Source organism: Meriones unguiculatus, chromosome 6 (genome assembly GCF_030254825.1).
Source record: "Meriones unguiculatus strain TT.TT164.6M chromosome 6, Bangor_MerUng_6.1, whole genome shotgun sequence".
NCBI lineage: Eukaryota > Metazoa > Chordata > Mammalia > Rodentia > Muridae > Meriones > Meriones unguiculatus.
This window is the reverse complement of record NC_083354.1, coordinates 120585904-120657992: the sequence shown is the minus strand read 5'-3', so window position 1 is coordinate 120657992 and position 72089 is coordinate 120585904. Positions and strand designations below refer to the sequence as shown.

General features: G+C 40.7%; 1 pseudogene; it reads right to left on the bottom strand.

Annotated features, from left to right (window-relative positions):
- Positions 1 to 37236: 37236 nt before the first annotated feature.
- LOC110566266 (ras suppressor protein 1-like) lies at positions 37237 to 44028 on the bottom strand (annotated as a pseudogene).
- Between the last annotated feature and the right edge of the window lie 28061 nt (positions 44029 to 72089).

The following is a 72089-nucleotide window of genomic DNA, read 5'->3' as shown; positions in this document are numbered from 1 at the left end:
ATTCTGTTTAGATCTATACCTTGTTATTCATTTAATTACTTAGTTTGTTGATGTCTGGTTCTAGAGTTTTTTTTTTTATATATTTTGGATATTATCCCTGTCAGATGTGGAGTTGGTGAAGATCTTTTCCCATTCTGTAACCTGCCATTTTGTTCTTTGCCTGACATAAGCTTTTTAGGTTCATAAAGTATCATTTATTGATTGTTGATCTTAGCTGATCTTTAGGAAGTTGTATACTGAGTCAATGTGTTCAAGGCTATTCCTTACTATTTTTTTTTAATTTTATTTTTTTCTTATCAGTTACATTTTATTAACTCTGTATCCCAGCCGTGTCCCGATCCCTCATTCCCTCCCAGTCCCTCCCTCCCTCCCTCATCTCCACCGTGCCCCTTTCCAAGTCCACTGATGTCGGGGGGAACTCCTCCCCATTCGTCTGATCCTGTTTTATCAGGTATCTTCAGGACTGGCTGCAAAGCCCTCCTCTGTGGCCTAACAGGACTGCTCCTCCCTTGGGGGGTGGGGAGACCAAAGAGCCAGTCATTGAGTTCCTGTTAGAAATAGTCCTTGTTGCCCTCACTTTGGGAAACCAATTGGTTACTGAGCTACCACAGGCTACATCTGAGCAGAGGTTCTAGGTTATATCCATACATGGTCCTTGGTTGAATGTCAGTCTCAGAAAAGACCCTGTGCCCAGATATATTTGGTTCTTGTGGAGCTCCTATCCTTTCCCCATCATACTAACTCCCCTTCTTTCATATGATTCCCTGTACTCTGCCAAAGGTTTGGTCATGAGTCTTTGCTTTGAAAACACTGCTTGTTAGAGTCTTTCAGATGCCCTCAGTAGTCTCCTGTCATACGTTCAATGCACATCCCATCTGTCTTTCTAAATGCGGATTGATCATCTTACCCCATGTCCAGTATCTTGATTATCTTATTTAGGTGTATAGATTTCATTATGTTTCTCATATCTTATAGGTCTATATAAGTGAGCATATACCATGTTTGTCTTTCTCCTTCTGGGATATTTCACTCAGAATGATCTTTTCTAGATCCCACCATTTGCCTGCAAATTTCATGATTTCCTCCTTTTTGATTGCTGAGTAGTATTCCATTGTGTAAAAATACCACAATTTCTGTACCCATTCCTCCCTTGATGGACATATGGGTTTTTTCCAGGTTCTGGCTATTACAAATAAAACTGCTATAAACATGGTTGAGCAAGTATCCCTTTTGTGTACTTGAGCAAACTTTGGGTATATACATAGCAGTGGTATAGCTGGGTCTTGAGGAAACACTATTCCTAATTGTCTTAGAAAGCGCCAGATAGCTTTCCAGAGTCGTTGTACCAGTTTACATTCCCACTAGCAGTGGAGGAGGGTTCCCCTTTCTCCACAACCTCTCCAGCATGTGTTGTCACTTGAGTTTTTCATTTTGGCCATTCTGATGGGTGTAAGGTGATATCTCAGGGTCATTTTGATTTGCATTTCCCTGATGGCTAATGAGGATGAGCATTTCTTTAAGTATTTCTCTGCCATTCAATATTCCTCTGTCGAGAATTCTCTGTTTAGCTATGTTCCCCATTTTTTAATTGGATTACTTGGTTTGCTGCTTTTCAGCTTCTTTAGTTCTTTGTATATACTGGATATTAGTCCTCTGTCAGATAAAGGGTTAGTGAAGATTCTTTCCCAATCTGTAGGCAGTCGCTTTGTTTTGATGACGGTGTCCTTTGCTTTACAGAAGCTTTTCAGTTTCATGAGGTCCCATTTATTGATTGTTGCTCTTAGAGCCTGTGCTGTTGGTGTTCTGTTCAGGAAGTTGTCTCCTGTGCCAATGAGTTCTAGGCTGTTCCCCACTTTTTCTTCTAACAGATTTAGAGTATCTGGTTTTATGCTGAGGTCTTTGATCCACTTGGACTTTAGTTTTGTGCAGGGTGATAAATATAGATCTATTTTCATTTTTCTGCATGTGGACATCCAGTTGGACCAGCACCATTTGTTGAAGATGCTGTCTTTTTTCCATTGAATGGTTTTGGCTTCTTTGTTAAAAATTGAGTATCCATAGGTGTGTGGGTTTATTTCTGGGTCTTCTGTTCGGTTCCATTGATCCTCCTTTCTGTTTTTATGCCAATACCATGCAGTTTTTATTACTATTGCTCTGTAGTACAGCCTGAGATCGGGGATGGAGATACCTCCAGATGATCTGTTGTACAGGATTGTTTTGGAGATTCTGGGTTTTTTGTTTCTCCATATGAAGCTGAGAATATTTTTTTCAAGGTCTGTAAAGAATTGAGTTGGTATTTTGATGGGAATTGCATTGAATCTGTAGATTGCTGTTGGCAGGATGGCCATTTTCACAATGTTAATCCTACCAATCCATGAGCACGGGAGATCTTTCCATCTTCTGATATCTTCTTCAATTTCTTTCTTCAGAGACTTGAAGTTTTTCTCAAACAGGTCTTTCACTTGCTTGGTTAGTGTCACCCCAACGTACTTTATGTTATTAGTGGCTATTGTGAAGGGTGTTGTTTCCCTAATTTCTTTCTCGGCCCTTTTGTCTTTCGTATACAGGAGGGCTTCTGATTTTTTTGAGTTGATTTTGTATCCTGCCACTTTGCTGAAGGTGTTTATCAGCTGGAGGAGTTCTCTGGTTGAATTTTTGGGGTTGCTCATATATACTATCATATCATCTGCGAATAGTGACACTTTGACCTCTTCCTTTCCGATTTGTATCCTCTTGATCTCCTTTAGTTGTCTTATTGCTCTGGCTAGGACTTCAAGTACTATGTTGAAGAGGTACGGAGAGAGTGGGCATCCTTGTCTTGTCCCTGATTTCAGTGGGATTGAATTAAGTTTCTCTCCATTGAGTTTGATGTTGGCTATAGGCTTGCTGTATATTGCCTTTACTATGTTTAGATATGTGCCTTGTATCCCTGATCTCTCCAAGACTTTAAACATGAATGGGTATTGGACTTTGTCAAATGCTTTTTCAGCATCTAAGGAGATGATCATGTGGTTTTTCTCCTTCAGTTTGTTTATGTGGTGGATTACATTGATGGATTTCCGTATGTTGAACCACCCTTGCATGCCTGGGATGAAGCCTACTTGGTCGTGGTGGATGATATCTTTGATGTGTTCTTGGATTCGGTTTGCAAGTATTTTATTGAGTATTTTTGCGTCAATGTTCATAAGAGAGATAGGTCTGAAGTTCTTTTTTTTGTTGGGTCTTTGTGTGGTTTAGGTATCAGGGTGACTGTGGCTTCATAGAGTGAGTTTGGTAATGTACCTTCTGTTTCTATTTTGTGGAATAGTTTGAGGAGAATTGGTGTTAGCATTTCTTTGAAGGTCTGGTAGAATTCCGCGCTGAAACCATTTGGACCAGGGCTTTTTTTGGAGGGGAGACTGTGAATGACTGCTTCAATTTCCTTGGGGGATATGGGGCTATTCAGTCTTTCTACCTGATCTTGACTTAATGTTGGAAGATGGAATCTATCAAGAAAATTGTCCATTTCATTTAGGTTTTCAAATTTTGTAGCATATAGGCTTTTGTAGTATGACCTAATGATTGTTTGAATTTCCTCAGTGTCTGTAGTTATGTCACCCTTTTCATCTCTGATTTTGTTGATTTGGATAGATTCTCTCTACTTTTTAGTTAGTTTGGCTAAGGGTTTGTCTATCTTGTTGCTTTTCTCAAAGAACCAGCTTTTTGTTTCATTGATTCTTTGAATAGTTGTATTTGTTTCTAATTGATTGATTTCAGCCCTGAGTTTGATTATTTGCAATAATTAAACTCCTCTTAGGTGTATCTGCTTCTTTTTTTTCTAGGGTTTTCAGTTGGCCCATTACGTTGTTTGTATGTGATGTTATGAATTTCTTCTTGCAGGCACTTAGTGCTATAAATTTTCCCCTGAGCACTGCTTTCAATGTGTTCCATAAATTTGGGTATGTTGTGCCTTTATTTTCATTGAATTCTAGGAAGTCTTTAATTTCTTTCTTTATTTCTTCCTTAACCCAGCTGTCATTGAGTAACAAGTTGTTCAGTTTCCATGTGCGTGTAGGCTGTTTGTTATTTCTGTTGTTGTTGAGGTCTAGCTTTAGTCCATGGTGGTCAGATAGAATACAAGGAATTATTTCAATCTTTTTGTATCTGTTGAGGCTTGCTTTATGACCAACTATATGGTCTATTTTGGAGAAGGTACCATGCGGTGCTGAAAAGAAGGTATACTCTTTTGAGTTTGGATGAAAAGATCTGTAGATGTCTATTAGGTCCATTTGATTTAGGGTCTCTGTAAGTGTTTTTATTTGTTTTCTGTCTAGTTGATCTGTCCCTTGGTGAGAGTGGAGTGTTGAAGTCTCCCACTATTAGGGTATTAGGATCAATGTGTGATTTAAGCTTTAATATTGTTTCATTTACGAATGTAGGTGCTCTTGTATTTGGGGCATAGATATTCATAATTGTGATGTCCTCTTGGTGGACTTTTCCTTTGATGAGAATATAGTGGCCCTCCTTATCTTTTTTGATTAACTTGGGTTGAAAGTCTATTTTATTAGATATTAGGATGGCTACTCCAGCTTGTTTTCTGGAACCATTTGCTTGCAAGACATTTTTCCAGCCCTTTACTCTGAGGTAGTGTTTATCTTTGTTGCATAGGTGTGTTTCTTGGATGCAACAGAGTGATGGATCCTGTTTCTGCAACCATTCTGTTAGTCTGTGTCTTTTTATTGGGGAGTTGAGTCCGTTGATGTTGATAGAAACTAGTGACCAACAATTGTTACTTACTTTAGATGTGGGGTTGGTGGTGTCACTGAGTTTCATTGCTTGTTTCTTTTGTTTTTTTGTTGTGTAGTTATCTATTTCCTGTTTCCTTAGATGTAGTTGTTTTCTTTGGTTTGGAGTTTCCCTTCTAGTAACTTCTGTAGAGCTGGGTTACTATGTAGATATTGTTTAAATTTGGTTTTGTCTTGGAATATTTTGAATTCTCTGTCTATGTTGATTGAAAGTTTTGCTGGGCATAGCAGTCTGGGTTGGAATCTGTGGTCCCTTAAGGACTGTATGATTTCTGTCCAGGCCCTTCTGGCTTTCATAGTTTCTGTTGAGAAATCTGGTGTGATTCTGATAGGTCTACCTTCATATGTTACTTGGTCTTTTTCCCTTGCTGCTTTTAGAATTTTTTCTTTGTTCTGTAGTTTCAGTGTTTTGACTATGATGTGACATGAAGAATTTCTTTTCTGGTCTAGTCTACTTGGTGTTCTGTAGGCCTCTTGTATGTTTGTGGCCATCTCCTTCTTTAAGTTGGGAAAGTTTTCTTTTATAATTTTCTTGAAAATATTTTCCGGACCTTTGAGCCTGATGTCTTCTTTTTCTTCTACTCCTATTATTCTTAGGTTTTGTCTTTTCATGGTGTCCTTGATTTCTTGGATGTTTTGTGTTTGGAACTTTTCTGATTTTATTTTTTTTTTGAGAGATGTGTCAATTTCCGCAAGTGTATCTTCGGCTCCTGAGATTCTTTCTTCCATCTCTTGTATTCTGTTGGTGATGCTTACCTTTGTAGTTCCTGATCTTTTCTCTATGTTCTCCAGCTTCTGGTTTTTCTCTATTCATGTTTTCTTTATTGATTTTAATTCTGTTTTCATGTCTTGCACCATTTCCTTCATCTGTTTGAATGTGGAGTCCTGCTTTTCAATGACAGCTTCTATTTTTTTGTCTGTTTCCTCTCTATGTATCACGAATTGTGCCTCTACTTCTTTGGGTGTAATTGCCTGTATTTCTATGAGAGCTTTGTTTATTTCTTCTTTATTTGCCTTCATTCGTGTGGACATTTCTTTGAGAGCTTTGTTCATTTCTTCTTTGTTTGCCTCAATTTTTGTGGTCATTTCTCTGAGAGCACGATTTGTTTCCTCTTGGTTAGTCTCGATTTCTTTGGCTATTTCTCTGAGGGCTTTGTTAATTTCATTTTTATGGGCCTCTAATAGCTGGAGAAACAGTTTTGAGGTTGTTTTCTTGTATATCTAGTGAATTGAAGTGTCCATTGTTTTGTGGCATTGCTGGTGAGGTCATTATGTCCTGATTTTCGTTGGGAGTGTTCTTAAGTCTGCCTCTAGCCATCTGGTTATTTATAATCCTCACTGTTTGTTCCTTGAGATTGTAGTTCGGACTATGATCCTCTCTTTCTGTTTTCTGGACTGTTTTTTCAGGAAGATGAGAGAGGTTCACTGGTTTGGGAGTGTGCACTGTGGTTTCAGTTTTGCCTAAGTAAGGAATGTGACACTAGCGCTATTCGAGTACGCTTTTAGCTGGCGCAGTGTGCATGGGTGGATTCTCTGACTGTTGTAGTGGCCTGCAAGCCACTATTACGCAGTTCTGTCTGAGATCCAGGGATTGTTTGCCTGGATTACACTGGTGGACCTGCAAGGCAGAGGCTTTAATATTGGGTTCGCTATCCCAAGAATCCCTATGATGCCCACACTAGGGGTGTGGGTGGCAGGGATCTTGTCTGGTTGCTTCTGTGGAAAGGCCCTGGGTCTGGGGCAAATTCTCCCTAGAAGGCTCACTCACTCTCTTGCAGGACCAGTTGGAATGCACAGGGGTTCCCCTTGCTCACTACTCTCTGATTTGTTCCTCCTGCGGAGAGTGCACAGGTAGGCTAACAGTCAGCTCTGTGACCCTGTGGCCGCAGGACTCGGTGTCCACCTTTCCTGTATGCTGCCTCTTTGTCCTTTCCCTTTGCCAGGAGGGGTTATCTTGACTGGTCCCGGGGTGGCGCGGGAAAGGGAAAGAGTTAGGTTGAGTGTTCTCAATTCCAGATCCTGGGCCCAGATCTCTCTGCCAGAAGCAGCCTGGTGATAGAACCCATGTTTACTGATCCCGAGAGAGTAGCAGGTAGGGTTGCGTGTCCTCAGATCCAGAGCTTGGGTTTCTCTGCTAGGGGCCACTGGGTGAGCTGGAGAAAGGGTGCTGTGTCCTTGGCAGGCTGCCTCTCTGTCCTTCCCCTCTGACCTTCCCCTCTGCTAGGGCAAGCTTATGGCAGTTGTCTCAGGGGAGTGCTAGAAGGGGTTGGGGCTTCTCAGTCTGATCCTGAGCCGGGGTTTCTCTCCCGGGGAGCGGGGGGCGCCGGTGGTAGAACTTGCTGCTAGACCTTATTGTGCTGGACCCAGGAGAATCTCAGGACGTGTAGAATGTCCACAGTCCCAGATCCTGAGCTGTAGTTTGTTTGCTAGGAGCAGCTGGCAGCACTGGAGTTCTGGCACTGTGAAGCCGCTATGCGCCTCATTATCCTTCTGCTCCACCGCGGCAGGGTTATGGCGGCATTTGGGGGAGTGCCCGAAAGGATTGGGTTTTGTCAGCCCTGATCTCGGGTTGGGGTACAGACAATGTGGTCTGTGGAAGATCCTGCTGGCCGCCTCCTTCCTCCTCCAAAGAGGGAGTAGGGATTTTGAGCTGGGCACGCAGCAGCTCTCTGTGAGCAGCGGGAGCTCAGTTGTGATGGCGGCGGGTACCCGTGGTCAGTGAGGCCTTCCAGGGAAAGACTGGGTGACCCGTGATCAGACTCGCAACTTTGCTTCCCCGTGGGGTTTTCTTGCGACTGGGACTCCCAGTCTCAGGCACCCTTGTGCCCACGGATCAGCCTGGGAAAGTGGTTGGGACACACAAGCTTGCGGCTCCAGCCGGAGACCCAAAGCCCGAGTTACCTGGGATTTCTTCCGAGTTCTGGCTGGGTAGCCGAGAGTGGACCCGACCGATTCCCATGCAGTGGGAGCCTCCCCTCACCTGGGAAACACGATAGCTGTTGTCTTAGGGCCCAGAGTTCAGTCTCTTGGTCGCTGCACGGAGTGTGCTGTCCTGCTTCTCAGACACTGTGTTCTCCCGGCGCCGCCATCTTGGCCCCCCTCTTACTTTTTCTTTTATCATCTTCAGTATTTCTGGTTCTATGTCAGGATTTTTGATCCAGTTAAGTTATGTTCAGGGTAATAGATATGGATATGTTTGCATTCGTCTACATGACAGCTGTCTGTTGTTATGTCCCCCTTTTCATTTTTTATACTGTTAATTTGGATATTCTTTATCTTACAGTTTGCTTGGATAAGTGTTGGTCTATCTTGGTACTTTTTTCAAAGAACCAACTCTTTGTTTCATGGATTCTTTGTATGGCTCTCTTTGTTTTTATTTTAGTGCTTACAGCCCACAGTTTGATTTTTTTCCTGTCATCTACTCCTCTTGAGTAGGTTTTCAGGTATGTTGTTGTTAGTATGAGAGCTCTCCAATTTCTTTATGAAGACACTCAGTGCTCTTTAGACCACCTTCATTGTGTCCCATAAATGAGTATGTTGTGCACATTTTCATTGAATTGTAGGAAGTCTTTATTTCCCTGTTTATTTCTGCCCTGACCCAGTAGTAATTCAGTAGGGAATTGTTTGGTTTCCATGAATTTGCATGCTTTCTTTTGTTGTCGAAATCCATCTTTAATCTGTGGTTGTTCCAATTTTCTTGTATCTTTAATCTGTGGTTATTTCAATTTATTTTTGTATGTGTTGAGACTTGCTTTTTGGCCAAGTATGTATGTAGTCAGTTTTGGAGAATGGTCTGTAAAGTTCTGAGGAGAAGGTATTGTGTGTGTGTGTGTGAAATGTTCTATAGATATCTGTTAGACCCATTTGTTCCATCACACTGGTTAGCCCCGTTGTTTTCTCTGTTTAGCTTCTGTCTGAGTGGCCTGTCCATTGGTGAGAATGGGTTTTTGAAATCTCCCACCATCAATGTACCACAGTCAATGTGTGATTTAAGCTTCAGTTATGTTTCTTTTACAAATGTGGGTACCCCTTTCTTTGGGGCGTAGATGTTGAGAATTTAAATATCATCTTAGTTGATTTTTCCTTGTAAGTTGTGAATTGTCCATCCCTATCTCTTTTGATTCATTTTGGTTTGAAGCCGATGTTATTAGCTATTAGAATAGCTATGGCAGCTTGCTTCTCAGTGACATCTGCTTGGGAAATCTTTTTATAACTTTTACCCTGAGATAATGTCTATCTTTGATGTTCAGGTGTGTTTCTTGTATGCAGCAATATGGAATTTATTTTTGTATCCATTCTGGTAGCCTGTGTCTTTTCTTTGGGGAATTTAGTCCATTGATATTGAAAGATATGAATGATCAATGGTTGTTAATTTATGTTATTTTTCATAGTTGTAGTTGGTAGTTTGTGTGTGTCTCTGTGTATATGTTTTCCTGGGTTATGCTGTTGTGAAATTATTTATACTTATGTTTTTATGGGGGTAGTTAACATCCTTAGGTTGGAGTTTTCTTTCTAGTACCTTAGGTAGGGCTGGATTTATGGATAAATATTGTTTAAATTTGATTTTATTTATGGAATGTCTAGTTTTCTCCATCTATGCTAATTGTAAGTTTTGCCTGGCATCTCTGGTCTCTTAGAGTCTGTAAAACCTCTGTCTAGGACCTCTGTCCAGGCTTTGTTGAAAAGTAATGTAGTAAAATTCCAATGAGTCTGCTTGCATACGTTACTTGGCCTTTTTTTTTTTTCTTGCAGCTTTTAATATTTTTTGTTCTCAGTGTTTATTGTTTTGATTATTATGTGATGAGGGGAGTTGCTTTTCTGATTTAATCTATTTGTTTTTTGGCAAGCTTCTGGTATGTTTGTAGGCATCTCTTTCTTTAGGTCAGGGAAATTTTCTTCCATGATTTTGTTAAAAATATTTTCTGGGCCTTTGAGCTGGCAATTTTTTATTCCCCACTGAGCCACCTCTCATTATGGCATTTTAAAAATATAGATACATCATTGTATCTTGTCCACACTTTTTTCTCTCAAGTGTTCTAGCCCTTTACCTGTTATCACCCTTCCACAAATTGTTCCAATTCTACAATGATGGTGTGCATGTCCGTGTGTGTGTGTGTGTGTGTGTGTGTGTGCGTGTGTGTGTGCACATGTGCATGTATACACACACACTCATCTCTGTTCTGCATATAAGAGAAAACATGGTAGTTTTCTTTCTGGCATATTTTGTTTAACTTGATGTACACTTCTATCCATTATTTTTTTTTTTTTTTGGCAAATGGCATACTTTCAGTTTTTATGGCTGAATAAAACAGTTGTGCATAAATGTCGTGTTTTCTTATCCAGTCATGTGTGGGTGAACATCTGATCGAGGTGGTTTTATTTATTGACTCCTATGAATTATACACTAGAGATGGGTGCGTGAGACTCTCTGGTATGCTGACTTAGATTCTTCAGGAATATGCCAAGTGATCCAATAGCTGGTTCATGTAGTCATTCTATTTTTAGTTTTGTTTAGGTATTTCCCTGCTGACTACCATGGTGGCTGTAACAGTTTACATCCCCTCCAGCAGTGTGCACAGACTATTTTTTTTCCTAAGTTCTTGCTAGCATTTTTTTGTCATTTGTTTTATCTCATAGCCATTCTGATTGGGGTTAGGAGGAACTAAATGCAGTTTTTGTTTGTTTTGTTAGGAGACAGGATCTAGTGTAACCCAGACCTTTCTTGAACTTACTATGTACCTGGATCTGGGCTTGATCTCCTGACACCCCGCCTCTCCTCCTCTAGTGCTGATAGCATCGATATGCATCACTGCCTGTAGCTAAATGGAGTTTTGACTTGCTTTCTCTGATGATAAAGGATGTCGAACACTTTCATATAGTTGATACCCACTTATTTTCTCTTCCCTCTCTTCTCTGATGAGAACTGTCTGTTAAGTTCATTTGCCTTGTTAAATAGACTTGTTCCTTGGTGTTTAATTTTTACTTTAATTTCTTATTAGATCCTCACATTAATTCCCATCAGATGGACCGTTGTAGAAGCTTGTCCTCCTTCTGGAGAACATCTCCTCATTCTGCTGTTTCCCTTCCTAGTTGAGAAGCTTTTTAATTTTATGCATCTCATTCACCAAAGCTTGGGATTATTTCCTGCCCCTGGAGGCACTTTGAGGTAGTTGTTAACAATGCCTAAAGCTTGAAATGCTTTTCAAAGATCTGGGTCTTACACGAAAGATTTTTGAGTTGTTTGCTATAGCTTTTAATATTTCTGTATATGTTCCTTCTACATCTAATTTGTTTAGGTATTTTATCATAGAAAATGTTAATCTTTGGTAATATTAATTGATTTATGTCCTTAAGTCAATTTCTGTGCTGCTAGGTATAGGCACAGGCATAGGCATAGGTAGATGTGTGTCAAACCATTCTTGTGTACCTAGAATAAAAGTGGCTTGGGTATCATATATGATCTTAATGTGTTCTTGAATTTGCTTTGTAAGATTTTCAATTGGAATTTTTGCATTTATGTCATCTGGGAAAATGGTTTATAGTTTTTATATAGGATATTTAATATTGTGTGATTCTGGCTTTTCAGAACAATGGATTGAGAAGTATTATTGTTAGCACTTCTTTAATTTGGTTGAACTTAGCAGTGAATGCATCAGTTCCTGTGGTTTTCTCTATTAGGAGACATTATTTTTTTAATTGCTTCAATCTTCTAGCTGGTTACGGATGTGTTTATATATATACTCTTGATTTAAATTTTGGTAGTTCATAGGTATTAATTTCTTAGAAATTTGTATATATTTATCCATTTATCTAGATTTTTCATCTTTTAGAATATGTTTTCAAAGGATTTTCTTATGGTTCTCTTGATTCACTGGAATCTGTTTTGATGTCCCCCTTTCTTCCCTAATTTTACAACTTAATTTTGCCCTTCTTTATTTTGTTCTTTTAGCAAAAGTTTTATGGATCTTGCTTTTTTTTTTCCTTCAAAGAACCATTATTCCCCGCTTATTCTTTTTAGCATTCAGTTGATTTCTGTTTGTTTAATTTCTGTGATATCTTTTTTTTTATTTGTGTCCTCAGCTTTAGATTTGGCTTATTCTTGTTTTTCTAAGAACAGTGTGGTGCATCATTAAACTTTTTATCTGAGATCTCTTTGATTTTTTTTTTAAGTATGTGGGACAGTACAGATTTTCCTGTTGGAATTTTTTTTGACATATTCCAAAAGTTCTGAAAGTTCTACATTGAATTGTATGACTTCCAAAAAAACCGTCCTCCCTGCTTTATTTAAGAAACCAGGGTCATTTGGGAATCTGCAATTATTGTAGCTTCTGTCATTTGTCTTGTTATTGACTGCCATCACATTCTTCTGTGATCTGATAAGATACAAGAAATTATTTCTGTTCTTTTGTATTTGTTAAGACTTGAATTCCAGCTTAAAATTTCATGTGTTTTAGAGAAAGTTCACTGGACCACTGAGAAGAATGTGTATCTCCTGGGCTGGTAGGTAAAATATTCTGTAAATGACTAATAAGTCTATCTTTTTTGCATGAATCAAGTCATATTTCTTTATTTATTATTAATATGGTTGATCTATCTATTCATAAGTGTGGGTGCTGAAGTCACTCATAGTACATGAAGACATTTCTATACTTTTATGCTCATTGGTATTTGTTTATGAAATTAGGAGTGCCAATGTTTGGTGCATATATATCAGTTTTATATTCTGATGGCTTATTCCTTTTTAAAAATTAGTTTAGAATGACCTTATTTATCTGTTTTGCCTAATTTGATTTGAAGTCTAGTTTGCCATTTATCAAAAATAGCTATACTAACTCATTTGGGGCTTACATTTGCTTGGTACATTGGTTTCCATCCTTTCACTATCAGTCTATAAAAGCATGTTTTTTTGGAGACAATGTATATTTGGCTATATTTCTAATTCTGATCAACCAGTTAGCTCTTTTAGTTGGACGGCTAAGATAATTTATATTTCAGATGAATATTGAGAAAAGTTTGCTAATTCTCATGATTTTGTGGGTTGCTTTTTTGTTGGGTAAATTATTATTCATTCTTTTTTATTAATTAAATTTGTTCTTTGACATTTTCAGACATTTACACAATGTGTCATAATTACTCCCATCCCCACACCTGTCAGTCCTCTTCTTACCAATCCCTTTCCCACAGTCATGCTTTTTTGTTTTGTTTTGTGACTCACTGAGTTCAGTCTGGCTGTCTGTGTGACCATAGGTTTGGAGCTAGTTATTGGTGGAGCTAGTCTTTGGAGCTTGGTGGGCTAACCCTTTGGTGCACAACTGAAGATAGTGACTCCTCTCCAGGAAGTTTTCCAGCCAGTAGTTCAGGAGGAAGGGGTAGGACTCCATAAGTCCCTCCCCTGTCAATCACTAGTGGTTGATGGAGTGAGTCTTATGCAAGTAAGCCCAGGTTTTAAGAGTTAAAGATTAGAATGGCCTTGTCTCTAAAGACTATAACGGCTGGAAGAAGGCACTTTCGAGTTCTTCTCCATTCTTCTGGCTCATACATTCTTTCTGTCCCTTCCCTGCAGTGTTTCTGAACTAAGAAGGGGACAGATAAATGGTGCATATATATTTTGTTTTGGATTGAGCAGAGAAGTGTCACTTATTCGCAACACTTTGAGCTACCATGAGTCTGTATTCATCACTATTCACTGCAAAAAGAGGTTTCTCATAGATATTTAGAAGATAATTTGATGCTATGTCAATTTTATGTTTGTTTTCTTGTTTGTGTTAGGAGTCTGCAGGCTTGCTATGTCAGAGACAATGGATTCTTTCTCAGATCTCCTGAGAGCTGTTCAGATCTGAACAGAAATTTGTTCACCAATTTCTGTTTTTAAATGAATGAAAGGAAAAATTAAAAAAGGAAAAGTCTGGTTACTAACAAAAATTAGTAAACAAGATTAACAAGGGCAGCATAAAACGAAAGCATAAACCTTAAAATTAAACAAAACAACCGAAACAATGGACAAAAATCCAAACAAATTACATGGAGGCTGGAAAGATGGGTCAGTGGTTAAGATCACTTATACTTTCAGAGGGCCCACATGGTGGCGTATAACCTACCATGGGAGTAAAGATGCTAGATAAAATAAAATTACGAATAAAATCACAGCCAAAGGAAAAATGGAAAACATGGGGTTGTAGAGAGAGAAAGAGAGAGGCTGAATAATGAGAAAATAATCCTTATTTCATCTATGATTTCTATAGCACCGAGCCTACACTGCCCAGATGTCGAACATCTACCAGAAGGAAAAACGGACACTTGTAGATGTCAGGTAGTCAGCTGGAGCCTCTGAGTTCTAGGATTTTACAGCAGCAAACACCACGCTTAGAGGTGGCTGTAGATGTTGGTCCATACTCTAAAGTTCAAGGCTATCAGACTCACTTTATTCTTAGCTGATGAGGTCTATGCCTAGCTTTTCCTGTAGGCTTCGCTGTCTAAGCTGAACCTTCTTTACCCTGCACCTTGCCCTGCTTGTCTGTTCTCTAGGGTTGCTTTTTACACAGCCTCTCACCCTGGGTTTGTGACAAATTAACATAAGAGCTCCCTAACTGTGATTTTTTTTTGTTCTTAGGGGATGGAGTTGGGCTTAGCTTTACACAATAGGTTACCCCTCAAGATGGCTCAGCTACAGCCCTTTGAGCCTTTTCTCTGTCTTTGAGCTGTTCCACCAGCAGAGCCATTGTTGCAGCAAGGCCTCGATTTGGATTTGAAGTTTGCGAGAGAATGGGTAGGACTGCCAGCCTCTTTTCTCCAGGGCTAGCTGGTTTGCCTTCTGGATGAGGCCTCTTCTTCTCCTCCCCATGACGGTAGGTGTATGGCTGGGTGGTATGAGCCCATTGGTTACTTTCATTTTGCTGCACAATTTCTTCACATTCATTTTCTTCATGTTCTCAGGCTGTAAGCTATGAGAAAGGCTTTCTTGGTGGTTCCTCTCCCTCACCACATCACACAGAAGAAAATTTAAATTTGCCAGCAGTCATTTAGAGTTTATTGTGGATTACCATATGACAGATGAACCTAACTCATTGTATCAATATTCTACATTTTAAATGTTTCACTGTCAATGATTTTCCTCTTTGGCCTTGCTTTGAAATTTTAAATTAATTTATGTTGTTTTATGTGTATGGGTGTTTTTCCTGCTTGCAAGAGCACTAAGTATGTAGTTCCTGCATAGGCCAAAAGAGAATCCCCTTGTGCTAGTTATTAATGACTGTTAGCTGCAGTTGTGGGTGCCGGGAACCAAAGGTGGGTCCTCTGCAAGAACAAACATACTCTTAATTGCTGAGCCATTTCTTCACCTCCTGGAACCATGTGTAGCTCATGGTTCAAGCCATCTTTTCTCTCATTGCCTGCGTTATTCTTGTATGAGATTGCCCTTGTACAATTGTCTGGGCTGCAGTTCTCTTTGTATTCAACTGAGTTTTATTCCATTGAGTACTGTATTTGTAATGCTAGCTCTTTCCATTTCCTTTGGTGTCTCCATCCCCTGTCAGTGTCTTTTAGCAGAAAGCCAACTTGGTTGTGTGCTCATCTTCAGCCATTCTTCCAAGGATAGTGCTTTCTTCATTTCCTCCCCTACCTTCTGATCTTTACATTGAGAGGGCAAGCTTGTTCTTGGAACCTCAGGTGGTTCACTTAAGAGAGGCCTGATGGTTTTTAATTCATTTGTTCATATTTTGCTGTTCTTATTACACACATGGTATCTCTGATTAGGCACTATTGGCTATTATTACACCATATCTTCAAAGTTAGTATATTTTGAAGGGTGACTGTAAGAGAAAGAGGAAGATGGTGAAGCTGTGTAATACAGTAGCCTACCAACTGATTGCTTTACCTGATTGCATTACTAATCAGGGATATAAAAAATAGAAAGCATGTGCTTATGCATGACAATATTTAGGTCATGTTAGCCCATCCCAGAATATGTACTGGCCTCTCTGAACCCAAGTAATTTTTGAGTACACAGCATTTATTGTCTTTCTTCTTCTTCGTCATTTGGCTTTCTGTCCTTATAATCATTCCCTTTCTACAACATGGCCTTTGAGGCTCAAAAGAGAAACTCCTTAAATATGGGACCTTACTAAAGTTCTTTTCTCCTCTTAAGATGCCCACACCAATCATTACATAAAATTAGGTGCCCAAGAATATTAATCAAAACTTAGTTTATAACTTATTTATTTTATTAATTATACTTTATTCACTTTGTATCCCCCCTCTGGCTCCCTCCCTCCCTCCTCCCATCCCAATCCCTCCCTTTCTCCACCCTCTGCATGCATGCCCCTCCCCAAGTCCACTCATAAGGGAGGTCTTCTTTTCCTTCCTTCTGATCCTAGACAATTAGGTCTCATCAGGAGTGGCTGCATTGTCTTCTTCTGTGGTAATGCTGCTTCCCCCTCAGGGGGAAGTAATTAAAGAGCAGGCCAATCAGTTCATGTCAGAGACAGTCTCTGTTCCTATTACAATGGAAACCACTTGGATACTGAACTGCCATGGGCTACATCTGTGCAGGGGTCTTAGGTTATCTCCATGCATAGTCCTTGGTTGGAGTATCAGTCTCAGGAAAGACCCCCGTGTTCAGATTTTTTGGTTCTGTTGCTCTCCTTGTGGAGTTCCTGTCCTTTCTAGATCTTACTATTTCCCGCTTCTTTCCTAAGATTCCCTGCACTCTGAACAAAGGTTGCCCATAAATCTCAGCATCTGCATTGATAGTCTGCAGGGCAGAGCCTTTCAGAGGTCCTCTGTGTCAGGCTCCTGACTTGTTCCCTCTTTTCTCCTTCTTCTGATGTCCATCTTCTTTGCCTTTCTGGATAGGAATTAAGCATTTTAGCAAGAGTCCTCCCTCTTGATTAGTTTCTTTAGGTGTACAGATTTTAGTAGGTTTATCCTATATTATATGTCTATATGAGTGAGTATATATACGGAAATCCATCAATGTGATCCACCACATAAACAAACTGAATGAATTTTTAACTTATAATTATAGAGGTCCTTAGTCTAAAATTCTATTGTTGAACTACAGTTTCTTTTATTATTTGGGCACATAAAATACAAAATCTGGCCCTGCTTTTATTTATTATATGGTATCTTTTTTGAATACAAATTTGTTACCCCTTATGTTACCAGGTCACATATACTGCTAATTGTCCCCTGAAAGGAAGTCTCAGAAAGTCACAAACAGCTTACATTTGTTTCATGGTGTTTTTCCTTTTTCTGTTTTGCACAATTGTACTTTTTAGGGATGTTTTTCTTCCCATAGCAAGGCAGAGGAAGTTCAAAAATAAATCTATAAATGCACTTCTCAGAAAAATGTTTTGGTGTATAGGATTACTGATTAGAAGCAGGCAGCTGTAAGGACTTCAGGCACATCCCAGCTAGATGTCTTTATTTCCTTTGTGGCTTAAGAGGCCATATATTAATCTGAACTTGAAACCATTGGCTCCAACTGATGGTATTACATTGTTGGAAACTGCTAACCACTAGCTCGGTAACAACTCACATTTGTCATTTGTTTTTTGAGGTTGCTGAAAAAAATGGAAGGTCAGAAAGCCAAAGATAAATTTAGCTCATGTAGCACTGACTGATAGAAATTGCTCAACTCAGTGGTGCTAGTGAGAATATACCAGTATGAAACCTGAAATATTAAGGATGTTGGAACGTTTTAATTTCTCATCAGATGGTAAATCCACAGGGTCAGACCACAGCTCCAGGAACATTCAAAACAAGCTTATAATGCCGAGGAGACATTATAAGTTAGTGGTTATTTACAACATGAATGTCTGTTTTCCCTAAAAGGATTGATATGATTATTTATGAAGTCTTTGACATTCCAACAACAACAACAAAATGATCACAGCTATACAACAAATAGATTTTTTGAGACTATTTTTTAGGCAATTTTGCAACTTCATTGTAATTGACAGCTTGTTCTTAGTATGAAGTGTGAGTTAAATTATTGTAAATTAGATTAATATTTCTTGAGATCTACTGCCAGGCTTTTTTTTTTGAAAGCTGTTCTGTCTGGCATACGATTGTGCTTGTGTGTTCCAAATGAAGCAGGAGGTTCATATGTTGCAAATGAAGCAGGATCAGCTATTGTTTAGTAATTTATTCTTTTGATGATGATCAGAGAAGAGAGAATAGCACTTTTTTTTTCTTCAAAAGCCTCAGGAAACATTGGGCAGCTTACTGGTTCTTGGGTCTGCAGTTGTGCCAGCTTCCTGAGTAGATGGCATTAAGCCTGAGATGTGAGCATAGCAATGCTTGAATGGGAAATATTATAATGATCCCCTGGTCCTAATTCTCTACTTCCTCTTCACTCTGCAATCCAGGGCCAACCCCTCCGGGTCTACTTAGCCAAACTTTCATTCACACAAAAAGAGCAAGAAAATCTAGGATTCGTTGAGATTTTTGTACATCACTTTATCTTGTCACTTTGACGGCTGGCTAGTAAAATAGAAGGGATATAATAAGTGAAAATCACATAAGGCTAAATTTTGGCTCCTCCAGGAGCTCTGGATGTGTACAGATCATCTGAGCAGGTTCAGCTTAGTCATGGTTATTTACAGTAGGAGAAGAATGCTTCCTCATGGTGCGGGGGTGAGGCACAGAAACAAAGCAAACTCTAGCTTCTAAAAGGGACCGAAAGATGTTGTACAAGGTCACTGTCTGTGAGCGTCTTCTGGCAGTAATAAAGTTAGATGCTGTCCACAATTAGGTGAGTTGGTTCAGCAGTGGCTTCTTGGGTGGCTAGTAGAGGCAACTGTGTGCCAGGTGCTAGGTTCATAAGTCAAGCCAAGTTCTGGTCCTCCAGAGCGCAGAGTCCAGCAAGGGGCAGCTGAAAGAGAACACCATCTCATAAAGGAAGGTGTGACACCCTCTCTGTTTTATCTCACCCAATAATGCTCTTCTTTGGAAAATTGCTAGTATTTTATACTTTAAAAATTTTTGACCTTTGGGTTCCTCGAATGCTAGGTAAGTTCTCCATGAGGGAGCTACATTCCAGGCCCTCTTGTTTGATTATCCATCCAAAACTGTATGCACAAATGAACAATTTAATGAGTTTATAGGTAAAGAGAGATATTTATAAATGTACAATTCATCATGTAATTGTATATATGTAGACATGCAATTTGGAAAACTAAATGTTTACTATGTTTAAAACAATATGCTCAAAGCCAGGCATAGTGGTATGTGGCTTTACTGCCAGCACTCAGGAGGCTGAGGCAGGTAGTCAGGAGGCTGAGGCAGGTAGATCTCTGAGTTTGAGGCCACCCTGGTCTATAGAGCGAGCGCCAGAACAGCTAAGTCTATAGAAAAAGCCCTGTCTTTAAAAAAAAAGAGACAAAAAGAAAAAAAAACAAAAAAAAATTCCCCACAAACAAACAAAAACAAATACCCCAAACCAAAAGGAAAGCAAAACAAAACAAAACAAAACAAAACAAAAAACAGGAATATGTTCAGTTTCATTAACTAGAAGAAAATACAAATAAAACCAGTAACAAAAGTCCTCTTTTGTTTATTGTATAGACATAAATAATATATAATGCTTGTACCATAATAACATACTTTAAATTATGTCTGAAACAACAACAACAACAAAACATACAGAAAAATAGGAAGGTATAACAAAAGGCTATTTACCAAAGGTGCACTTCTTTGGTGGGGAGAGAAGTGTAGGGGGTCTGATGATTACTGGAGACTGAGTGAGTGAGCATATTTTACCCTAAGGTAAAAAGAATGTGCTTTGGGTACAAAGCAACTAATGCAAATATTTGGATGGAAAAGGCTAATAATTTGTAATCAAAAGCCATGAGTACACCATATTGTTTTACTTTGGTTTAAGGAGGTGAGTTAGACATCAGAAATGTGCACTGTCTAACTCACGGAAATAGGGAATTCATTAAAAAGTTAATAAAGCCTTAAAGGGATTTAACTTCTGAATAGGAACTATTCGATAGCTTAATTGATTGAGGAGTGTAATAAAAACGGTAGTCATCAGTAAGCCCTAGTCAGCTTTCCAACATTTCAGCTTGGCATCAATCTGAAATTTAGGCCCTGGGCAAACATTTGGAAAGGATCATTTTTCTTTCTTTAATTAAAGAAAAAAAATGGATATGTTTTTATTTTGTTTTGTTTTGTTTTTTCTTGCAGGTGTGTCACTATACCATGTGCATATCTGATATCCACAGAGGCCAGAAGAGAGCATCAGATCCCCTGGAACTGGCGTAGCAGATGGTCGTGGGTGCAGAGAATCACACCGAGGTCCTCAGGAAGGGCAGCCATGCTCTTACCCATGAGCCACCGCTCCAGTTCCAAGGAAATAATGTGAAATGTACCTGTTACTTAAACAGTAGTTTCCAGACATTTTGAGTATGAGGTTGAGTTCTCTCAGCTGCTACCAGGGTGACCTCCTTCGTGGAGGGGTTTTACTTGGTTAGTCAATGCTAAGATTGACAATTTCAATAGTAAATCTGTCGTCTACCCACATAAATTGTGTATGAGATCTGCCAGAGAGTGAGAAGAACAGGGACATGAGCGTCTCTATGTTATCCAATTATCCTTTTTGAATTGTAAAATTGAATTAGATTAGCCCCAAAGAATCTCCAGGATATGTGCAGACATCAACATGCTTTAAAGAGACATAGTTTAGGGTCTGAGAAATACACAATTGTTCTCTGGGGTGAGAATAAAAAGAAAGTGCATTATTCTCTGTAAGATAAAACCTCCTAAGGCTTGTGCCTTGAACTTGACATAAATATAAGAAGGGAATGAGGGATTGCATTTTAATCAGTCACCAAGACCTTCCTCATAAATTATTCACTGGTTCTCTGTTCTTCATTTTCTCTTTGAGCTTCTTTTCTTGTTTGTTTGTTTTTCAATTTTTTGAGACAGGTTTTCTCTGTGTAACCTTAGGTGTCCTGGACTCCCTTTGTAGACCAGGCAGGCCTGGAACTCACAGCAATCCACTGCCTCTGCCTCCTTGAGTGCTGGGAAAAGCCTTGAGCCACTGCTCCCGGCTTTTTTTAGCTTCTTGGCCAGACCACTTCTAAGAAATTACAGAAAATTCTCTCTTCTTCCTGTAAGCATTTATGAGCACCCATAGGATCCTGGAATTCTGAGATGATTGAGATTTAAAAAATGTAAAACAAATGTAGTATAAATAATCTACACTGAAAAGTTCTAAAACTTTAAGAAGAAAATAGAACAGTTTGCCCTCTACCTCTTCAACTTGGGAAATATTCCTTCAATAGGCAAACATGTGGGGAAAATATGTCAGGAGAAAGAAGTTTCATAGAGGGATAGAATGACAATGAAAATGACAGCAACTGCTAGGTACTGATTTACCCCTATCAATGGATTTACTTTAAACAAACCATTGAAGCCTCTACTATCATTATGCCAGTTTTACATATATGACAGGGACAAGAAAAACTGGAGCGAGGAGTTCCTCTCCCTTTAAACTAAGAATTTGTCAGTTTAAGACACATCATTTAACTCAGCTTATCTGGAGTCAAAATAAGCATATGGAGCAAGTATAAGACTTATCTCAACTTCAGATACATTCAAATGTCTGTTCAGGGGTGCTCAACACAAAGGGAGGCAGTTCCACTACCCATGGCAGCTTGATAGTTGCCATCACACTCCATTACTTTGTCATAAAAGAGACGTGACTTGGAAATAACACTCAATTCTTAAGTGTATTATTAACCGTTCAACATTTTAAACAAACACCAACGGCCATTAAAAGTTTTGGGTATACACATGTCTTATGGATGACATGGCTATTAAGTAATGCATCAAGAAATTTCAAATCTCAACCACTGGTAATTTAACAACAAGAATATATATGTTCAGTACCTACATAATTCACAAAATTGTTTTCCATCTGTGATTGAGCAAGTCTGTGTATGCACAACTCACGGATACCAACAGCAGACTGTTCCCGGTGCCGGGGACCATTTACTGATGTGGCTGACCGTCCTACCTCAGTGGTCTCTGGGATGCTAGGAAGCACAGCATGCTGCTGGGGTTCATTTTCATGAAGAAAATACAAACAGGATTTGGTCTGAATGCTCAGGGCTGTGGAGCTATTTCTTGACATCTTAGCTCAGCGTGGAGTACTCTGTAAAGATGCCAGGAAAAGCACTTGATTGGAAGAGAGCTCAAATGTATACATACTCTGTGACAACTAAGTTATTCTGTAATGTTCTTCTAGATGATTTTGCTTTTCTCCAGGGATTTTTCTCCTTAATGTTGTTAATTCTTTTTGCTGTGGAGGGCCTGGGTTACTCGTAACCAAAAATCTAGAAACTTACCAAAAGCTGTACATCTTGAAATGACTTCCTGATTGCCGCACAGCGAGGCACCGTCCGAGCCAGAAGTGAAGGTTTCCATTTTCAGAGGCTAGTCACTTCCTGTTCTGTCAAGAACCTTACGTCAAAAGTTTTCAAAGCCTAAAGACTTCCTGAGGGTAGGAAGTAATTTGATGCAGTTTGTGAGGTCATGCTAACAGGGTTGCCTGTATTTCACCATTTGGTAAACTGCAGGCACTGTCGAGAGCCCTCAGGAAGAGGATATGTGTCCCTGAGTGGTCCTTTTCTGTCTGGAGAAGCTGAAATGTTATCATCATTATGATACAATCAAATATAATATCCTGAAGAGTTCAAAATAATCCTGAATGAAGTCAGTCAGTCACTCCCAAGAGAGGGCTTATGGCAAAAAATGACAAGTGTAAAGATAAAAACAATAAACACAAACAATAAACATAATACTAAGGATGAGGAAGCAGATAGTAAATCAGTTTGAAATCTCTTTTTTAGAAAATGTGGATCAAAATTATTCTGCTGTTGGAGCAGACTGCTAGACAAAAGACAGGTAACCTAAACATAATGTTTAGAATATATTCTCAGAAAATTCCCTTTTCCAAGATTCACACCGTCTGGGGATTCCATGCTATTTGCTGGATCTGGAGGCTTTGTATAAGGGTCTTTTACTGACTGTATTGCTAGTGGCTTAGTGGCCAAATAAAAATGGCTCTTAGGAAAAACTTCCTTCCTTCTTTGAGGGAAGATGAGTGGAAGGATAATTTACTTGTGTCTTCCTCCTCATCCCTTGATGCAGAAAGAAGCAATGGTGTACTTCTTAAGTGTCCCCACAAAACCAGTGGGTTGAAGTTTTGATTCTCAGGGAGGCAATACTGGGAGGAGGTAGAACCACAAGAAACAAGCCTGGTGGAGGAGAGATGTGCGCTCTCCAAGAGGATATTGGGAGATCGTCCTGACTCCTTCCTCTTTGATTACCCGATATCATGGAGTGACCAGCCTCCTCTGCCACAAGCTCCTTGTAGGTCATCTAACCATAGACCGAAACCTATAAAACCATGAGCCAAACCAACCTTTTCTCCCTTTAGGTTACTTCTCTGAGGTATTTTGTTTCAGCGTTAGAAGGCTGACTATCACGCAGAGACCATCCTGGAAAACATTGGTAGTGCCTTATCTCTGCTTCCCTCTGCCCTCTCCTGTCAGGACTCCTCTACCAATGATTCCTTAGGGATGCCTGAGAAATACCCAAAGCTTGTCAAACAGCAGAAGCATACAATATGTGTTCTCTCTGCCATTACATTTACATATAGATGAATATATATAAACATACAGTTTCATATGCATGTGTAAAATATTGTGATTAATTATATGATGGCAAAGTCCAGAATGTTTTCAGTTACCACACCCCAGGGATTTCTATACAACTGAAACACAGGCCCCGGGCAGTTATTCGACTTGTGCTTGCTGTACTTTTAAACACCCCTCTCATTATGCCTCCTGGGTGCCTTGTCTAGTACGAGGCAATAGAAGTGTGATAGACAAGCATGTTTTTATGGCTTTGAGGGAGTCCAGGCTGGGTGCTCATTTAATCTGAACTGTGTCTATTAAATTACTAATAAAATTTACTTATTTAGGAATAACACAAATACAAAAGCTGAGTACTTTTGCCTGCAGGAACTAGTAACATGGAAATAATGCCTGGGAACGGGAAAGCAGTTAATTCTGAAGAAAGCAGTTAATTAAAAACTGAGGTGACAAGTGCATGTGTGCCCATGAGAGATAAGGAAGTGCACGAGGATGATGGAATGCTAATGCTAGTCCTCCGCACAGACTTCATCTTGCGTGGGGATTGTCCCCAGATTATGATTCAGGGCAGTGGAGAGAGAATACAAATAGCGTAAGCTCTCTGCTCTGCAGCACAGTGGACCACACCTGGAACCCAGGCCCCGCTGCTCTGATATATTGAAGAGCAGCTGGAATCCTGAGTGAACATCTGTATTTGTAGGTTCCACTAGCCAAGACGTCTCTTCTATTAATCAATAAAACCAGAGTTTTTAACTGTGATTTCTGGGACATGCCTATGCCCACCACCCAGCTGATCTTGCTCCACACACACAAACACAAACCATGGTGAGATGGTCATGAAGGTTTCATTGACTCTTCATTTGACCTTACTTGGTGCTGAAGACCTCAGGTCACATCCAGTGAAAGAGTTGTCACTTCTGTACCAGAATCTTGTGCCTGATGAAAATAGTCCTATTCTAACGTGAATTGAGTTTTTTATTCTCTTTCCCAAACACCCCAACACCAGAGAACTGTTGTTTATGAAGTGTGTAGGGAGATAAGGCCAGTCCAGGAAGGGTGTAGTGATTGTTAGCTGTTTAAATTGTTCTTTTGGTGTCATTTTGATCCTTGCTGTTTTGAGACAGGATCTGGCTACACAGCCCACACTAGCTGTAAATTTACTAGATAGTTGAATTTATCCTGGAACTCCTGGCAATCCCCCTGCTGTATCTGTTTGAGTACTAGGATAAGAGGTATGCATCATCACAGCGGATTGTTATATTGTTTTTTTTTAATTGAAAATTTTATTTTTTGATTATTTTATATATCAATACAATGGTGAACTAGAGGCAATAACCCAACTTGAGGGAGTCACTTCTCTCTACCTGTGGATTATAGGTATTGAAATTAGTGCTTTAGGCTTGTCAGCAAATGGCCTTACCCACTGTGTAACTCCAGCGCCTCTGACTGTTTATTAAGTACCTAATACACAAACAGGGGTGCATGCGCAGATAGAGTTAATTCTGCCAAATTTACTTAGTTGGGGATCATTGCTTGAGAGTTGCCATGTCCCACAAAAATTCATGTAGTAAATTCAGAGAGCTTACTCCTGAATGTGATCCCTTAGAAACTGTCCTGCAAGGGCAGCCGTTCTCCGGATGCTGCTGTGTAATTGGCATCTGAAACAGTAACTGTTGAAAGGGTCTGCACAGAGCCACTGAGATGGCTCAGTAGGTAAAGGCACTTGTTGCCAAGCCTCATGACCTGAGTCAGATCCCTGGGAGCCGCGTGGTGGAAGGCTAGAACCAGTTCTTGCAAGCAGTGCTCTGATCTCCATGTATGTACCTTGTCAAGCACAAACACAGCAAATAGATAGAAAGATAAAAGATTAGAATGTGGTAGCGTATGCCCCTAATCCCAGAACTCAGGAAGCTGAGGCAGAAGAATTGCCATGAGTTCAAGGACAAATACATATGCACATACATTCATACATACATACATACATAAACACATACATATACATACACATATGTATGTATGTGAAAAAAATAAAAAGGCACTGAATACATACTTGTTGAATAAATTTTTAGGTGAGAAAATGGATTAATAGGCTTGGGAGAAATGAAGGATAAGAATAACACAAATGCCCCGTCTTTTCCACTTGAGTCATTAACCAGGTGGTCACCATAGTTATGTGCTCAGCTCTGGAGACACAGTAGTGACTCAGACTCACATCACATCAGGGATTTGGCTCAACAAATACTGGAAATCACTGTCTGCTTCAAGCTGGAGTTCTTGGAATCTTAGCCCCACTAAAAGTGGACCAGAATCGGGGAAATGTGTGCAATTTCTCAGGGTCAGCCCTTCAAGACAGCTTTTGTTTTGGTGAACAACACTGTAGAGAACAACATTGTGGAAGTCCCAGGACTTCTCCGTCCATTGTAAAGGTGGCCACTGGCCTTGGCTGTGCAGTGCTCCATGGCTACATTCAAGCCAGTTCTCCTTTCCATGTCAGCTCATCTGTCTTCCTGTCTCTCCCCTGCTTCTCAGTCTTCAGGAACGCAGTCCCAAAAGGTTGACACAAGTGTTCTCTGAACACACACTTCTAACTCTACTCCTGTTTCGGTGTGCCTTTTACATGCAGTTTGTGTTCCTCCATGCGTGCATGTTTGAAGCATTGCAAGAACATAGACGCGTGCTCCTCACCACAGCCCGTGTTAACTGTTATCATACTCAGTGTTTACACACATGGTCTAACCTTGACTCAAATGCTTCCCTCTTTTCTCCCACACATTTATTCAAACCACCCTCCTTCAAAGCTCTGTTGAGATCCTATCTCTGGCAACCAGCCTTTCTCCAAGTGACTGTTTTTTGAGACCCACAGGTCTTGTTGCTCAATATACATCTCAGTCTGTTCTGCTTTTGTCCCTGGCTTCCTCCTCTCTTCTCTGTCAATAAACTAGAAGGTGTCAATTCCCCGGGTAAGGATTCTCTACTCCTATCTGCTCTTGAACTACACGGAGTAGACAGATAGATGTTGCCAGCTACTGTGTGGAAAACTCTGTCAAAGAGTCAGTGCTGTGCATGGACCACTGCTGTGTTTAAATCTACATCACTGACCTGTAGTTGGACTAACCTTGGCCAGTGTCATTAATCCCAACAGTCACATGCACGTGCGCACACACACCCATTGTGAATGTTATGAAAATTAAATAGGATAATCTGCATGGAAGTGTGTTATGAATTGGCATTTAAAGTTTGTTTGTATGATTTGTATGTGATATAGCAGAAGACCGTGCATGCAATGTCTTCAGGATTCAATGTATTTTACTGGTTATACATGGAAGCCTTTGCAGTGACACATGGATCATTCTCTGGCTCCAGGCAACTCTCCTCTGCTCATATGATTTTGAGTTATATATTCAAGCTCTCTTAATTATTTCAGGCTGCAAAGAATCTCCATCTCAGTTTAGTTGAGACACATAATTTAAATAATAACTAGTAAATTGAATAGGAGTTCCATAAGACATTCAAAGATTTTAATCAGGCACACAAAAATAATAGGATCAAATTTCAAAGAAAGTCTTGAGACTGGGCACCAATGATTTGCAGCATCCATTAGAGCAAGATCCCTGCTGTACATTGCACTGATGACCTGGATATCCTTGCCATTCCAAGGTAAAAGTCCTTTGAAAACATCCCCAGTAGAGACTGTGCTCAACTGTTCATGAAGATTATTAGTGCCAGTCTGTTGACGATTATTAATTTTTAATATTGATTTATCTTTTAGGTTAAACAGCAGTTATTCCTAAACCAGCTGTATACCCAAATCACCACACAGAGACTAGGATTTATTTAACTAACCTAGAGCATAATGCTGGGCAATAATTATTCTACCCTAAACCTTCAAGCTCTTGTAGCTTCCTCCCATCCAGATTTCCCACATGATACTTATTTTTTAGTCATCTCTTAGGTCTGGTTCATTTCTCCTGATGTTTGCAAGTCCTCTACTCTCAGATCTCTCCTCTTTCTCCTGCCCTCTGGAACAGGATGTCCCACCCTATTCTCTCCATTGCTCAGCATTGGAGCAATGCTCAAATTGGCTGGTTGTTTTTATTGGCAATAGAGAGAACAAATGGTAGCATGTTCACACAAACTTGAGACAGGTGATACTTAGAATAAGCATCACAATGCAATGTCCAGATTGAAACCTGATAGAGAGATCAGCATTTGAATGAACAAGGCTAAACTGTATACATTCCACAAGAACATTATACCAACACCAGTCCAAAGTTTTACTTACATTTCAGAATCTCAGTGTTATGGTGCTGTCTTACTCAGGGTTTCTTTTGCTCTGATGAAACACTGTGGCCTAAAGCAAGTTGTTAAGGGGGTGTAGTTGGCTTACACTTACACATTCAGTATCACTGTTCATTGAAAGAGGTCAGGACAGGAACTCAAACAGAGCAGGAACCTGGAGGCAAGAGCTGATGCAGAGGACATGGAGGGGTTCTACTTACTGGCATGTTCTCCATGGCTTGCTAGCCAGCTTGTTTATAGAACCCAAGTAGCACAGAGCTGCTACCACCTACGATGGGCTGGGTTCTCCCACATAAATCACTAATTAAGAAAATGCTCACATAGTATATACTCACTCATATAGACATACAACATAGGATAAACCCACTGAAATCTGTACATCTAAAGAAACTAAGCAAGAGAGAGGACCCTGAATAAAACGCTCAATCCCCATCCCGAAAGGCAAAGAGGATGGACATTAGAAGAAGAAGAAAACAGGAAACTACCTAGGAACCTGCCACAGAGGACCTCTGAAAGGGTCTGCCCTGCAGACTATCAAAGCAGATGCTGAGCCTGATGGGCAAGTGTTGGGCAGAGTGAATGGAATCTTATGTAAGAAATGAGAAATAGTAAGAGCTGGAGAGGACAGGAACTCCACAAGGAGAGCAACAGAACAAGAAAATTTGAACACAGGGAATGTCCCAGAGACTCATACTCCAACCAAGGACTATTCATGGAGATAACCTAGAACCCCTGCACAGATGTAGCCTATGGCAGGTCAGTGTCCAAGTGGGTTCCATAGTAATGGGAAGAGGGACTGCATCTGACATAATCTGATTGGCCTGCTCTTTGATCACCTCCCTCTGAAGGGGGAGCAGCCTTACCAGGCCACAGAAGATGACAATGCAGCCATTCCTGATGTGATCTGATAGACTAAGATCAAAAGGAAGGAGAGGAGGACCTCCCCTATCAGTGGACTTGGGGAGGAGCATGTGTGAAGAAGGGGGAGGGAGGGTGGAATTGGGAGGGGAGGAGGGAGGAGCTTATGGGGGGATACAAAGTGAATAAAATGTAATTAATAAAAGTTAAATAAAAAATAAAAAAGAGGGGAAATAAATGCATTTCCCCTCTTAAATCATAAAGGACAAAAAAAAATGCTCTACAGACTTGCCTATAGCCTGATCTTATGGAGGCATTTTATCAGTAGAAGTTTCCTCCTCTTTGGTGACTCTAACATGAGTCAAGTAGACACAAAACCCAGCCAGGACAGGTAGAAAAGTATATTCTTATTCACAGAGTCAGCTTTCATTTGAGGAGCCTGGGCCTAGATGTTTTACCCAGTTTTAGTTTGTGGCAGACTGTGGCCTAAGTCCTGGTTCCTTCCATAAGAGACTATTGTCTTTATGTTTCTGTTCTTTCAGTATTGTGACATAAACTTTTTGTGATATACATTATTCCTTTCCCTTAACTCTGCCCAGATCCCTTCCCACCTCCTATAGATCCAACTTCCTGTTCTCAAATAAACAAAACAAAGAAACAAAAAGACCAAAATAGTTACTCCTCTTAATTGTAACCTTGCACCTATAGTTCTGGTCTCTCCCTACCTCTGCCTACCCTTCCCAGCTGAGTGAAGCTCCATTGTGTTTATTCAGCTCTCTTCTTCGAAGCAGTCTTTCCACACATGAGTAAGATAACATGCTACTTATTCTGTTTCTGGCTTATTCACTTTCCACATGCTCTCTTCAGTGGGCCATGAAAGGACCACATTTCAACCTTTGTGGCTGAATAACACTCTATCATATTCTTTGTATCAGTTCTCTATTCTTGGTGGACACTTGGGTTGATTTTGTATGTTGGTTATTATGAATTGAATTGTGATCAGTGTGGGTATATAAATGTGTCTTCCACACACTGACTTCCTTTCCTTTAGATGTGTGCCTAATAGTGGGATGGCGGGTCCCATGGAAGCCCTTTGTTAGTTTTGAAGGGGCATCCTTAGACTGTTTCCATAACAGCTATTTTCCAACTTCATTTGGTCATGGAAAGTTTTGACTGATGATCAGTGTGCAAAATTGATCATTGATCAATGATCAATGGCATCATTGATCAGCCACGTCAATGATGTTGGGAGCATTGAGGACCTGTGTCCCGGAACACTCCTATATTTGGGCAGCTGAAACTCTTGTATATAATCTCAGGGTCTGATAGAAAGGGTAAATGTCTGATTTATCATATTCTCTAATAGTAAGAGATGTTAATATATACATCAAAAGTGCACTCATAGTTCAGGTTGAAATAAAGATAAAAAAGCAGTAAATTCAGTCAGTTTGGACCATTCACACAGACTCATGCATCATCTTCACATTTGTTTGTATTTTAAATACTTCTCTAATACGAGATTAGTTAAGCTGCATTACACCAACATTTGCAATATTTTCAAATGGCACTGAAACTCTGAAGGAGTACCAGAGGTGCCTGACAGACAGGACGGCTTATTTAATCTTTGTATCTGTTGCTAGGGGTGGAATAAATCATCACGTTTTCTGCAATTGAAGGTCGAGGGTGTGGCACCCACTTGCTAGCTGTCAGAGCTGGGTGATGTATTGCCCTACTGGTACCAAGCCAGCTCCGTCTTGCAGAAAGATACTGTGACACTTCTAGGAGCAAGAAGCTAACACAGCAAATCACCTGCTCTCAGCATGGGTCAGCTTTGCCTAGGAGGAATCCTTACATGGTGGTGAAAGCCTAGTGCTGGGGTATCTTTGAGATTAGCAGAAGCAAGCTGGCGGCTCAGGGAGGCAACACTGCAATGCTAGCAGCAATTGTTCCTTCCGTTCTGTCCCTTTCAAGTCTTGCTTTGGTTGAGTCCTTGCCTACTGTGAGTGCACAAGCTCACTCCCAGCATTTTACTGTGGCCCAGAAGAAAGCCACACTGGGTCTGCTTTGGAGGATGGAGGAAGGAAGTCACACAGTATACCATTTCCAATTCATCTTTTCCGTTTGGGAAAACAGTGGGAGGAAAAGGACAATAAGTTTTTTTTTTTAATTGTGTTGAGTAAATATTATATAATATCAGCTACTATCACACTAAACTTGGGACTTAATGATGTGCTTTAGGCTGTTATAGACAGGGGAGGTGGTGGTGCACATAGCTAAAACACAGGTTATTGTGACTGGACGATTGCAGTCCTTTGGACACACTGCAGGAGATGTCATTAAAGAGACATTACATGGAGAAGTTGACTTCAAAATGTTTTATTTTTTGGTTACATTTACTTTCTCTCTCTCTCTCTCTCTCTCTCTCTCGCTTTCTCTCTCTCTCTCTCTCTCTCTCTCTTTCTCTCAGGCTTTTAGTGCATGCATGGTAAGAAATTGACCCACAGTCAAAGTGGCATATTCTGAACTTTAGCTTGCAAGCTGTGCCATCCATCCTCCTGTGAGTCTAGCTCAGTCTCTTTTCCTGTGTTCCTGCACAATGATATGGGGCAGATTATGGGTTTGGTGGTATGATGGCCGTTATACCCTGTAGCTTTCTTAACGGAAATATGACACTATAGGGAATTGCTGATAAAGGACGTGTTTGGAATTTAACCTCTCTGCTCTTCTATGAGACATTCCAGTTTTTTGAGATTCCCTGATGCGCTTGCCTCTTTGGGAGATGAATCAGCAGTGGCTTGTTATTGCTTCCAGCAATCCAGTTCTGATGCAATCACAGGCAAATGAAATTGTTTAAGGCGGTCATTGAAATTAACATAAAATGTGTGGTCTACTGACAGCCCATCTGAGCTGATGGGGAGCCCACAGCCTAAGCACAAGAAATGTCCAATTCTCACCTCAGCGTATCTAGTTTGTAATGTAAATTGTTGATGTGCTTCCTAATGCCTCATGGTCCTTCTAATCCACCTTAGATCAAAGCACCCTTAGGCCATTTTCAGGGGTCCAACGGGCTGTCCACCTTGGGGTGAGCTGGTACCCACGCAGAGTGCTGCAGCATTACAGCCCTATCAGTGGGTTTCTGAAAGCTGAACTTAGTGTCGGGAGCCTGAGTTGCTCAGCTCTGCCTTCCTAAGTTTCCGAGTCTCTCGTGTGGTGCTGAGCATCCCTGCCTGCTTCCTGTGGGCAGGAATTAAGTGTCAGTTCCCACCTGCTCAGCAGCCTTATCAGTGTTGCCTTCTGCCGGCTCACAGCTGACAAATGCCCTGGAGGCCGCCCAGGGCTTGTTTTCTTCCTCAGGAAAGCTCCCGTGGAGAACCTGATGCAACCCTTGCTTGTCTCTTAATCACGGCCACTGTGAGCTCCTGCTTCACAGGAGCACCCAGCTGCTCCTGACTTCTCCATTTTTTAATTTATGACCTTGGAATCCACTACTGCTGAAACCAAGTTTTGTTTCTGAAAAAGTCCCCCCCCCTTCCCAGCCCATCTAAAAATGTAAAAGGAAGCTGGGCGTGGTGGTGTATGCCTGTAATCCTACCTCTTGGGATGCTGAGGCAGAAGGATCACACAGAGGAGGCTAACCTGGGTCTCATAGCAAGATCCTGTATAAAATAAAACAATAATAAAATCATAAAATAAAACAACATAGAAATACAAACGTGCAAACCTGTAAAAATGCAAATGTAAACTTGGCCAAGTGAAAGCAGGCACATTTAAAGAAGTGCAAGGGACACCAACTCTATGGCAGTGGTAAGTTCCCTTTCAAGATGCTACTAAGAGCAAACATATCTTATTTCTGTACCATAAAATACTTCCGCAGATCCCTTTTCTCGTCTCAGGGTGTGAGAGGAGAGTGCCAGCCTTCCTCCTAGAGTCAGCCGCTCCACTAGTCAGCTGGTTCCCATTTATGCCGTAAGTTTTTATAAGAGGCCCACACTCCACCAAGGCTTGCTACCAAGATGGGGCCAAGTAGGAAGAAAGCCAGTCGGCTCTTTACCCCGATGGATGGCAATTAGCACCAGGAGAGACTGTGCCTGGCAAGTTTGTTTCTGGTCACCAACCTTCCTGCCATCATTCACATTCATTCCCATGGCATTTTAGTTTCTACTTTTTTGGACCCCGTCTTCACTCCTTAAATATCTCCTTATTCCAAGTGAGTTCTTTTGCTTATTGCTAATACTTTGGCTGGTGGATTCTTTATCCTTTCTCTTCCTAACTCTTAGTTCCTTCTTAGGTGGTTATAGAGCACCTGATTTAGCATTAGATATTTCCTGAGGAAGCTTGTCTGTTGACAAGAATCAAAGGAGGAACTCAATCTCCGAAAGGTGGCTCAGCAGGTGAAAGCACTTGTTTGCAGATCCGATGAAGTTTGATCTGTAGATGCCCCCCCGGGGGGGGGTGGTGGTGGGGATGTTCTGTTATTATTCATTTGTTTTTGTTCTTTTGTAAACTTGACATAAGCTAGAAAATTACATAGGAAGAGGGAACCTCAATTTAAAAAAATGTCTCTACCAGATGGGTTTGTAGGCAAGCCTGTGGGGCCTTTTCTAGATTAATGATTGGTGGGGGAGGGCCCCATTTACTCTGGGTGGTGCCACTCCTGGGCAGGTGGTCCTGGGTTGTTTAAGAAAGCAGACTGAGCAAATCCATGATCTCTGCTTCAGTTCCTGCTCTGGCTTTTCTTCCTGGTGGACTACAACTGAAAACAGAAATAAACTCTTTCCTCCCCAAGTAGTTTTTGGTAGTGGCCAGGATATGGAATCCCAGTATGGAACGATGGAGAGCTGACTCCTGAAAGTTGATCTATGACTTCCACATGTACACACACACACACACACACACCATGCACCCACTCACACATATAGTAATAAGAATAAATTAAACAACAACAAATGTATGTGGTGAGCCGTGATAGCGTCTGCCTGCAATCCTGGCACTCCAAAGAGATGCAGAAGTTCCAGGAATCCCAGGACAACCTTAGTCATGTAGTAAGTTTGAAGCCAGCTTGGCTATGTTTCAAAAACCTTGTTTCAAAAACCAAACCAAATCAAACCAAACTGCACCAAATGAAAACCCAAACCAGGGCTATTGAGGCAACTCAGAAGTTAAAGGAATTTGCTGCCAAGACCAAGGCCCTGAGTTCGATCCCCAAAGCCCACATGGTAGAAAGAGAGAACAGACTCCCAAAAGCTGTTCTCCAAATCTCCAGACTTGAGCCCACCCACCCTCAAAATAAACAAACATACTATAAGAAAGAGGAACTTGCTGTAATATTCATTTCTGAGCCCATCCTTGGAAATGTCTGATAACTTGTCTGGGTTGGCATCAGGTCACCCGTAGTTTTAGGAAGCCACCTGATGTGTTGTTTGTTTGTTTGTTTGTTTTGTTTTGTTTTGGAACATGAGGTTGCATGACCTCTACCCCATCTTTTTTATTTCCCAGATATGGGTACTCCTCAGCTATATGTTACCAGCCCTGTTCTTCTTTCTCTCAAAGAGACCACCCAGGGTCCAAGATTCCCCCTTCCCCTGCCACCACTTACCCCAACTGCTGGTCCATGTCCAGGACCCAAATCTCTTTAATCATCTTATTTCCTGAGAATTGGCTTCTCCCTCTTTATCGGCTCAGTGGATATTTCCAACATATGTTTTACCTTCCCTCAAAGCTAGCCTGTCTAAATAAACTCATCAGTTACCTCATTCCGCAGCTGGAGGCATAGCTTTCTGCTTTTCTGTCTTCTAGTTATGACTATCATCTTCTCATTCCTGATTCCCACCCCTCCTCCACATCATGTCATGTCTGACACATTGTCCTGCATATTCTGTACTTGCAATGAATCTTTAAATATAAATGTGTGTGTGTGTGTGTGTGTGTGTGTGTGTGTGTGTGTGTGGTAGGTGCAGTGATGAGTGTGTATGGAAGTCAGAAGACAACCTTCGGGGGTCAGTTCTCTTTTCCATCATCTAGGCTGTGGGAATTGAACTCTGGCCGTCATGCTTGGCTGCAAGTGTCCTTTTCCCCTAACCATCTTGCTGGCCTCCATGTAGTGCTTCCTACTTCTCTTTCTGTTTCACTGCTATTTCAATCACTGAGGTCCTTTGTCAGTAACTGACTGCTGGCACAGCTGCCTGCCACGTCTCCCTGAGTTCAGAACTATTCTCTCGTGTAGTCTCTCTCTACATGTTTTTGCTCTGACCAGCTCCACAATTATACATTTACTTCCTGGCTTAGTACTGTGTTCTTCTTATTTTCAAGTTCTTGGTGAAAGAAGCTCTGTGCCTATCATTAATCAATAATGATCATCTAACTGCATTGCATAAAATTGGAAAGAAGTCACCCACAATCACACCCAGCAGGATCTCCATTAACATGTCCAGATTTTCTGTTTTCAGATGCTTTTCATGCCATTGTAATTACAGTATTACATCCTATAATACTATTTTTTTTCATTTCCACATTTCCAGAGAAATGCAATGAAATTCTGATAATAGGAACAGAAAGACAGGAGACATCAAAAAGGTAAAACCATAGAAATAGGAGAGTCAATAATGGCATGCATACTTCAGAGGTAATAGAGAGTTACAAATGACTTGTACGTGAAAGGTCTAACTAAAAAAAATAAAATAAAATCACATCTTTTTCACAAAAACAAATTGGGAAATTAGATGAAATTTCCAAAGCCATTTCTGGACTCTGGAAGTTGGAATAAAGTGATGAATTGGAAAGCACATTTTGCTGAAGAACACAGAACCTGATGAATGAATAGTAAGGATTCAGCATTCTTGTTTGGGGCTTTCATTTGACTTCTCTGCAGCTAAGTTGATATGGCAGCTCTCCCAGGATTTGCTGACTATGAAAGCCAGGAGCTTCTCCATGTCCAGAAGGGTGGACATGTTTTATATAGAGTGGAGAGGAAAAACAAACAAACAAACAAACAAAAAAAAACCCAACAACCCTGCACGTAGGGACTTTTTGGCTAAAATGGTAAATTTGGTAAGAAAAGAATGGGATGGAGGGACATAGGACTGGTGAAAGAAATGGCAACCTGACAGAAAATGGAGCAGTGATGCCTGGGAGGCTACAGTGTGTGATTTGAAGAGCCAGCTCTCTACACTCATCTCCTGACCGGAAGGTTCCATGCATGCAGGGAATGGTAAATCATGAACTAACTTGATTGAGTAAAAGAAGAGAAGACATTAATTATTAGACCAGGAATAGCAAAGGGGTTATCTTTGGAGACTACAGAAAGCGAAATAATTGCAAAGAAGATGTCCTGGTTAGTTTGTTGTTGCTGCTGCTGTTGTTAAATTTACCCAAGGTAGAATAATCTGGGAACAGGTAGTTGGACTGAGAAAACACTCCTGTAGTCAGACTGGCCTGAAGTCAAGTCTGTAGGGCCGTTTCTGGTTTAATTGTTGAGGCTGGAGGGCCTAGTCTATTGGGTGCAGTGCCATCTGGACACGTGGTCTCAGGTGGTGTTAGACAGCAGGCTTAGCAAGCCAGGAGGAGCAAGCCTGGGAGCAGCGCTCCCCACAGCCTCTGCTTCAATTCATCCCTCCAAATTCCTTCCCTGGGTTCCTTTACTGACTTCCCTTCATGATTGACTATAAGCTGTGAGCTGGAACAAACCCTTTCGTCCAAAAATTGCTTTTGGTTGTGGTGTTTATTGCTGAAACAGAGAAGCAAACCAGGGTGGATGAGAGGGGAAAGAAGGGAAAAATGAGCCTAAAGATTGAAAGTAAAAAGTAAGCCTGTTCTATTTTTTCTCCCTCCCTCCCTCCCTTCCTTCCTCCCTTCCTCCTTCCCTTCCTTCCTTCCTTTCACTTTTTCTCCCTTCCTCCCTCCCCCCTCCCACCTTTCCCTCCCTTCCTTCTTTTGATTCCCTTAGACTTATGTTCCTTCTTTCTCCAATGCACAATGTTCTAGGACGACAGGCATTAAACACCAGGATGGATAAATGCATTTAAATCCAGTAAGAAAGTTCTTAGTTACTCCCATGACATTTTTTTTTTTTTTGTCCATTGGCTGATTTCACTAATTTTTTGTTTGTTTATTATTTATTGCCATTACATCCTGATTGTAGGCCCTTCTCCCTCTCCTCCTGGTCCCACCCTCCCTCTCTTTCCCCCATCCCTTCTTCTCAGATAAGGGGAGCCCCACTTCCACAAACCCACACCAGCACGTCAAGAACCACCAGGACTGAGTATGTCTTCTTCCCCTGCCTGGCAGTCCTGCCAGAGGGAAGTGATTGAATAGCAGGCAACAGAGTCCATGTCAAAGAAAGCTCCCTCTCCCCTTTCTAGGGGATGCACATGATGGCCAAGCTATCCACTGGCTAGGTTGAGTTCATGCATGGTTCTTGGTTGGTGCTTCAGTCTCTGTGAGCCCCACTGGGCTCAGGTTAGTTGGCTCTGTTGATCTTCTTGTGGAGTTCCTGCCTTCTCTGGGTCATTCTATTCTCCCCCGCCTCTGCCACTGTTCCACAAGACTCCCCGTGCTCTGCCCAGTGTTTGGCTGTAGGTCTCAACATCTGTCCCGATCCTCTGCTGGGTGGAGCCTCTCAGAGGACAGCTATGCTAGGCCCCCATCTGTAAACATAGCACAATATTGTTAATGGTGTCAGGGGTTGGCTCTCTCCCTTGGGGTGGGTCTCAGGTTGGGCCAGGCATTGACTGGCCATTCCCTCTATCTCTGCTCTATCTTTAGTCTCTGAACATTTTGTAGGTAAATTTGGGGTTGAAGTTTTTTTTTGTGTGCGTGTGTGGGGGGGTTGTTAGGGTGGTCATTATTGTGGCTCACAGGATTCTTAGCCAGGCGAGACTAATGATTACTTTTCTCATCTGGTCGTATGCACCATACCTGTCAGCACCATGAAAGCCAGCAGGTAAAGATGAAGCTTCCAACTACGCCAAGATGCATATAATCAAAACACAGCATATTTCTATACCCACAAGTTCCCTTTAAAATTTTTGTGCTTGTGTCATTTCCCTTCCCTCACATCGTCCTTGACTTCTTGTAGCCACTAATTTGTTCTCTATTGAACAATTGTTCTTCATTGAAAATATTACAAATTATCAGTTGAAATTGGATCTTTCTTTTCCTTCCTTCTCTCTCTCTTTCTCTCTCCCTCTCTCTCTCTCTTTCTCTCTCTCGGTCCTTTTGAGACAGGATCTGCTACAGTCAGCTAGGAATGAGATTTTTCTACTCCATGACATTCTTAGGATAATTTAAAAGAGACATCAATATTCCCTGCCCTTTTTGTTTTACAAATTGAACATTTTATTAATGAAATTAATAGCTTAGTGATAAAGAGAGATTTTTAATAGGGCATAATAGTGAGTTATGAGAATCAACAGAAAGGATGGAAAGTGTTAACTGTGACATTAAACTTGTTACATGAGTTTTAATTATTCTTTTTATTATAAGTAACCTTATGATGTCTATGCAAGACACTGAAACCCATGCCTACCACAGAGTGTTCAAGAAAATGAGACCTGTATTTTCTGCTTTTAGCAGTTTTAAGAAAAAAAAATGGGAAGAAATTTAAGACCTTACCAAAATACCCCACCTACCAAAAGAATTCCTTTTGTTTTCCCTTTGTTGAAAATAGATTTTTTTCCCTCATATAATATATCCTAATTATGGTCCCTCCCCCCAGGCCCTGTCTAATTCTTCCAGTTCCTCCCTCCCTCTCCCTTCCTCTCTCATCCAGATATAGCCCCTTTATGTCTCTCATTAAGAAAACAATTAGAAACTGAGCACGGTGGTGCACGTTTTTATTCCCAGCACTTGGGAGGCAGAGTTAGGTGTATCTCTATGAGTTCAATTTCAGGGCTAGCCTCATCTATGAAGTGAGTCCAGGACAGGCAAGGCTACACAGACAAACCTTGTCTCAAATATCACACCCCTCAATAAAAAAGAAGTAAAAAGAAGATGAAGAAGAAGAAGATGACAAAGAAGGAAGGAAGGAAGGAAGGAAGGAAAGAAAAAGAAAGAAAGAAAATAAGAAAGAAAACAATTAGATTTCTACAGAATAATTACAAAATAAAATATAAGGGAATAAAAGAACAGAACTAACATATCAGAATAGGACAAAACAAACAAAACAGAAAGCTAGAAGCCATAATATATAACCAAAGGGCCTGTGGGGTAAATGAGAAAAATATACAAATAAAATAATAATAATTTGTAGAAGTCCTGATGTGACATTATGAGGTAAGGAGCCTCTAATGATGCCTTTGAGTTCATTTTCTGTTGGCCGCCTGGCATGCAGACTACCCTTAAGAGTAGTTTGTTTCCCCCAGGAAACACCCTTGGAGAAAACGAAACAATTACTCATTTTCAAGTGGCTATCAATGGGAGATAGCTTCTAGTCCATCCCGTACAGATGAGTGCAGGCCCAATGCACTCTGCCTAAGTCTCCATGAGTCATTTGTACATTAATCCTGTTAATTTATAGAGCCTTGTTTCCTTCAAGTCCTCCTACTCCTCTGGCTCTTACAGTCTTTCTGCCCCCTTTCCCACAGGGATCCCTGAGCCTTGAGGGAAGGGATTTGATGAAGACATCCCATTTGTGGTTGAGTGTTCCAAGGTTTTTTTACTCTGCATAATGTCTGGTTGTGGGTCTTTTCATTCATTCCCATCTGCCGCAGGAAGAAGCTTCTCTGATATTTGAGCAAGGCACTGATCTGTATACAGTAGATTGTCATTGGAGTAATTTCATTGCTATGTTATTTTAGCAAAACATTAGTATTTAGTTTTATCCTAGGTCCCTGGGCTATCTAGCCTCAGGTTGTTGGTCACACAAGTAGTGTCTGGTGTGGGTTCCATCCTGTGGAGGGGATCTTGAATCAAATCAGATACTGGTTGGCTATTCCTACAGGCTTTGTGCTATCATTGCCCTAGCATGTCTTGCAGGTAGGACACCATTGTTGATCCAAGGGTTTTGTGTCTGGGTTGGTATTTACATTTCGTTTTTAGTAGTATGCAGTGTACCTTCCTATACCAAAGAATCTAGATCATTGGAGTTAAGGTTCTATGTAGGTACTAGCTTGATTTTTCCATGATCAATGAATTGTGTTGGTGTTGTCTTCAACAGTGCAACTTTGACACCAATTTGTAGAGAACAACCTTTAGTCTTGGCAATAGCCTGGATTGTGTAGGGGATCCCATCTGACCCCTTTGGCCAACACCTCAGTTAGATGTAAGTCATTGTTCATATTGGAAGCTTCATTTGGTAACAAGAGATGTCCAGTTGGGGCTCTCTCTGATTATTTGGTGATTTTATTTAGCTTGTCTTCATATACATATATATTTAGGATACTTCTACTGTGTTAGATTTCCAGAATACCCCTCAAACAGCCCTCAATTTAGATGTCCCTCCTATATTCTTTCTTTCATTGCTCTCTTCCCTCCCTGTCTCCAGTTGATCCTACTATTTCAACCTGCCCCTATACATCCATAAATACCTATTCCCTTTCCTAGGGAAATCTACTTGTCTCTCCTAGTCCCTTACATCACCTCTAGTTTTACAGACTGTAGCTTGGTTATCATTGACTTAATAGCTAATATTCATATAAGCAAATACATATAATATTTATCTTTCTGTGTCTGAGTTATCTCACTAGGGATGATCTTTTTCTAGTTCCATCCATTTACCAGAAATAATTTCATTTTCCCCCTGTTTGTTTGTTTATTTATTTATAGCCTGATCCTAGCTCTATTCCTCCTTTCCTCCCAGTCCCACCCTCAAGCCTCCTACTCCATTTCCTCCTCCTCTTCTTCTCAGAGAAGGGGATGTCTCCCAAGGGGCGCCAATGTACCCTGGCACCTCAAGTTGCAGCAGGACTAACCATGTCTTCTCCTACAGAGGCCAGACAAGGAAGTCCAGTTAGGGAAAAGGGATCCAAAGAGAGTCAGAGACAGTCCCAGCTCCCACTGTTAGGGAACCCACATGATGACCAAGCTGCACATCTGCTACATATGTGTAGGGGGTCTAGGTCCAGCCGTGCATGCTCTTTGGTTGGTGGTTCAGTCTTTGTATGCCTGCGTGGGCCCAGGTTAGTTTACTCTGTGGATCTTCTTGTGGAATCCTTGAGCCCTCCAGCTCTTTCAATCCTTTCTCATACTCTTCCACAAAATTTCTTGAGTTCCTATTGTTTGGCTGTTTCTATCAGCTGCTGTATGAAGCCTCTCAGAAGACAGTTATGCTGGGCTTTTGTCTGCAAGCAAAGCAGAGTATTATTAATAGTGTCAAGGGTTGGCTCTCTCTTATGGGATGGGTCTCAAGTTGGGCCAGTCATTGGTTTGCCATTGCTTCAGTCTCTGCTCCATCTTCATCTCTACACCTTTTTGTAGGCAAGACAAATTTGGGGTCAAATGTTTTGTGGATGGGTTGGTGCCCCCTCCCTCCACTGGGAGTCCCATCTGGATATTCAGGTAGATTGATTTCCATATTTCTGAGGAATCACCACACTGATTTCCACATTGTCTGTACAAGTTTGCAGCCCCGCCAGAAGCTTGCCTCAGAAGTTACTGTTCAAGTTCCTAATGTTTTTACCTACTTGATTCCCCTGGTAGCTTGACCCGTGGTTTCCCAGGCAGTGACTACTGGAGTTTGGGGCTGGCATAATAGGATGACTGGGGAGGAAGTTTGGAGGAGGGCAGCAAGGAGGGAGAGGTCTCAGCAGGGTATTTGCTAAGAAGTTTGGGGATTGGAAATGGAGGAGAGAGGGGAGAGGTAACCATCTGCAGTTAATCTACCTACTTCCCTTGCTTGAGTGCCAAAAAGGAATTTCAAATTAAACTTGCACTCAAGCTCTGGAGGAATGAGGGAAAAAGACTTTCTTTAAAAACAAAACAAACAAACAAAAACAAAAAAAGCAGGCACATTGAAATTTTCAAGACAGAGGACACAAGAGTTCTCCACCTTTGTCTTTGGATCTTGGGGTTTGGGACTAATCTTCTTTCCTTTGCTGTTGCTCTTTTCTGGGGAATCTGGGTTTGCCTGCATGAATCTGCTGTGGAGACACTCGTAGGCTTCAGAATGGGCTTATTTGGAGACAGACAATGTGAAGCTGGACCTGATCAGAGACTGGGGTAACTCAGGGGTTGTTGTCTGCTCTGAAGACATGGTTCTGACCAGTTAAACCCAAGTTTCCTAGCCTGGAAGGCAGGAGGGCAGGCTGTTGGCCAGAAGGTAGAGCTCCATAATGTGGGGGTCAGGTCTCCAGTTTTCTTTGTGAGGTCAGATCTTTATCCCTAAGGCTGAGGACCTGGAGGACTAAGAGCAGGATTTCTAAAAACAGTGGCTTGGGTAGAGCGGACAGGGTTGCGTAGGAGAAGTTTCCAGGAAAAGAATGCTCATTCATGTTGTTCTAAAGACAATCCCAGGACCTCCAGAGCTGAGAAAGAGCCAAACCCTGAGGCAGGTGTTCAGCTTGTTCTAAGCACTTCCAAGTTCTTTAGTTCTGCTATGTTTTGGGGGCACTGTTGTTAGCTTGTGACCAAACACCAGCTGTGTGACACGGGCTAAACAGAACAAGCTGTTGACATGAGGCATACCTGAGGTACCCCTGTTACTCACATCGCCTCGCAGAGATTTCTGCCACCTACTTTCCTTGTACAGGCTGGTTTTATGTCAACCTGACACAAGCTGGAGTCACCAGAGAGGAGGGAGCCTAAGTTGAAGAAAGGCCTCCGTAAAATCCAGCTGAAAGGGGCTTTCTTAATTCACTATCAATACACTTTTTTGTGGGAAGTGCCATCCCTGGGCTGGTGGTCCCAGCTTCTATAAGAAAGCAGGCTAAGACAGCCATGGGAAGCAAGTCAGTAAGCAGCACTCCCCCGTGGCCTCTGCATTAACTCCTGTCTCCCACTTTCGGCCCTGTGTGAGTTGCTGTTCTGACCTCCCTCAGGTGAACCATGATGTGGAAATGTCATCCAGATAAACCATTTCCTCCCTAAGCTGCTGTGGTCCTGGTGTTTTGTCACAGCAATAGTAACCCTGAACAGGACACTCCTCCTCCAGGTTCTTCAGAGACTTAAACATGTCCGCTTCAGGGAGCCCCTGGTGGGTGCGTGTGGGAGCCTGCCAGGTAAGCTCTAATAGTGAGCAATGCGTTGGATCAGCCCCAAACCTATAATTTCCTTTTTTATTGCTGAGTAGTGTTCAGTGGCACAGACGTGATAATAATTTATTCAGTCCATCACCTTGGTAGAAACGTATTAATTATTTCTAATTCATGGTTGTTTCAAAAGAAACAAAAACCCACTAAGAACATTTGTGTGTAAGTTTTTATACAGATGTAAGTTTTCATTTCTCTGGGATCAGTTTTTTTCAAAGTGAAGTTTCTGGATTATCTGCTAATTAAGTTTTTGTTTTTAGGAACTTCCAAATCACTTTTCTAAATGACCCTACCATTTACACCTCCATCAGCATTGTGTACATGGTTCAAACGCTAAATCTTTGTCAATATTCAATACATTATTTTTATTTTGGCCATTCTGAAAGCTGTATTGTGCTATCTTCTTGGATTTTAATTTGTTTTTCCCTAGCTCCCAATGTCTTTGAAATCTTTTTACATGCTGGCTTATCATTGGAACATTATCTTTGATGAAATTTATGTTCATGTTATTTGCCCATTTTATTTTTATTTATTCTCTGAAAAGGAGTTTTACTACATTATCTAAGTGGACCTTAAAAAGTCTATCCTCCTGTCTCAGTTTCCCATGTTCAGAGATTACAGGCATGGTCACACTTGACTCATTTGCACATTTTCTAGATGCATGATTCTTTTTTTAATTACTTAACTTTTTATTGATTCTTTGTGAATTTCACATCATGCACTACAATCCTACATACCTCCCTGTCCCTTCATACCTGACCTCTGCCCTTGTAACCTCCCCACCCCAAAAAGGAAAAAAAAAAAACAAACCTCATTGTAAAAGCTTCAGTGTGTCACTATGCATCCCACAGCATAACCTTTTGACCACACTTCTTTGCTTGCAAATAAATGTTCACTGTAGTAACTCAATGGTCTAGTTTGAGGCCTGTTTTTAATTCTAGACTATCAATACTGGATCCTCCCTTAGATTCCTATTAGATATTCTGTTGTTGCCCTGTGTCCTTAGTGATTCTACAGCTTCGGATCTGTAGGAGCAGCCCTTTCACGCAGATCATAGATGTGGTAGATGTCAGCGTGGGCCAGCTCACACTCCTGGATCTGGGCCTGGGTGGTATTTGAACCAGTGAGCTTGCCAGCTCTCCTGCACCCACACCGCCAGGACGGGCTCTCTAGCACTGCCCAGTTAGCCAGGTCAACCAGTGATGCAGCTGGCAAGGGCAGACTCAGCTCTCCCACTCTCATGTTCTAAGGGGGTCTCACCCTCAACATCCCCACCCCATTCTCAAAATAAGCAAAATTAACTGTACTTGAATCTTGAATCTTGGTCTCTTTGGGGGTGGAAACACATGCAGGACACGGGAAAGCACTGAGCGGAGCCACAGCAGTACCATGTGGGACCACAGGGGAAGAAACAATTCTTGGATGAGGGTACAGCTAAGTTCTGATTTTCAAGTGTGCTAAACACTTTCTTTTTAAAATGTGTTTACAACTTGAGATATCTTCACCCTTCACTGAGCTTTGTGGGTTCTAACCCTCTCCTAAGTTAGACAACATTGGAAAATGTTTTGTCTTATTTCTTAAAAATTAAGCCAAAATTTCATGCAACTCAATAGTTATTGTTTATGTGTGTGCCTACCCAAGAGAACTACAAACCAAATGTCTACATAAAGCTGTGTACTAATGTTTTGGGTACTGCTATTTCTAGTTGCTTCAAACTGTAAACAGCCCGGATATCTATCAGCTGGTGACTAGTGGAAGAAATATCAAATATGAGTCTTTTCTATCAGATACTGTAAAACTGTGTTTAGAACAAGGAATTCAAAGCTCTTTGTCTCTTCTCTACTTTGTAAGGATTGCAAATGTTTCTCATCTTTCCACCCACTAAAACTCGTGTTTACTCAAAGACCTGCTGCTCTAGTCTAGAAATCTGATGGCCTGGAGCATCGACCTTTCCCCTTTCTCCATTTCCTATGTACCAATTTTTTTCAGACTAGTCAACTGTGAGGTCAGACTCCAGCCAATGGGGAAAAATATAGTAATTACCCCCCTTAATCAAAATCAATATTCTTCCTGCTTCAGTGTGTATTTGGTCTTCCTGAGCACATCCTGTTGATCGGAGTAAAAATTTCTGCCCAGTGGTGGTGGCCCACGCTTTTAATGCTTTTAATCTCAACACCTGGGAGGCAGAAGCAGGTAGATCTCTGTGAGTTAGAGGCTAGCCTGGTCTACAGAGAGAGAGATCCAGGACAGCCGAGGCTACACAGAGAAACCCTGTCTTTGGGGAAAAAAAATGGAAAGTTTTCTTTGTCAAGACACCTCAGTTGGAATGGTGGTCTCTTTCTTTGTGACTCCATATTTATTTCTAACAACTAGATAAGCAATGTGCAGTATCTCTATGCAGTGGGGTAATATTCATCCAATAAAAAGACAGAGCTGTTTTTACTTACAGTAATGAGAATAAATCTTAAAAGCCCTACATTAAATAAGGTGTGAAAGTCTTCCATTTAGATGACTTTCTCAGGAAAAGTAATTCTCTCCATAGAAAAAGAACAGTGGTTGTACAGATTAGTATAAAATAGAAAGGAGACCATTTGGTATATGTGGTTGTTTGAGTAAGAATGGCTCCCATATAGGCTCATATATTTGGTTCCCAGGTGGTGGAACTATTTAGGAAGGATAGGAGGTGTGGCCTTGTTGAAGGAAGTGTGTCCCTGGGGGCTGACTTTAAGGTTTCCAGCCCAGGCTGGCACATTCTCATGCTCTTTCTGCCTGCTGCTTGTGGATCAGATATAAACTCTCAGTTACTGCTCCAGCACCGTAGGTCTCTACCTGCTGCCATGCTTCCAACCATGACGATCATGTTTTAGGAACTAACCCTACAAAACTGTAAGGAAGCCCCCAGTTGCCTTGGTAATGGTTTCCTTCTAACAACAGAATAGTGACTAGGATAGGGTAAATGAAGCTTACAAATTAACTTGTTAGTGATAATGTTCAACTCTGTAAATTTTCTGAAAATTACTGACATATATTTACATTGGGTGAGTTTAGGAAAGTCAGACTCAAGGAATAAGAGCAGAAACAGCTATTTAGACCCAGGTGCTTTAATATATGTGAGGATAAATAGATCCTATTTTAAGGATTCCCATGAGTAGCAGAAGTTAGTGAGTTGGAAGAATGGATGGATACCAAAAGACTATTTTTCTTCCCTAAAATAAACTTTCAAAATTGGCATTTTTTTTATACATCCAAACATTTCCTGGGAGTGCGCTAGATGCGTGATGGAATACTGAGACACTGCCATCTTTCCTGTTCCCAGCTTGCCGCATGTACAGTGATAGAACTCAAGTGATTATTTTTACCTAGAGAGCCTAAGTTATTGCTCATTATGATGAGTAAATAATAAGCTTAGACTGAAAACACATTTACTCACAAATTAATTACCTAGCATATCAATTTCTTTTGCCTGTGGAGGTGTCACATGGTTCTAGAAGAAAGGAAATGGGCTATTGTTTGTGTATTCATTTATTTATTCATTTATATTTATTACTGGTGTTAATTTAGTACACAGTTGTGAGATCATTAGTTTGAGTTTCTGAGACAGAATAATCAGAATGAGGAGCTAGAGGTTAGACAGTGATTCCTGTCTGCTGCAGGCACATTGTGTATTCTGTAGATGGTAAGCTGCCCTCCGTTAGTAATGAAATGATTGCTCACAGGATGTCTGCAGTAGATTATTCTCTGTTTATAACCATGCAGCTTCCAACTCTAGGATTGTTCCACATACACCGGCCTCCCTCATCTTTGCACACAGCCGCGAGCCCTTACACAGCAACCATCTGCATCCAATCACGGAAGGCGACTTTGCCGGTGACCTTGTCAGAAGCATTCTATTTGGCAGGCGTGATGGAGTCTTGGCTGGCTTGCAAGTGACAGCAAACACATCTGTCACGGTGAGTTTACTTATTTGATACACAGAGCTCATGTTAGAGTCTCAGTTGGAAACACAGCTTGTATCATGGAACATTGTGCTTCTGTGCCCCAGGCTTATTTCCTCCCAAGGTGCTCTGGGTGGCCACCTGTGGCTGAGTTTGGCAGAAGCAACCACAGTAGAGTGACATATTTGAGCTTTTAGCAAAAATTCAGTCTTCGAGTGACAGTTTCCTCTTTCTGCTGAAGCCTGGCGTACTGAGCTCAATGTGCTGTCTGCCTTTTCGCCTGGCCATGTTCATAAGAACCTTTCAGAGAGGTGGGAGGCACACTAGGGAAAGCGAGGGTGGTGGCAGAGCTGTCAGTTACAAGGCTTGGTGTCAGGTATTTGTCCTCAGAGCTTCTCAGGTTCCATTTCAGCAGTCAGACTCTCAAAATCAACTCAGTCCATCTCATAGTCTCAGCCATAAATGGAAATTAGTTGCTTTTCTGTTTTTCCCCTCCCCTTTAATGCAAATAACATGCAGGGTATGTAAGATAAGGAACTTTCAAGGAGTAAGTTCTCAATAAATGTTAGCTACTTTTAGCATTTTCACAGTGTGTGTGTGTGTTTATGTGTGTGTACACAACTAAATATCTCCATGAAAAATTATTTTACTTACCAAAACCCTGAATTTGTAAGGCCAGCAACAAAAGAACATGCTTAATTTTTGTATTAAAAAAGCATCGAGTAGAAAATTGTATTTTATACATTATTTAAGATGTACTTCGAGGCAACTAAACCTCAATTTACTGAAATTAGATTAACATATTGCTTGTATGGATTAAAAAATTAATATAGTGATTTCAACAGATTTAAATTAACTGATTTAACTGGCATTATAAAATGCAAAATAGTTTTTTTTTCTTTTCTTAAGTTCTTCTCTCATACAGTATATCTAGACAGTAGCCTCCCCTCTCTCCCCAGATCTACTGCCCTCCATCTCCCTGAAAGAAAGAAGCCTCCCAAGGATACTAACCAAACACAGCATAACAAGACTCAGTAAGACTAGGCACAAACCCTCCTGTCAAGGCTGGACAAGGCAACCCAGTAGGAGGAAAAGAGTCTCAAGAGCAGGCAAGAGTCAAGACCCAACCCCTTCTGTTAGGAGTCCCACAACAACCCGAGCTAAATGACCACAGCATGTATGCAGAGGACTCAGGAGAGCACCTAGTCAGACCCATCCAGGCTCTGTGGGTGCTGCGTTAGTCTGTGTGAGCTTCTATGCGCCCTGCTTAGTTGATTCCATGGGCTCTGTTCTCCTGGTGTCCTCACCCTTCTGGCTCCTACAATCCTTTCTACCCTTCAAGTAAACTGGTCTTAAGTTTCAAGTTCCACACTTTTAATACGGGGTAGAAAATTCTATTTTATACATTATTTAAGATGTACTTAGTGGCCGTGAAACCTCAGTTTACTAGAAGTAGATTAACATATTGCTTGTATGGATTTAAAAATTAATATAGTGAGTAGTTGAAAATTAATATAGTAGCACCAGTCATAGGATTACACCAACAAATTCCTTAAAAGAAATTATCACAAGGATGAAGAATTGTGTAGACAATAACAGCTTAACAAAATGCTGGGATTCTAGCACTTTTAAAATCAGATTTAAGGACAAGGGCCATTACCTCTGTGTTGGTAAGCTTCAGATATGGGGAGGTGTCTATATATATATAACTCTTAAGACATACTCTTGAGTATGGGCATGTGTAAAGGTGTGTACTTCTGTGTTCTTGTGTGTGTATGAGAGTGTTTCTAAGGCTGAAATGAAAGAGGAACTGTTAGAAGGGGTGAGGTTCTATCATAGATCTTCGCAGAGGGACGTGTTTTAGGTTGCTAGTTTCTCTGGCTCTGGCAGCAGACCCAAAGTGCTTCCTGGGAGGCATGGCAATGGTTCTTGACAGAAGGGCAGTGCTTCCGAGTCTTCTTGCTTGGGCTGAGCTACATGGCCGGGGCCGTTTGTTTCTAGACTTCTGGGTTCTTGGATTGAGCTGCCTGCAGCTACCCTGGCTCTTGTGTGTACACAGGCACATGAAAGCTTTCAGCCTCCAGTGTCTTGCGGGCCTATCTAACAAAAGCCTTTAAAAATATTTGTATTCTACTAGTTTTGTTTCTGTGGAACCCCAACTAATACAATCTCTGTATACTAAGCCAAACCAAACCAAACAAACGACTTTTTTTTCTACTTAGATGGATTTCCTTCATTAGAATGAAAGAACAATAACTTTTGATGTCTTTTTTGCAGTATTGCTGGAAAGATTAGTTATGTGCCAAACACAAGAAGACTGTATTGTTATTTTTTATTAGGAGATGGTTTCAATTCAGTTCTGCTCATATAATAATGTGGATTTTAGCTAATTTGGGGGACAGCATAGACTGAGCTTCTGGGATGGTACATCTAATTTATTAACATTAAACTCTATGGAACATAATCAAGATACTTATTTTTAGGTCTTTTCTTCATGGAAAATAACAACTTGGTAGAGAAATAAAACACTTTCTGTTATAGATGCCATTTCCTGTGTCTTTCGACATATGGTTTTCTGGGTGCCATTGTATCACCTCATGACAGACAGGAACAGAGATGAGATACAGCCCCAAGGACAAGCTCCTTTTGAGCTACTTTCCTCAGGGTCCCATCTCCTAAAGTTTCACAATCTCACTAAAGAGTGCTATCAAGCATTCAACACATCAGTGGGAGGAAGGAATACGTCATATTAAAACTAGCAAAGGATAGCAAACTATAGCAACAGTATCTACATTTTCACAAAATAGCAACAACAACAGTAATGGCTTGTCTTTGTAAGTAGGGAAATTAAAGAGGGAGATGTTTGTGGGCTTACAGGGTTGGTTGACTATTTATTTAATGGACACGTACTACATGATGAGAGGCAATTGATTGTTACCAAATCCTGAATTTGTATTTATTTTTTAAGAGAATGAGAAAAACAATTTAATACAAGTTAATGTTCTGTGGAACTTTACTAAGACCGGTATATGTGTATGATTTATAAAACATAGTGTGTAGATGATAGAAACATTTTAAAAGATTTTTTCCTTTTTATTGAGAATAGATTTTTCTCACATAATATATCCTGGTTATGGTTTCCCCTTCCTTTGCTGCTCCTGGTTCCTTTTAACCAGATCTCCCCCCTTTCTGTCTCTAATTAGAAAACAACCAGTCTTCTAAAAAAATAATTAAAATAAAAAAGCAACTAACACATTGGAATTAGACAAAAACAAACAAGGAAAAGAGCCCAAGAGAAAGCACAAGAATCAGAGACCCATTTGTTTACACACTCAGGAATCCCATTAAAACACTAAACTGGAAGCCATAGTACGTATGCAGAGGCTCTGCTATAGACACAAGCGGCTCTGTGCGTGCTACTTCAGTCTCTGGATTCATATGTGCGTCAGTCATGTTAATTTGGAGGCCCTTGTTTTCTTGGTGTCCCCTGTCCTTTCTGACTCTTACACTCTTTTTGACTCATTTTCTTCTGGTATTTCAAGAGCCCTGAGGGGAGTGAGTTGATGGAGATATCCCATTTAGGGTTGAGTGTTCCAAGATGTCTTTCACTCTCTGTGTAATGTCTGGCTCTGGGTCTCTGTACCCATTCCTAATCTGCTACAGGAGAGGAAGCTTCTCTGATGATGGCTGAGCAAGGCACTGATTTGTGGGTATAGTCATGTGGAATTAAGAATTAGTTTACTGCTATGGTTTTGCTTTTTAGGAACAGTAGTATTTGGTTTTACCCTAGGTCCCTGGACTGTCTAGTCTCAGGTTCTTGGTCATTTAAGCAGTGTCAGGTATGGGCTCCATCTTGTGGCATGGTCCTTAAGTCAAATCAGAGATTGGTCAGTTACTCCCACGAACTTTGTGCCACCATTGCGCTAGGATGTCTTACATTCAGGACAGCATTCATCCATGGACTTAGCATCCTCATGTCTGAAAAAGCCAGTTCACCAGTGTTTTGCTGGAGGAGTTAACACATGGGACAATTTATCTAAAAGAAAGATATGATAGTTATAAAATCATTAAATTCATAATAAAAATAAAGAATCCTTGCATGACTTTAGTTTTTAAAATATACGCTTAAATTCATATAAAATTTGAATGTAATAAAGTGGATAGATCTTCTGTGAAGTGTGACACATCTTGGCAAATGTACATACATGTCATGCTTCCCCAGTTCATTATTACTACGACATTTGTTTTCATACTGGATTTGAATTCTTCCCTCAAGCAGGGGATACTAGGGTCCTGATTTCTGTCATCAGTGAGGTTTGTCCGCTCTTGAGCATCCCAGAAATGCAAGCCATAGTGTGTGCTTGTTTGCTACTGATATCTTGTTTTGCTGTTGCGCAAGCAAAGGATCCTTTTACTGTTTAATATGCTGTGTGAACACTGAATGAGTAACTGATCTGTTTTACTCTGATGAATGTCTGTGATGCTTCCTGTCGTGAACCATTTAACAATATGCTATAAGTGTACATGTAAATGTTTTATAGACAAGTTTTCTTATTTATCTTAAGTAGAACTATTGGATTATAAAGTGGTCGTATCTTTAAATTTATTCTAGTAATTACAGATTTTGGTGGACACATATTTTCTTGTTATCATGTGTGGAATTGTTGTCTCATAGTGTGGATTTATCTTTAGATGTGTAAATCACCCCCAAATTGCTCTATAAAACAACTGTGCTATTCTTTACCTCCCACTGGCAAAGCAAGAGACGCCACTGACTCCATATTCTTGACAATATTTGCTTTGCATTTCCAGGTCCAGCCTTTCTAGTGAGTATGTAGTGATACTGATCTGTGATTGGACTTGCATTTCCCTGATGACTGACAGTCATGCACACTTCACCGTCATGGACACAGTCAACTATAAGACATCTTGACAAGTCATTTTATTGTTAGCTTGTGTGCTTTTTAATCCTTGGTATGCCCTCTATTTTTGAAATTCTTTGTTATAGATGTTGGTACTCTTTCACAGATATTACAAATATTTTCTATTTTTAAGCCTGTTTTTCATTTTTATAAAGGTGTCTTTTGAACGGCAACTTTGTAATTTTGGTGAAGTCCAGCTGAAAATTATTTCACTGGCCACTGTTGTTTGAATTGCCTCTATATAATGTTTCTTTATGGTGAAGGAGGCCACATTTTTCCCCAGAAACTGTCAGTATTGTCTTTATATTTAAGTCTCTGATTCATTTTAGTTAACTTTTAGTACGGTTTCTTTTTCATATGTTTCTGTTTTTTATAAGATAATATTTGTTGATAAGGACATTTATTCTTTTTCCTATTATAAATGTACACACACACACACGATAGATAGATAGATAGATAGATAGATAGATAGATAGATAGATAGATGATAGAGAATCTTTGTGTTAACATCACCCTGTCTTGATTCTTGTAGCTGTATAACAAATATTAAAGTGATGTAGTTTCCCACAGTTTTGGTTGTCTTTTATTCTCCATTATTTTAGCCATTCTACATCATTGGTGATACAGTCTAGAATCAGCTAACTAATTTCTTTGAAATCCCTATTAATTTTATCAATGGTTTCTTTCACTGAACCCACAGCTCAATCTGGAAATCATTGAGAATCTGGTGTTAGCAAGTAATATAACTCACAAAATGATGATTGTTGGAATAATGTTCTTGTGGAATGTATACAATTTACCCTTGTTCATTCAAATGCTGATTTCTCTATCCCACTATCTGGTTTAAATCCAGACATTGCATTGTGATGCTTATTCTACGCATCACCTGTCTCCAGTTTGTGTAAACATACCACCATTTGTTCTCTGTATTTTCAATTAAACAACCAGCGAGTGCTGAGCAATGGAGAGAATAGGGTGAGACATCCTAGTCTGGAGGGGAGGAGAAGGAAGAGAGTGGGAGGAGTGGGAGAGCAGAGATCGGCAAGACAGGGCTTGGACCCACGAGGAGAGATGAACTGGACCTAAGATATGACTAAAAGCAAGTATAATGTGGGAAATCTGAATGGGAGAAAACAATGCAGACTTGGAGGTTTAGGATGGCATTAATTATTGCTCAGCATTGTTCTATAGGTTAACTAAATACATCCTAGTCCCTGCGTGGTGATTTGGGTATACAGCTGTTTTAGGAATAACTGCTGCTTTACTAAAAGATAAATCAATAGTAAAAATATTAATAACCCACAACAGATGATCTTTGTTAATCTGACTTTTGTGTCTCTTAGTAAAGTTTGAAGGTTTCAGTGTTTAGGTTTTAGTTTTTTTTTTGTTTTGTTTTGTTTTTGTTTTTTTCTTTTGTCCCTATGAAGTTTTCATTTTTAGGCTATCAGAATATTTTCTGCCAGATTTTGTTTTCTAGCAAATATGAATGCAATTGGTTGTTTTGTGAGTTATATTTGTATCCATATATCTTCCTATAGATACTCTTAGTTCTAGTAGCTTAGAGGTAGCTAAAATCTAAAAGGGATTTTTTTTTCATATATAATTTGTCTACCAAAAAATAAAGTGTTTTATTTATTTATTTATTTATTTTATTTTCCAAAGCTCTCGTTTGTATTCATTTTTTTTAGCCTTAGTAAACTAAAATGCTTGAAAATGCTGAGTACTTCTCATGTCACAGAGAGAAGCATCCAGTTTTTTGTGTGTGTCGGTGTGTGTGCAATGCTGAGGATCCAACCAGAGTCTTCTACTAAGCTACACCAGTGAGCCCAGTCCTTTCCTTCCTCAGCTGTCATGATATCCACTTTACCATGGGCTCAGAAACAGCAAAGCAGGTCAGCATGATGGAAAGATGCTAAACAACACAGAGCTATTGCTGTGCTGATATCCCTCTCACAAAATAAAATATTTCACCTGTCCTTAGTGTCAAGATAGTGATAGACTCTGTCATGGCACATATACACACTTACACCCATCCTTACATTCACACACATGTGTGTGTGAGAGAGGGAGAGGGGAAGAGAGAGAGGAAGGCCTTGGCACTCACATGTGTCTGAAGCACTGGCATCCTGGACACGGCAGTGTTTGTGTCAACAATACACAATATTTGATTAAAATTTATAATTATGTCATCGATGCTGGAGTTTTGTTTTATGAAATGTGTTTATAGTTAATGTTTGTAATTGCTCACACGCATTTGTCTTTCATCACAATTACCTTATCTTTTTTTTTTTTTTTGGTCTCACATTTTGCTCTCTGTCCCTATAGACCTGGATGAGCTCAGTAAGTAGTGAGCAGTAAACATTACACAACCCTGCTATCCTGTCTTGAAAAAGTTTCCACCAAGCATAGTAGTCCATTACTTACAAGTCCATCCTCCTCCAGGATGTGGGCAGAATTCAGTCCGATTCTTCATCAGGGCATCATACGAACGACCCTAGACCAGTTCCTCGTAGTCTTCTGCAGACTCTTGAGCACAGCCTCCCTGTCTGCATCTCTCTCAACAGAAGGTGCACTAAGCTCCACTTACGGAGTTCAAGAGCTTGACTAACCCTAAACTCCACTCTCTTCTACATTTCCTCCTGTAGATCAGATTTATCACAACAGTGGACTCACTTCTTGGTGACAATTTTGTGTATTGCCTTTCTCATTCCTGTAAAAAAAAAACAAAAACAAAAACAGTGGGGAGGCACACAGGTTTAGGATGGCTTATGGATCCCAGGTCCAGTCCATCCTGAAGAGGAGGCCATAAAGACGCAGATGGAGTTAGGGAGGAGATGGAATGAGATGGCGTTGCATACTGTTGCTCCATTGCCTTTCTTATGTTCAGTCATGGAATGGTGCCATCTGCATTTAGTGTGGACTTTTATTCTTTAGCCTAATCTAGGAAATCCCTCACAGACATGACAGAGATTTGTTTCCATGGTGATTATGAACTATGCCAAGTTGACAATCAAGATTAACTATCACAATATTTAATTTTCAGATTCTGATTTGATTCCAGATGATACATGGTGAAACTTAAATCTGAACAAGGCTGGAGAGAAGGCTCGGCTGGGAAAGCACTTGCTTCATGGTATGGGACCTGAGGTAGAGTCCTACACACACACAAAGTAGGGCATGGCAGCTCTGTGGCAGTGGAGACGGGAGGATGCCTGGAGCTTTCTGGACAGCAAGTCTAGACGATTCTGTTGGCAACAGGTACAGTGAGAGACCTTGCCTCAATAAATGAGGAGAATGAATAAGGACACTTGACTTCAACCTCTGACCTCCAACATGTGTGCACATATACAAACGCACACACACACACACACACACACACGCACACACACACGCACACTCAGTAATATTTATCTTGATACATTTTCCTTTGGTCCATTCCTATGCACTGTGGATATGGATGTATTCAGAAATAAAAGAGTGAAAAGAAAAAACCTTATACTGTGTATTTTACTAAGAACAAAAATGGTTGGATACAACTATAAAACCATTGTAAGTATCAAAGCCAAGTGTTAACTATTTTGTTTTGTTTTGTTTACTCCTGTAGATAATTAAGAATTGGCTGCTTACACTCCTGATGAGACCTAATTAATTAGGATCAGAAGGAAGGAAAAGAAGACCTCCCCTATCAGTGGACTTGGGGAGGGGCATGCATGTAGAGGGTGGAGAAAGGGAGGGATTGGGATGGGAGAAGAGAGGGAACCACAGGGGGGATACAAAGTGAATAAAGTGTAATTAATAAAGAATTTAAAAAAAGAAGAAAAAAGAATTGGCTGTTTAATCTTAATCTAATATTCCTTAGAAGGCTTTTTCTCAGACTAGTATTTCTCCCTTATTTATTTACTATTTAGTGATCAGTTTTTTTGTTTTTTTTTTTTTTTGTTTGTTTGTTTGTTTTGGATTTTTGGGACAGGGTTTCTCTGTGTAGTCCTGGCTGTGCAGGTTGGCCTCAAACTCACAGAGATCCACCTGCCTCTGCCTCCCGAGTGCTGCGATTACTGCTTACTGGTTCTTAGACAATGCTGAAACACTAGTTCTATTTGTTACAAGAAGACTAGTGTTTCTGCAGGGCAGAAACATCAAGACTCCTAGATGGCTGAGTTAATATTTGTTGTAAACTTTATCTTCTTGCCTTGGTGTTGGAACACGCTGGCTTCCTAGCGTTCCCTGTGAAGACTGCATGTAACTGCCTGTTCTGGTTATTGTATCCCTTTGCTTGTTTAGGAATACCATGGTCTTTTTGCTGCTGTGATGAAACAGCATGACCAAAATCATCTTGAAGAAGAAAGGGTTTATTTCACTTCCACATCATAGTCCATTACCCAGGAAACTCAGGGCATGAATTCAAGGCAGGAACCTGGAGGCAGGAGCTGAAGCAGAAGGCGTTTGCTCTCTTCTTCCCTCACGGCTTGCTCAGTCTGCTTTCTTATACAGCCTAGAGCCGACTGCTCAGAGGTGGCTTTGCCTGCAGTGAATCCTCCCACAGCAATCCTCAAGGCCTCCACATGTGCATATTGGCCAATCATATGGATGCATTTTCTCTTTTAAGGTTCCGTGTTCACAGATGCCAGTCAGCATCAAGCTGACATAAAACCTAGCTAATACAAGGAGAGATGGGATGAGGAAGCACTGACTCCAAATTTACTTTGTACCTTTCCATTCACAAGGTAAAAAAGATGGCTTTTATAACATTCAGAACATCAATATACTAGATCAAACCCATTTTCATATCACTTCGATTGCAGATTTTCTGGATGTGCAGCTTATTGCTCTCTATATACAAAGCTTTCAATTCCACATTTTCCTTGGTACATTTCTCCTATACACCTTTCGGTCAATTACAGCCTTGCCTCGCTACTTGCCATGTTCTCTGCCAGCAAGATAAACACAGAATGGGACTTTTTATTTTAGCAGGGCTTCGCCAGATACAGCATCCGAACAACCTTTCTCTCTTAGATATATTATTTATGGGATGTGAAATAAAACCTTTTTATTTTGGGTATGAAATAAAAACTTCTATTGGCAGTGCCACAGATTTGGCAGTAAGCACAAGCACCCAGGACCTCCTGGCTACCTGTGACCAGCCTGTGGCATTTTCTTTGGCCTGTCACTTGGAGCTGAGTTAGTTTGACATTGACTTTATAATGGTCAGTTGACAGGACTTTGCGACTGAGAAGCAGTGTTATGTTCAGGTATGTGGACGGTTGAAATGTAGACTTGTTGGACAGAGGTTATTGTGGTGAAGACAAACCCGGATCTGTCCCAACTTACTGACCATTTCTCTGCGTTCTGGGATAGCCTGTGACCCACGCAACTGCAAAGTGCTTTCAACTTTTTGGTAGACTTCCTCCTCTTCCCTGGTGATGTTTATCAAAGATTGCCTAACACGTGCTTCTTCCTTTGTCATCTGGGAATTATGTGCCACACCCAGATGTGTATCAGGTCTGTGGAGAGGGGCCTAGAGAATACACTGCAAAAAAAAGCGTAGAAACACCCAACATATCCCAACACTTCTACAAGCTCAAAACCCAGTACTTTCTTGCATTTTAATTAAATTTTTATTATTAAGAACTTGCAAGTAAAGACATCACATAGCAAAATTAACCAGATCCAAAGTCTATACATCTCAGTGGACTTCTATACAGTTAGAAGAGCTAGTTTCTAGAGGGAGATATTTTATAATATTACCTGGCATTACATTTATTAGCAATACCTATGATTTGGAGAAATGGTTGAATCACATTAACTTCTGGTATAGAACTTTGCTCCTATGACCATGACTATTCTTGTTGGGTCTTGTCTAGGTCTAGGACTGTCAATGGTTCATTTGCAGGAAACAAAAAAATCGCCTTGCCAATTTTGTCTATATTGTCAATTTTGATGAATGACACCATGCCCTATTGTGTACAATGTGATATAGCAATGTTACCCTTAGAGTTCAAGTTCTCTTTGTTCTAAACAAGTTTTTCATTGAGGATTTTTTCATATGCTATATTTCAATCATGCTTTTCCCACTCCCCAAATTCCTCCCAGATCCTCCTCACCTTCCTTTCTATCTAAGTCTTTCATTTTAAGATGGTTTACCTTCACTGAGACTCACAGCCAAACATTGGGTGGAGCACAGAGAGCCTTGTGGAAGGGGAGTGGGGAGGATAGAAGGACCTGGAAGGGGCAAGAGCTCCATAAGACCAACAGAGACAACCAACCTGGGCCTAGTGGGGTTTGCAGAGTCTGAATCACCAACCAAGGACCATTCATGAACTGGACCTAGGGCCCTACACAGATGTCCCTGATGGTCAGCTTGTTCTTCATGTGGGTGTTCTAGTAAGGGGAGAAGGGTGTCTCTGGCATAAATGCTATTGCATGCTTTTCTATCACTTTCCCCAGGTGAAGCTGCCTTTCCGGCTACTGTGGAAGAGAAAGTGCTCAGTCCTGATGCAACCTGATGTGCCCGGGTGGGTTGGGGGACTCCTGTTTTCTGTGGGGTAGGGAAGGGGAAATTGGGGAAGAAGGAGGGAAGATGGGACTGGGAGGAAAGGGGGAAGGAGGCTTATTGGGATATAAAGTGAATAACTAAATAAAAAAAAGATGACTCATCTTCTAGACTAATTTCTGTTGCAGTTGTAGCAAGCAATCATGGCATTGTCCGTCTGTCTGTAAATTGGGACTTGTGGACACCTCTAAGATCCTTGTAACGTTCTATAGATGTCCTTGTTAGTGCTAAAAGAATAAGGAGGATCCCCTTAAGAGTACCCTGATTCTATGAAATGACTAACTCTGTGATTGCTTTGAGTACCTACCACAGTCCATACTGCTTTTTGGTTTATTTTCCTAAAACCCTAAGTGCCAGCTCTCCTGTTCACTGTTACCAGTGCTCTCAACAACGTCTTATCATAACATCAGCCAGAGTGATCATGAAAACCATGGTTCCAAGCTGAATATAGTGGCATGTCATCATAGGTACTGTGAGAATTGGTAGCAATGTTGCAAGTTCAAGGCCAGCCTGGGCCACATAGTCAGACCCTTATTCAGACAACAAAAGCAAAGTGATTTTAAGCATGTTTTTTCCTTTCTCAAAGTGTTCCAATGGCTAAGATGCCCAGGTGACCTGACCTGATATGCATTCCAGAGATGATGCATTAATTTGCCCAGATGTTTGTCAGTTGTCAGCTCTCAGCTAACTCTCTTTTTATGCACTGCCTTTGTTGGGGTTCCCCTTCATCCACTTACTGCCATAGTGTCCTGCATCCATTGACGGCTGGAGCAGGATTGTTAATCCTGAATCACTTCACTTTCTCTTATAGGGCTCTCAGTAAGATAGAATGAATCAAAATTCAACTTGCCCTTTTGCCCAACCCTTCACACTTCTCAGTTCTGTAGGTGCAAATGCCAGACATGCCTGTCAGAATCTCCCCTCTGGTCTATCCCAGGTGCTGGTCCTGTGACATTGCCATCTTACTAAAGGAAACTCCACTCCCTTCCAACAGGCTTGTGGGCTCCAGGGCTGCATCTTCTTTTCTGCATCTCCCTACTCTTTCCACACATTTCGTTGCAGCAGCTTTGGATTTCTTGGTGTAGCTCCAGCTCTTTAACCATAATCTCATAATCCTACTTCCTGTTTCTTCACTTCTCCACTTCTCTCTTTACTTCTCCCAGAGTTTGGCATGTTCTGCACTGTCCTGTGTCACCCCCCAAAAGGAGAGAGCTTTTCTTGGGTGTCCCTTTCGCTCTTCTTATGAGATAACTTCCATAACAACAATAGTAGTTGTGATGTATCAAGCAAGGAAGCAGCACCAATCCTTTCTACCTTCGCAGTGAGCCTCCGCCTTCCCGTAATGTGTCTTCTCCAGTCAACTGCCATCCTCTCGCCTGGCTTTTATTGTCCCCAAAGTTTGTATCACACGTATGGTTTTGTGCTATGTTTACTTCTCACATCTCCCTTACTTGAAGGTAAAGCCTGTGGGGTCAGTCTTTTTTTCTGGCTCAAGATCAATGCCTGACAGCAAGCAAATACTCAGTAAACATGTCTAAGTGAGGAATGAATAAAGGTACAAATGGGTTTCAACTGGCCCAATCCATGCACACCGTCTATGAGGGATATAAATGTAAACCTAGTAAGATTTTTTTTTTTCATACATGACATCTCCAAACACCATCATGCAGTCTGCTACTGATTGGCTGTGTGGTCAGAGGTAACACATTCTCTCTGCCTTTTTTTCCCCTCGTCTATAAAATTTTGATCACAGAGTTGAGCATAGAAACATTTCTTTCTTGAAAATGTGGGAGTTACTTTATTAGTGTTAATTAAATGTTCAGAAGTTGTCATTTAATCTGCAATTTGAACTATACTTAAAAGCATAAAACATCCTATTAAAAGTTATCTTTACTGTCCAGATTGCTTTTGGCATGGCTTTTATGTTGTCTCCAAGTTGTTTGGTGAATGAAAATATTGTTGCAGTACCAATCTTATGTGTGTGTGTGTGTGTGTGTGTTTGTGCGTGTTTGCACTAAGCTTCTTCCATCAGTGTGTATAAGGACAACTTTGGTGAGGGAGAAGTAGAAGGAGACACAGGAGGACAGGAGGAGTGAACAGATTCTCTAAGATGGCGGTTTTCTGTTCTCGTGGGACATGGCAGGGTCACATGTTCAGACACTCAAGCAGGACCTTTCCTCAATAATGAGGAAAGGGAGTGTGCAGTTTTCCAACCCAGAATCCTTTTGGTGGACTAGATGCCCAGCTCTGGGACCTTCCTTACAAAAGGAAGGTGTTTGCTTATGACACCCATGCTTGGGTTTCATATCTTTCCCAGGTAGTTATTTTTCCCTCTCTCATCAAATAAACTAGGCAACATTCTAGACTACCACCCAAATCCCTTTGACATAACTACAATAATGTACATTTTGATTAGTTAGGGCAGGATAGCTGATGTAATCATTAGACTAAAAATTACGGGGAAGGTTCATTTGCCGTTCAGATTTCACAGTGGGTTTCATAACTTGGATATAAAATGTCCTCCATAAGCTCATGTGTCTGAACTGTTGCTTCCCAGCTGGTGAGGTTATGAGACTCTAGGTGGAACCTAACTACAGGAAATGGTAGGTTACAACCTTGCCCTGCTTCCGTAGAGACAGGCTGCCATGACAGTAACCTTAGATGAGGTGGCTCTTTAGCAGAGGTAGTGTGTGCAGAGAGAGTCCATCCTGTGCTGTTTCCTGGTTAAGCTAGACATAGCAAGCTGTGCTGGGTTGCATGTTCCTGCTTTCCCTACTGCAATGAACCAAATCTTCTCAAACAATGAGCCCAAATAAATACTTCAGCATTTAAGTTGCTTCTTGGTATATTTGGTACACTTCTTGCCATGTATTTGTCCATGGGAATGAAGAAAGTACTAACTGCAACAAGCATGGCTGATTCCCTCTCCTGTAAGCAGAGCTGTATCTTCAGGCTGTAGCCTCCAGGGTTGCCAACAGCAGGGTGACTCAGTCCAGTGGAGAGAGAGCTAGAAAGTCCCATCTCTATGACCCTTGGTATAGAAGCTATGTTTCTTATGTCTACTCTCATTCTGCTGATAAGGGTCAGTCACATGGCCTTGTTCAGATGCTAAGAGAGCCAGGAAATGACCGTGGCTAGCTTAACAACTCCACTTGAAATTAGAAGAAGGATGAATCATTGGTGGAGCATAGCTGCCTCGGCCACAGCAAGCTTTTAATACTGTTGTTAGAGCATGTCAATCACTCGTCATGATGTATCCATGTACATCAAAATGCATCATGAAAGTTATTAAAACAAAGGCTCCATGTTTTAGTTAAATGTTTACTTGATCCTGTAATATTTTTGAAGTAGTGCGTACTTATTGGAGTGTCAAGGTGCCAAACAGTCACATTCCTCTTTATTTTAAGGTTCTGAACCAAATTAAGTAACATGTCCAGGAGTCAGGGAGTATTCATAATATAGGAAATACAGAGAATTGAGCAGGGACTGGTCTTAGAATAAGAAGAATGCTTGTGACTGTGTTCTCCCAAATGCCCCATCCTCTTTTGACCTGCAACACAGCTCAGGAGTGGATGGTTTCTACATTACAAACAGTTAAGGCAATGGCTGGGGAAGGCAGCAGCTTGTCCTGAGCTCCAATCAAGGCAAACAAAAGAGAGTCCCGGGTCTTCCCTGGTAAGCCAGCTTCACCTCTGACTCTACATTTTTTAGTTTGAATAAGTATTGAAAAGGTGAATACCTTGAAAGGCACAACAGTGCCCACAATGAAACTTAGCACATCCCAACAGATAGGAAAGAATTTTGTGCCAGGTTGACCCTTTGGAAACATTTACCCCTTTCATTTGGTTATAAGATAAACAGAATGACTTAAGCAATTTATTTGAGAGACCACTGGTGGGCTTAGCTTTGGAGATATAAATCCCCATTTAAGTAAACTGAAGCCCACCACAACTTGTAAGGCGAACATGAAGATTTGCCAGTCACAAACCATCTCTACTAGGCACAGTCCAGTGAACCCAATTGCATGTCTTTCCTCTATTTCCTTCTTTTGTCCGTACATCTGCAGTGTAACTTTTTAGAGTTCTTCTGGTTCCAAGTGGGGCCAACTCATGAATCATTCTCTACTCAAGTGAATTCTGCTGAAATGATTTTGTCTATAAGGATTCTTTGAGTAAATTGGGCACTTCACTGATGCTTAATGATGAAGTGAAAATTTCAGTCACATGGTATGAAATAGGGGCTGCTCCCTATTTCTCCCACGATAATTTTCAAGGATTCTTGTCTCTAGGGAGATGCTGTCTCAAGGATCAGGTCTATAGAACTAACAGAATTGATGAGAACATAGCCATGTGGCCAAAGCAGCCATAAAGGAGGCTATATAATGTGCCTTAGCCATGTGCTCAAAGGTGAGAAAAGACCCTCATTTATTTCCATTATGCTAAACTTGTCCTATTATTCATCTTACAGTATTAATTTATCCATCTAAATTTTCCAGCAGGAAATCCACTCTACTAGGTAAGATAGTAGTGGAAAGAACTTTTCTCTCTTCATTTGAGACTTATCACATCTCCAAGACTGTTTCAAAGTTGGGATGATGCCAAGTAGAAGATGGTATTAGCTTGTCACCTTCATTATGACCCCACTAACATATTGAAGTTCACATCCAGTAGGCTGCTAGTCTTTTTTGTGTGTCTGTTTTGCAACAGATGTATGTTCTAGACATGTCCAGTGCTTTGAGTGAGTCTCCACAGATAAACTGTGGCATACTTACATGTTCAGTGACTTACCAGAGCACTTTAAGAGACATCTGTAAGCAGGAGAGAAAACCATCAGTAGCTGAGATCTTATCAAGAGCACTTTCTGGGCCGTCACTTCTACACAAGATCCTTGGCCAAAGTAGGAAATGGCAAAAGTAGGGAACTTTTAGACAAAAGTCAGGTCCTTGCTTTCAAATAGCTAAATTAAAATAGATCAAATAATTCAAATAGTCTAAGTTTAAAAGGCTGACTCAGGGGCATGGGAAGAGATGAGGGAGCGAGAGAGGGTGGGGTTAGGAGGAATGAAGGTGGGGCTGCAGCTGGGATACAAAGTACATAAATTGTAATAAATAAAAATTATATTAAAAAGGCTGACTCAGGAGAAAGAGGGAAAAAGTCCATTTTTTATAAATTATGTAGTAAATACTCTGCCTCTACCTAAATAGGTCTTTCATAAAGCTATTTAGTCTATTTCCCTACTCAAACTGAGAGAAACATCCATGAATAAATGTAGCCCCTGAGCATTTAGACATATGGATGTCTCCAATGATGAGATTGTGCTTGGGCATCCGACAACTGAATGCTTTTCGTGCCTCAGGCCCAAGCTATGTAGGATAGGTCAAAATGGTTGAAGTAGTAAACTGGGAAATGTTGTTTTGTTATTTCATTTGCAACAGTCCCCAAAATTACTGAAAATATTTCTTAATGAAGTAAAAGCTCTATCTGAGTAAAATTGCTTCCTAAGTATAATCTCCTTTATAAATGTAAACCCAACATTCAGCATATTTTCCAAAGTGATTGCAAATTATAATTCTGTAAAGTATGAAAAACATACCACAGTTATGTTACTCCTGGCTGTCTTACATAATACGTCATGTTTCACTAAAAAGGACAGAATGTATTTCAACCAAAGAATGGGTGTGGTAATGCAGGAGTTTGGGTTGTCAGTGTGTGCGAAAGGTTCTCTTCCTGTCAGCATGGGAAAAAGTAGGACATTTTAGGAAGAGGTCTCCAAATCATTGGGGTCATGCCTTTGAGGTAGACTGGGATTTCCTTTTTCCCTTTTTTTACATCTTGGCCATTTGCTTCACCATGCTCTCTTCTCATGATGTGATACTTTATCTGAACCCCACCAAGCAGGGGCAGTCAATCATGGGCTGCAATCCTCCAAACTGTACCCATCAAAGCTTTTCTTCTTATGAGTCTCAGCTATATGCTATAGCAACAGAAGACTCACTAACACAGGGCAACTAGTTCATGAGTCTCTCTCTGTTGTGTGCGTCTGTCTGTCTCTGTCTCCCCTCCCTGTCTTTTTGACTCTAGAAGAAAACTTCAAACCAGGCCTGATTCAGGCTCTCAGGAGAGATTTGAAATGCTTTAATCCCTTTACTTACCTCTCAGCCCAGGGACAACCTTTTGCCTCTGACAGTCACTGTCTGTAATCATCCTTGCTTTTAAAGATTGGTGGTTATTTCAAGAAAAGTATCCAACAGAAGGAAGTAAGCCCTTGGGGTATCTCAGACAACAGAATAGTGGTGTAATGTAAGACATTCAGACAAACATTTCACTAAGTGTTTCTATAATCAATGCTACTCACGTTTCAAAGATAGCTTGCATGCACATTAGTTATTATTTTCTTAGGCAATTTAGATATATTATACTTACATTGAATATAACACTATATTTTTTTCCTAGTGTGCTCTTTATTGCTGTGATAGGACACACTATTAAAAACAACTTTGGGAGCAAGGAGTTTATTTCATCTTACAACTTATCACAGCCTATCAGTGAGGGAAGTCATTACAGGAACTCAAGGCAGAAGCCAGAAAGGAAAACTGAAACTGAGACTATGGAAGAACATTTGCTTCTCCTGGATTGCTCAGGCTGCTTTTGTATACAACTCAGAAGCAGAGGCCCAGGGGTGGTACCACTTACCTGGGAGCTGGGATCTCCCACATCAGCCATCAATAAAGAATGCCCCACAGATATGCCCATAGACCAAACCTATGGAGGCAATTCCTTAAATTGAGATTCCTCTTTCCCAGATATTTCTAAGTTAGTGTCAAACAGATAAAAACCAACCAGTGCAATATTGCATCTTTTCCCAAGACTGTTTATTTAGCCTTAGAAAACGGATTTCTATTGGGATAGCAAAAGTTTAAGCACTATTTTAGTCTTCTAAGACTCATTGTCAGTGATTGTATTTTCAGTGTATGTGCACTCAAGTTCAAGTGATTTGTGGGGTGATTTTATTACATGAGGATTTACATAAATAAGTCAAAGGACTTGGGAAAAGGGTAGCTATCTAATTTTTTTTATTCAGACCTGAATGTTTATGATAGTAAGAGGGATGTATTGGTAATTATACCGAGACAGTAGACACGTACCTGTTCCATCTGAAATGAGTCGCTGTTAATTTTTCATGTTCACATTGCTTTGCATGAATAGGATGACTGGGTTGCATTTTTCGTTCAGTGGACTATAAACTCTAGCCCACAGACCAATCCAGAGAGATGCATGATTTCACAAATAAAGTTTTACTGGAGTTGTAGCCATGTCTTTTCCTTTTCTTTTTGTGGTGTGCCATTCTTTTTTGTTTATTTTTTATTCAGTTTACATCCTTGTTGTAGCTCCACCCATCCTCCCCTCTCAGTTACACCCTCCTTCCCTCCCCTTCTCCTTTTCCTTAAAAAAAGGGGTACTTCCTTTCCCATCCACCCCAGCTCTTCAAGTAGCATCAGCCCATGTCTTTCTCTTAACACTTTATTTACAACACTGTTTATATCAGCAAAACTCTATCATTACAACAGGGACTACATGGCTAACAAAACCTAAAGCAGGGCCCATTCGTAGGAAGGTTGCCTGTCCTGGGATTAGATAACAGCAAAATGCCCACGGAACTCTAACAGTTTATGATTCTTCTCATTTATTTTTACATTTACTCACTTGTTGGTTGATGATTAAGTGTTAGAACCAACGGCTGTGAGATGTGCAAGCCTGGGGAGTTCTCCTGATGAGGATTTGCTGCTTTGTTTCTGGGAAGCGAGGGCAGAGCACACAACACAACAAATGAGGGCAGCAATGGATAGTGAAGTGCATTGTGGGACTCTTGGGAGTCTAGAAAAGGTGATTTTCCAGATAGCCAACCATGGGCTCTGATGAGTGTTAGGGTGGCAGGAGTACTATCAATCTTAGCATTTTAGGAGACTATGTAGATGGCAAATTGCAAGCCAATCTTACTGATAGAGTTTTTTTTTTTTAATTAGTTTTTAAGGATGGAGGACAGCTAGCAGTTAAAAGCATGTACTGCTCTTGTTAGGGGACCAGAGCTTTGTTCCCAGCACTCACACTGGGCTGCTCATAACCATCTGTAACTCTATCTCCAGGGTTACATGCTCTCTTCTGGCTTATATCAGCAGCTGCGCTCATGTGCACACATCCACACACATGAACACTCATAGATAAAATTAAAAATAAAATATTTTTAAAAATTAGTTTCAATGAGGTTGTGTTTGATTTATAATTTTCTGAATAATCAAGGCCATTTTCAAACCCTGAGCCTTGAAAACTCTGAGTGCTGGAGCTAAGTTTATAAGTGTATGTGCCTGTGGTGTGGTGTGATGGTGGTGGTGGTGGTGGTGGTGGTGGTGTGTGTGTGTGTGTATGTGTGATATGTGTGTAGTAGTTAGCAGTTCAGGCATGTAGGTCCTTCTACGGACTTCCTAGAATTAAGAATGGAAGCCCTTCAGGGGCTGTGCAAAGGGATTTTTGAGACTTGTAATTTCTAAATGCTAAACACAGTTATGATGTGGAGGCCAGAAAAGGTACAAGCAGGATTAGAATACAAGTAGAACAGAAAAAATGTTATTTCAAAAGCCAAAAAATAGACAGTAACAGCATGTACCTGGGGACAGCAAAGAAGTTTAGAAAATGAATGTCTTCTGGGTGGCTTTTGAAGATAAATTTGAAAGGTGAGGAGTGATGTCTGGAGAGGAAGCCCGAAGATGTGTTGGTGATGACTGATGCCTTTAGGCCGGAACCATAGCAATCACAGAGCTGCTGCTCACTGAGATGGTGAGTGCTGCTCTAAAGGTGAGGATAGCAGAGCCACTGTTTTGAAACAGTCAAGTCTGAAATGTCAACTTTTTATACCAGCATTGAAGATTGTGAGGAAATAATTGAACATGTGAGTTCAAATTTTAGGATGGGAAATCTGACTGAATTGAATTGATGTTTTCTAGTTGAATGAAATGAATATTGAATGGATTCGGGCAACCTCAGTTACATTCTACCAGAAAAAAAAAATCTGTGAATCTATTTCAAGGTGGAATGAATATGCATGCACACACCATTAGCATCAATGACATCTAGAAGCTTGAATCACAGAGGGAGTAAATATAGACGGAAGCCTCAGACCACAGCCTTGTGGGAAGATCTACAAGGAGACTGGTGATGCGTGAAGGAGTCACCATGTGGCTGATTTCTGCATTGTATATAACCATCTGCCAAGTCATGTGAGACCTGGAAATTGCTACGGGTACATGGTGAGTCACAGGTGACAATGACAAGTTTCAGTGGCGTAGAATGGATGAAAGGCTAGGTCTAAGCATTTAAGAGAGAACCGAAGGAATGAAATACAAATCTTCAGGTAAAGACAACTTTTTAAGCCCGGTGTCTAAAATCTCTAAGCGTCTAGCAAACGGGACTTACTTATCCTAAATTGCAGGAGGCCACATATCAAGGGCATCAGGGGGCAACTCAGAAAAAGGGTGGTCTGTAATTTTGGGGAGAGCTTTAAGGCAGATCTTTGTTCTGGAAGCTATCTTGAAGCAGGGGCATTCTCTCCCTGGATATCTTGAAAAGCTTTACTCTCAGGCAAGAGCACAAGACTGAAGTTACTGAAAAAGAAGCACTCATCCTACATGAAAGCCGTTGTTCTAGAAAAGGAAAGGTTTCACTTTGAGGGGTGCTAGTCTTTTGTTAATGACAGCTACTTCCTCACCTGTAGCTGAGAGGAAACCACAGATCCTTACAAGTCACTCTAGTCGAGTCTTTGCTTCCCTCTGAAGCTTCATAATCCTGGCCTCCATCATCTACGTTGCTCTCAACATTCCCATCTTCCGAGTCCCCACATCTCTAAGTACTCAGTGACATTTGTACCCCAACATTCCAAACATTTCCCCAATCCTCCCCAAATGAATGTGGCTAGGTTGTCACGGAAATGTACCATGGAACTGGGACCTACTTCTGTTCTAGTTAGGTTGATATTGCAGTCATAATGACCACAGTTGCCTTAGGGTTTCCATTGTTGTGTTCAAACACTATGGCCAAAAGCAGCATGGGGAGGGAAGGTCTTATTTCATCTTACATGTCTACCACTAAGGGAAGGAGCTCAAGGGGCCTGTAGTCAGGAAGTGAAGTAAGCCATCGAGGAATGTTGTTTACTGGCTTACCACTCATGACTTAGTTTACTTTTTTATACGTGTCAGGACCATCCTCCCAAGGATAGCACTGCCCATAGTGGCCTGGGCCCTTCTACATCAGTCATCAATCAAGAAAATGCCCAAAAGACTTGCCTACTGTCCACTCTTGTATAGGTATTTTCTAAGTTGAGGTTCCCTCTTCTCAAATGACTCTATCTGTGACAAGTTGATAAAACGAAAACAAACACACAAACAAACCACAAATAAGGATAATGACTAAGAGCATTTTGGAAAGGAAAGGTTTTATTTCATCTTCCACTTCCAGGTAACCGTCTATTGCTGAAGGAAGGAAGGAATGCAGAGGCGGATTGTGGAGCTGTGTCCAAGGATGGACAGTGTGCACTAGTTTGCTCCCTATGGCTTGCTCAGTCTGTTTACTTATACTTTCCAAGACCACCAGCCCAAGACGGGCATAGTACCCAGACTGCTGTGAACCATCTTCTACCAGTTATTAAACAAAATGCCCCACAGACTTGACCTTTCTTATTGAGGTTTCTCTTCCCATATTCACTTACGTTGCATCAGGCTGACAGAAACGGTGGCGTTCTGTAGTTCTGTGTGTCACATGGTGACTTTTATCTGTGCTTCGATAACATGATAAAATGGTTTTGTTTTCCAACTCATTATATCCAACCCTGTGAGATCTTGATGTTCTGGCGAGAATAATGATTGTTAGACCATCTTTGCACAAGGGTACAGCAGAAGTCTGGGGACGCTTGGGTTCTCTAATTGCTGTTGCTAATTGTGAACCATGTCTTGTTTGAACAAATGACCACATGTTAGGTTAGGATTTCTTTTTTCTCTCAGTTTTTGAACTCTGAGGCTTAGTTTTTCAGGGATTCTTGCTTACCTAGCGTAGACCATTTCAAACTTCATAAATTAGACAGACAAAGAATGAATTCAAACTGTGTTGGAATGCAGCAGGTTCCTTTATTTGTTCCTAAAAGAAACTGCATGATCCATTCCAAAAGTGATCAGTAAAACACCTAAGAACACTTATTTGAATACATTGAATATCAAATTCTTTTGGAATGTATGTCCTTTTTTGCCGCCTGGATGGCATTCCCTGTTTGTGAGAACTGTAGCATTTCCCTTATACACTGTAACCGATGCATATGGAGACTTTGGCTATGACTTGGTAACCATCAGCAATAAAAAAAAAAAAAAAAAAGAAAAAGTGTATTAAACACTGAATAGTTTACTGGAAATTATTTTTTTTATTAGTTAGAGGCTGGGTATGGTCACTCAGTTGATAAATCAGTTGCCACCAAGTGTGAGAACCTGAGTCCCAGAACTCCTATAAAACCTGGCATGATAGCAGGTGTCTGCAATTATATCATTCCTCCAATGAGACAGGGAGTGGAGCTCATGGGTCAGCTACTCTGGCATATGCAGGGTGAACAAGGCCCTGTCTCAAAACAAGGTGGAAGGTGAGGAAGTGGAGGTTATGACTTATGACTTTCAACCTTCATGCTAGCGCTGTGGCATGTTCATGTCCAAATGCACAGGCATGAAAATGCGCACACACACACACACACACACACACACACACAGAGCGAGTGTGCGCTTAATCATTTGATTAAGTTAATTGTCTAGGAACACCTACCATACTAATAGTTCTGGGTAGTAGATGCATTTTTATTTTCTTAATATATTTATGCTCTTAGTAGCAGAAATTAGTATAAATTTGCATAAAATTTGTCTCATGAAAGGTTTAATTTTATCTTCGACCATTCAAATGAGTTTTCAAAGCTGCTTTCCAGTTGGATGAACAAGAAGTGGTTGCTATAACAACTGTGGTTTCTTACCACTGAGATAAATAGTTGTTTTTTTTTTAATGGCAACACACTTACCAACATGTTCATGATATAAATATAAAAATTTCACAATGTGAAAAGAAAGTCTCCTCATACCCCCAGCTGCCTACAAACACATTTCTACTTGGACTCAGTCATCACCGTCTTTCATGTCATCTGGAGACTCTCAGTGCTTTAAAATCACTTACAAATGCATTTGTTTGACTTTGCATTTGCTATTCTCTCCACAACATAGCATGGGTAAATTTGCTACAAAATATATGCAACCTTGTCACTTTTTTACTCAGGTAATAGCAAAACTTAGCTATAAAAAGATGCCTCCAGAAATTACCTGCTGTTGTGTTTAGGCAATTTTCAGAGTTTTACTGTCACAAATAATTATTTACTGAATGAATTTACACACATATGAAAAAATTTTCCAGAAGTAAAACTTATGAGTCAAAGGTCATTTTAGAATCTAGTAGCTATTCTAACAAGTTCTATTTCCACTAGGAGAGTATGAGAATGTCTGTTCTCTATGCCATTACCCAAGAGCTCTGAACAGGCATTATGGTTATCAGCAGGATCCTCAAGAATTGGTTTTTCTTTTGGCTTCCTAGGATTTTGCTTCTTGACGTGAAATTAAAATTGTTAGGTATAATACGTTCCTCCACTTGTATTCTTTGACTTTCTGATGATGCTTTTACGGTGACGACTTAAAATATGTAAAGTTACATTGGCTAAATGATTATTCAGGGTCTGAGCATCTGCCCAGTATGACTCATGGCTAATGCCCTGGTGGTAGCTCCAACAGCTGCCAATGAAATGGCAGTAACAATGGTGGCTGTAGGTCCAAGTAGCTCCAACAGCCGCCAATGAAATGGCAGTAACAATGGTGGCTGTAGGTCCAAGATCCCTTTTCTGTCTGAAGAGAGTCATAGCGTGAGGGGCATCAACGGGCACAGGCACCCAGCGAGGCATGCGAGTAACCAGGGCATACCTAAATTCACTAGCATTCCAGCATTGGGCAAAAAAGCAAGTATCATCACCACAATTACTTGGCTCTATCTGGCTAATAATGAATAAAAATGGGGGATATAAACAAACAGGTGTGGGCTTATAGGAAATATTATGAGAAGCCTTAACCCCCTCGTTGGAACATCTTGCATCAGTTCTAGAACTAGCAGTGGTGGTGTCCGAGGTCTGAGTAGGTTCAGGAGACCATTGCCCCCAGGGGCGAGACGTGCTCCATGTAAATTGACTAACTCCATGTTTTGGTCCACTTTTGAAAGTCATTTAAGGTTCTTAAATTATTTTCCCCCTTTTTTTTAAATTTTTCCTCAATTACACTTTATTCATTCTGCATCCCCCTATAAGCCCCTCCCTACTCTCCTCCCAATCCCACCTTCCCTCCTCCCTCTACATGCATGCCACTCCAGAAGTCCACTGATAGGGGAGGTTCTCCTCTCCTTTCTGATCTTAGTCCATCAGTTCACATCAAAAGTGGCTGCATTGTCCTCTACTATGGCCTGGTAAGGCTGCTCCCCCCCCAGGGGGAGGTGATCAAAGAGCAGGCCAATCAGATTATGTCAGAGGCAGTCCCTCTTCACATTACTATGTACCCAATTGGACTCTGAACTGCCCTGGGCTACATCTGTGCAGGGGTTCTGGGCTATCTCCATGAATAGTCCTTGGTTGGAATATGAGTCTCTGGGAAGTTCCCTGTGTTCAAATTTTCTTGTTCTGTTGCTCTCCTTGTGGAGACCCTGTCCTCTCCAGCTCTTACTATTTCCCAGTTCTCACATAAAATTCCATTCACTCTGCCCAACACTTGCCCATCAGGCTCAGCATCTGCTTTGA